The 72089-nt window shown below is 43.5% G+C and overlaps 2 protein-coding genes across 2 annotated transcripts; both read right to left on the bottom strand.

Moving 5' to 3' along the window:
* Positions 1 to 16950: 16950 nt before the first annotated feature.
* LOC127931384 (ankyrin repeat and SOCS box protein 2-like) lies at positions 16951 to 43674 on the bottom strand. Its single transcript, XM_052523877.1, has 7 exons — positions 43171 to 43674; positions 40996 to 41289; positions 38635 to 38804; positions 36146 to 36301; positions 35389 to 35634; positions 34106 to 34277; positions 16951 to 19313 (listed from the first exon to the last, which is right to left on the bottom strand). Exons 2-5 carry the CDS (start codon positions 41280 to 41282, stop codon positions 35405 to 35407), a joined length of 843 nt encoding a protein of 280 aa, XP_052379837.1. The 5' UTR covers positions 41283 to 41289; positions 43171 to 43674; the 3' UTR covers positions 16951 to 19313; positions 34106 to 34277; positions 35389 to 35404.
* A 2815-nt stretch (positions 43675 to 46489) lies between these two features.
* Positions 46490 to 70137, bottom strand: LOC118387050 (ankyrin repeat and SOCS box protein 2-like). Its single transcript, XM_035775164.2, has 9 exons — positions 69939 to 70137; positions 68484 to 68798; positions 68025 to 68194; positions 67736 to 67891; positions 60145 to 60390; positions 59520 to 59691; positions 58827 to 59424; positions 58587 to 58740; positions 46490 to 47795 (listed from the first exon to the last, which is right to left on the bottom strand). Exons 2-9 carry the CDS (start codon positions 68777 to 68779, stop codon positions 47647 to 47649), a joined length of 1941 nt encoding a protein of 646 aa, XP_035631057.2. The 5' UTR covers positions 68780 to 68798; positions 69939 to 70137; the 3' UTR covers positions 46490 to 47646.
* Positions 70138 to 72089: the final 1952 nt, after the last annotated feature.

Raw genomic sequence — 72089 nt, 5'->3', positions numbered from 1 at the left:
GCCATACAACAGGCCATACAACAGGCCATATAACAGGCCAAACAGCAGGCCATACAACAGGCCATATAACAGGCCAAACAGCAGGCCAAACAGCAGGCCATATAACAGGCCAAACAGCAGGCCATACAACAGGCCATACAACAGGCCATATAACAGGCCAAACAGCAGGCCAAACAGCAGGCCATATAACAGGCCAAACAGCAGGCCAAACAGCAGGCCATACAACAGGCCATACAGCAGGCCATATAACAGGCCAAACAACAGGCCATACAACAGGCCATACAGCAGGTCATACAACAGGCCATACAGCAGGTTATATAACAGGCCAAACAGCAGACCAAACAGCAGGCCATACAGCAGGCCATATAACAGGCCAAACAGCAGGCCATACAACAGGCCAAACAGCAGGCCATACAACAGGCCAAACATCAGGCCAAACAGCAGGCCAAAGAGCAGGCCATACAGCAGGTCATACAACAGGCCATACAGCAGGCCAAACAGAAGGCCATTCAGCAGGCCAAACAGCAGGCCATACAGCAGGCCAAACAGCAGGCCATACAGCAGGCCAAACAGCAGGCTATACAGCAGGCCATACAGCAGGCCATACAGCAGGCCATACAACAGGCCAAACAGCAGGCCAAACAGCAGGCCATACAGCAGGCCATACAACAGATAATACAGCAGGCCATACAGCAGGCCATACAGCAGGTCATACAGCAGGCAATACAGCAGGCCATACAACAGGCCATACAACAGGCCATACAACAGGCCAAACAGCAGGCCAAACAGCAGGCCATATAACAGGCCAAACAGCAGGCCAAACAGCAGGCCATACAACAGGCCATACAGCAGGCCATATAACAGGCCAAACAACAGGCCATACAACAGGCCATACAACAGGCCATATAACAGGCCAAACAACAGGTCATACAACAGGCCATACAGCAGGTCATATAACAGGCCATACAGCAGGCCAAACAGCAGGCCATATAACAGGCCAAACAACAGGCCATACAACAGGCCATATAACAGGCCAAACAGCAGGCCAAACAGCAGGCCATACAACAGGCCATACAACAGGCCATATAACAGGCCAAACAGCAGGCCATACAACAGGCCATATAACAGGCCAAACAGCAGGCCAAACAGCAGGCCATATAACAGGCCAAACAGCAGGCCAAACAGCAGGCCATATAACAGGCCAAACAGCAGGCCATACAGCAGGCCATATAACAGGCCAAACAACAGGCCATACAGCAGGTCATATAACAGGCCATACAACAGGCCATATAACAGGCCAAACAGCAGGCCATACAGCAGGCCATACAACAGGCCATACAACAGGCCAAACAGCAGGCCAAACAGCAGGCCATTCAGCAGGCCAAACGGCAGGCCATATAACAGGCCAAACAACAGGCCATACAACAGGCCATATAACAGGCCAAACAGCAGGCCATACAGCAGGCCATACAACAGGCCAAACAGCAGGCCAAACAGCAGGCCATACAACAGGCCATACAACAGGCCATATAACAGGCCATACAACAGGCCAAACAGCAGGCCAAACAGCAGGCCATTCAGCAGGCCATTCAGCAGGCCAAACAGCAGGCCAAACAGCAGGCCATACAGCAGGCCATACAGCAGGCCATACAGCAGGCCATACAGCAGGCCATACAACAGGCCAAACAGCAGGCCAAACAGCAGGCCATTCAGCAGGCCAAACAGCAGGCCATACAACAGGCCATACAACAGGCCATACAACAGGCCATATAACAGGCCAAACAGCAGGCCATACAACAGGCCATATAACAGGCCATACAGCAGGCCATACAACAGGCCAAACAGCAGGCCAAACAGCAGGCCATTCAGCAGGCCAAACAGCAGGCCATACAGCAGGCCATACAGCAGGCCATACAACAGATAATACAGCAGGCCAAACAGCAGGCCAAACAGCAGGCCATTCAGCAGGCCAAACAGCAGGCCATACAGCAGGCCATACAGCAGGCCAAACAGCAGGCTAAACAGCAGGCCATACAACAGGCCATACAACAGGCCATATAACAGGCCAAACAGCAGGCCATACAACAGGCCATATAACAGGCCATACAGCAGGCCAAACAGCAGGCCATACAACAGGCCAAACAACAGGCCATACAACAGGCCATATAACAGGCCAAACAGCAGGCCAAACAGCAGGCCATTCAGCAGGCCAAACAGCAGGCCATTCAGCAGGCCAAACAGCAGGCCAAACAGCAGGCCATACAACAGGCCATACAACAGGCCATATAACAGGCCAAACAGCAGGCCAAACAGCAGGCCAAACAGCAGGCCATTCGGCAGGCCAAACAGCAGGCCATTCAGCAGTCCAAACAGCAGGCCAAACAGCAGGCCATTCAGCAGGCCAAACAGCAGGCCATACAACAGGCCAAACAACAGGCCATACAACAGGCCATATAACAGGCCAAACAGCAGGCCAAACAGCAGGCCAAACAGCAGGCCATTCAGCAGGCCAAACAGCAGGCCATTCAGCAGGCCAAGCAGCAGGCCAAACAGCAGGCCATTCAGCAGGCCAAACAGCAGGCCAAACAGCAGGCCATTCAGCAGGCCATACAACAGGCCAAACAACAGGCCATACAACAGGCCATATAACAGGCCAAACAGCAGGCCATACAGCAGGCCATACAACAGGCCAAACAGCAGGCCAAACAGCAGGCCATTCAGCAGGCCAAACAGCAGGCCATACAACAGGCCATACAACAGGCCAAACAGCAGGCCAAACAGCAGGCCAAACAGCAGGCCATTCAGCAGGCCATACAACAGGCCAAACAGCAGGCCAAACAGCAGGCCATACAACAGGCCATACAACAGGCCATATAACAGGCCAAACAGCAGTCCATACAGCAGGCCATACAACAGGCCAAACAGCAGGCCATTCAGCAGGCCAAACAGCAGGCCATACAACAGGCCATACAACAGGCCAAACAGCAGGCCAAACAGCAGGCCATATAACAGGCCAAACAGCAGGCCAAACAGCAGGCCATATAACAGGCCAAACAGCAGGCCATACAACAGGCCAAACAGCAGGTCATACAGCAGGCCATACAGCCAGCTTGGCTGCAGGACAGAAGAGGAACTACATTCTGCTGTATGGCTGTTTGGTGTTAGTATTCTGGTGAGAGGACAATCTAGATTGCTTGTTCATTCTATTGTAGCTTTGGACAAACATTATTCATTATTCATGATGAACTGAACTATATAGTCAAAAGGACATCAATGTGGGGCTCAAATTGCTATTACTCTGGTACAGTAGCTGTATACCTGTAAGGACAGACACTGGAGATGGGAAACAAGTACAGGGAGTGAACATTTAGTGAAACAATGGACATATAACAAAACAAGAACAGTGTCTGGACAGGGGGAACAAAACAACATTATGACAATAAGGCTGACGCAGGGAACCAACTGAGGAACAGAGAGATATAAAGGGGCAATCAACCAAGTAAAGGAGTCCAGGTGAGTCCAAAGAGCTCTAATGCACGTAATGATGGTGACAGGTGTGCGTAATGATGGTGACAGGTGTGCGTAATGATGGTGACAGGTGTGCGTAATGATGGTGACAGGTGTGCGTAATGATGGGCAGCCTGGCGTCCTTGAGCTGGTGCCCACTTCACGATTTCATATAATTGAAATACATCATTCTATTGCAAGCCTAAACTATTTTCATGCAAAGGGGTATTGGCCTCTATTCCACTTGCCCTAAATGAGACCCTTGCTCAACGTAAATCTATAACAGAACAGCCATAGAGAAACCTCTAGGATTCAATTATCACTAATAGCCTACACGAGGAAAACCCTGTAATAGCCTCTCCTATTGTTTTTAGCTGAAACATACAGGCCTTTACAGTCTGTTCAGATGAGTTTCTGTTTACGTCTAGAAGCAATGATAACCTCACTCTCACTCCCCCCTCCCAGACAAGGGCTCCCTGTGGTCTCGATAAGGATCATGGGTATTAATGTCTCCCAGCAGAGCCCTAGTAGTGAAGCATTGGCTTATGGTCCTATAGCCTTCACAAGAATGTGGCAATCAACGACACTTCAGAGGATATCTATACCAACAGTAAACAACATTAGCAATTCTCTTTGTGGGCTCAAATATCAGAGAGATTGGGTGTTATATGACACAATTGCACCAGCCTATAGAAAAGCAACATCCTGCCTTCTTTATCTTCTGTAAATATGCCTGTTAATTATTAAATGGGAACGAATGTTAGAATTGATCTGTTTACATTATCAAATACACATCAAAGCAGGCAAACTTGCTGGCAGAGGAATACATTATGACATCCATTATCTTATAACAGAAGTCCATTATTGTATTCTTTCTGTTCCCGAAGAGAGAGTTGGCGCCTGGGTGTTATACCTGTGTGCCGAACAACTGTTTACGCAGTGGCTCATCAGGCACAGAGCTGTGTGTGTGTGTGTGTGTGTGTGTGTGTGTGTGTGTGTGTGTGTGTGTGTGTGTGTGTGTGTGTGTGTGTGTGTGTGTGTGTGTGTGTGTGTGTGTGTGTGTGTGTGTGTGTGTGTGTGTGTGTGTGTGTGTGTGTGTGTGTGTGTGTGTGTGTGTGTGTGTGTGTCCATGCATGTATGAATGCTTGCGTATGTATGTGTGCGTGTACTTCAGTCACGTTTATCTTTCCATATGGAAGCAAAGACACAAGAATAGACACAAGAAGAGACCAGGCAGGCACAAGCGGATACTAGTGCTCCGGTGGACCTGCGTGCTCTTATAAACTCCCCAATAAACTCCACAATAAACTCCACAGCTGGCAATTTAGAAATGTATGCAAGTGATGGAACAATTCTTGAAAGTGTTGATTGTTTGAAATATCTGTGTTGGAGGATAGATACTGAATTATCTTCTGGAAAACATATTGATTATATTACAAAAGTAATTAACTATAAGCTTGGGTTACTTTACAGATCTAATAATTGTTTTACTGTATCCATTAGAAATACCTTAGTAAGCCCACTGCTGCTTCCAATAACAGACTATGGTGACATCATCTGTCAAAACACAACCACGACCTTACTTGCAGATTAATGGTGCTTGCCTACGGAGCTGTGAGGGGAACGGCACCTCAGTACCTCCAGGCTCTGATCAGGCCCTACACCCAAACAAGGGCACTGCGTTCATCCACCTCTGGCCTGCTCGCCTCCCTACCACTGAGGAAGTACAGTTCCCGCTCAGCCCAGTCAAAACTGTTCGCTGCTCTGGCTCCCCAATGGTGGAACACACTCCCTCACGACGCCAGGACAGCGGAGTCAATCACCACCTTCCGGAGACACCTGAAACCCCACCTCTTTAAGGAATACCTAGGATAGGATAAAGTAATCCTTCTCACCCCCCTTAAAAGATTTAGATACACTATTGTAAAGTGGCTGTTCCACTGGATGTCATAAGGTGAATGCACCAATTTGTAAGTCGCTCTGGATAAGAGCGTCTGCTAAATTACTTAAATGTAAATGTAATTAATTTTTGTGTTGCATTATAAGACTGTGGGAGTCACTAAATTGTCTGTCACTCCCAAGCAGAAGACAAATGCATTGATAGCAATTTATCTTTAAATATAACAACTTAAATGTCCTTGTATACATTAAGGAACAGCTAACTTTCTAAGACTCACAGAACTCCTTTTGACAACAGCAGCAATGACAAATTCCAAGGGTACATCATGAGGTTGGAGTAAGACCTTTCAGATACAAAGGCCCAACTCACTGGAATATTTTACATACAGAAATAAGGGCATTAAAATCACACATTGATATTTAAGAAAGCCCTTTTTCAAATGTTAAGATCAAACTGTTTGTGCTTTTAACTAATAGAAACATCACCAAGTGAAAGTATTTGTGAATATGTATATATGTATACTGTATATTATAGGTACTAAGGTATATGAGTTATAATAGTAGTTGCAACAGTAGTTTTTATTAGCTGTAGGTATTTTAGTAATTGCACAAAAAGTTTTCATGCATGTACGTTTTATTATTATTATTATGTCATTTTTATTATTAGACAGTAGTTGCCGTATTATTCTTGTTATTAAGTATCATCCAGGCTGTATCACAACCGGCCGTAATTGGGAGTCCCATAGGGCGGCGCGCAATTGGCCCAGCATCGTCTGGGTTTGGCCGGTGTAGGCCGTCATTGTAAATAAGAATTTGTTCTTAAACTGACTTGACTAATAAAATAAAGGTTAAATAAAAATAAAAATAAAATACAAAGTTTTTTATTTTTTGGACACTATTTTGCAAAATAGTGCATCTTAAGAGGTTTCATCCTGCAAAATGCCTAATAACTAAATATACTGAACAGAAATATAAACACAACATGTAAAATGCTGGTCCCATGTTTCATGAGTTAAAATAAAAGATCCCAGAAATATTCCATAGTCACAAAAAGCTTATTTCTCTAGAATGTTCTGCACAAATGTGTTTACATCCCTGTTAGTGAGCATTTCTCATTTTCCAAGATAATCCATCCAGCTGACAGGTGTGGCATATCAAGAAACTGATGAAACAGCATGATCATTACACAGTTGCACCTTGTGCTAGGGGCAATAAAAGGCCACTCTAAAATCTGCAGTTTTGTCACACAACACAAACCACAAATGTCTCAAGTTTTGAGGGAGAGTGCAATTGGCATGCTGACTGCAGGAATGTCCACCAGAGCTGTTGCCAGAGAATTGAAAGTTCTTTCTCTACCAATGTCGTTTTAGAGAATTTGGCAGTACGTCCAAGGGTCCTGACAACGGCAGACCACTGGTAACCATGCCAACCCAGGAACTCCACATTGGCTTCTTCACCTGGGCTAAGAAATATTTCTACCCGTGAATAAAGCACTTTTTGTGGGGGAAAACAAATTCTGATTGGCTGGGCCCTTCCAGGCCCACCCATGGTTGCGCATGTCATGTGAAATCCATAGATTAGAGCCTAATTTATTTATTTAAATTGACTGATATCATTCTATGAATTGTAACTCAGTACAATCTTTTAAATTGTTGCATGTTGCGATTATATTTTTGTAGTTGTACATTCATAATATACTGTACTCCAGCCAGGATGAGGGGAGCAAACTTTTATGTAACAGTGCTGTAGAAACTTTCCGTGCAGTGAAAGTGGCTCACTGCATTACAGACCACTGCATTACAGACGATGGCTTTAAAAAACATCCATTATAGTTCTCTTTTATGCTAAAACACGACATGCCTTGCATAATCAAACACAGCCTCTCCTGGAGAACCAATTGGCTCCTTTTCAACAGCATAAAATCATTTGACAAGCAAGATGTTCAGATGATTCAAGGAAAGGGGAAATCAGATAATTTCACAAATGTGGAACATGTCTGTCAATGTGGCTTTTCTCTCCGAGCTTCCCAGGTCCAACAGGATGAATACATGAAACCCTCTCATCTGCTATTAATGGTGCAGTACTCCCACGTCTGACTCAACTCCACACAAAGGTCAGGAAGGAGGGTGGTGAACATCAAGCAGCCGTTAATTGAAAACACGTACAGCTCTCGAGTGGCATGAAGAGTGGCATGAAGAGTGAGATTCTACAAAACAATTTCGATTTGTAGGTTTAAGGTTTAATAAGGGGAGAATTATGAATATATACAGTGCCGTGAAAAAGTATTTGCCCCTTTCTATTCTTGCATATTTTTGATACTGAATGTTACCAGATCTTCAACCAAAACCTAATATTAGATAAAGGGAACCTGATCTTACAAATAACCAAAAAATTGTAATGATGTACGCTGAGAGTCAGGAAGCAGGTTCAGGGAGTGAATACATTTAATAAATAAACGAACACAACAAGAAACACGAACAGCGCACCAACATGACACAGATACAGAAACAACGACGACTAGGGAAGAAACCAAAGGGTGTGACATATAAAGGGCAGGTAATCAAGGAGTTGATGGAGTCCAGGTGAGTGTCATTATGCGCAGATGCGGGTAACACTGGTGACAGGTGTGCGCCATAACGACCAACCTGGTGACTTAGAGGCCGGAAAGGGAGCACACGTGACAGTTCCCCCTCCCAGATGCGCGGCTCCGGCCGCAGGACGCTGACCAAGATGACGATCCCGGGGATGAGGTGCGGACTGGTCACCTCTGCTAAGGCGCGGGAACCTGTCGATCCGGCTGAGGCGTGGGAGCATGACAACCTAGAGTGCTTTAGAGAGAGCATATGTGACAGTACCCCCTCCCCGGGGCGTTCGGCACCAGCCGCAGGACGCCAACCACAGGGATGATCCGGGGATCCGGAGCGGACCGGTCGCCTCTGCTGAGGTGCAGAAACCTGACGAACAGGCTGAGGAGTGAGAGCATGATGAGCCGGCTGAGACCTCCCTGGTTGCCTCGGTCGAGGAACGGGAACCTGTTCACCCAGCTGAGGCATGGGAGCCTATCGAACCCGCTGGACCCGACATCACCTCCAACACAAAAAAAAAAACACTCCCTGATGCTTCCCTTTGTTGAGTCTTCATGCTTTAACGATGTACGCTGAGAGTCGGGACGCAAGTACAGGAAGTGAATACATTTAATAAGTAAACGAACACAACAAGAAACACGAACAGCGCACCAACATGACACAGTCCAGGTGAGTGTCATTATGCGCAGATGCGGGTAACACTGGTGACAGGTGTGCGCCTTAACGAGCAGCCTGGTGATCTAGAGGCCAGAAAGGGAGCACAAATACTTATTTTATTTATTTAATTAACAAAGTTATGCAACACCCAATGCCCCTGTGTGAAAAAGTAATTGCCCCGTTACGCTCAATAACTGGTTGTTCCACCTTTAGCTGCAATGACTGCAACCAAATACTTCCTGTAGTTGTTGATCAGTCTCTCACATCACTGTGGAGGAATTTTGGCCCAATCTTGCATGAGGAACTGGTTTTAACTCAGCGACATCTGTGGGTTTTCCAGCAGGAACGGCTCTTTTCAAGTTCTGCTGCAACATCTCAGTTGGGATTGGGTCTGGACTTTGACCATTCGAAAACTTAAAATGGGTTGCTTTTGAACAATTTTTCAGGTAGATTGTGTGTTTTGCATCATTGACTTGCTGCATGACGAAGCTGCGCTTCAGCTCCCAGATGGATGGCATTCTCCTGTAGAATTCTCTGATACAGAGTAGAATTATTGTGTCTTTCTATTAAGGCAAGATGTCCAGGTCCTGGGCATCCCCAAACCATCACGCTTCCACCACCATGCTTGACCGTTGGTTTGAGGTTCTTACTGTGAAATGCAGTATTTGTTTTTTTCCCAGACATAATGGGACCCATCTCATGCAAAAAGTTTAATCAAGTTTGCCAAAAAGCACCTGGAATATCATCAAGACTTTTCTAAGAATGTTCTGTGGTCAAAAGTACAACTTTCTGGATGACATGGGTCCTGTCATGACGTTGACCTGTGGGTAGGTTTATGACAGTCATAAATACTCCCCCCCCCCCTTTTTCCTCTCTCTACCCTACTGATTACATCTGTTACATTTGAAAACCCCTTGGTTAACATAGAGATTCTGGGAACATCAGAAGGTGGGGGAAATTAACTATATTCTGGTAATCAGACCAATTGAACATATGCAGTGGTATGATAAGGTGGCATAAACTCTACACTGTAAAGTCTACACATCAGACTTATCGGATTCACATGGAATTGTTGTTCAATTTAAATGTTTGAATATGAAATTATTCATGATGGGATGAAATGTGATTTTAGCTTCTAAAATGTGAGAATTGGGTTTTCATAAGTGAATTAGGCCCGACTCAGTGGCCCACCCACGTGAAGAGACATAGGTTGTAAACTATGAAACACACCCCTTTTCTTCCTCCGCTATATAAGCCTTGACGACAATATAACCTCCTGTTCCGAGGATGTGAGGACGACGGTCCGATGTCAGAATGGTTCAGATAATAATACAGAACGAAGCCAACATCAGAGTGAGCTTTGATTGCGAATGGTATAAACGTTGAACTCTTATTCACTACTACGGAACTGATACCTATCCGTTGAGTTAGCAACAGCAGCTGCAAACGAGGGTTAGGAAGGAACAGACAGCGTATTCCGTCTATCACACAATGATGTTACTACCTGTCACGACTTCTACCGAAGTCGTTGCCTCTCCTTGTTCGGGCGGTGCTCGGCGTTCGACGTCACCGGTCTTCTAGCCATCATTGATCCTTTTTTCATTTTCCATTGGTTTTGTCTTGTCTTCCCACACACCTGTTTTCTATCCCATTCATTACCTGTTGTGTATTTAACCCTCTGTTTCCCCTCATGTCTTTGTCAGAGATTGTTTTATTGTCAGTGTAGTGTGATTGTTGTATAGGTGCTCGTCGGGTCCTCGTACCCATGTTTGTTTGTTTATGTACGTTTAGTGTAATGGAGCACACTCCGTGGACTTTATTAAAAGACTCCATTTTACACTCCATTTGACTCTCCTGCGCCTGACTTCCCTGCCAACTATTACACCTATGCATGACAGAATCTCTGACCAATATATGAAGTCAGCAGGAGAGGACACTATGCCCATGGAGCTGGAGGAACGCGTTAAGGAACAAGCGAGGGAGCTTGACGTTATCAGCTCCGTCATGGATCAAATTGTCATGAAAACTACATATGGGATACAACGGAGATACTGCCATCTGAGGCAGGAGACGAGGAGTGCACAGGATTTTGCTTTGGAGTTTAGGACCTTGGCTTCCGGCGCTGGATGGAGCGACAGGGCCCTGATCGACCATTACCGTTGTAGTCTACGCGAGGACGTCCGTCGGGAGCCATTCAAGGTCGCAGAGAGCACACTGTTGGTCGGTGCCGGGTTGGTTCCTCTGGGAATAGAGAGGGCAGGCAGGGCATTCTGGCGTCACCCCAGGTGAGTAGGCACCATTCTCATCCAGAGCCCTCTGCTGCACTAATGTTTGTCTGTCTCTTTTCCTGATTTTTCACTGCATTCCCAGTTTAAGGTGCTAGTAGATTCAGGTGCGGCTGGGAATTTCATTAATAAAAGTCTAGCTCATAGTTTAGGGATCCCTATTGTTCCTGTGGATATGCCTTTCCCTATTCATGCCTTAGATAGTCAACCATTAGGGTCAGGGTTTATCAGGGAGGTAACCGCACCTTTGTGTATGATAACGCAGGAGGGTCACAAGGAGAAGAAGAGTATTTTCCTTATTGATTCTCCTGCGTATTCTGTGGTGCTAGGCCTACCCTGGTTAGTTTGTCATAACCCCACTGTTTCTTGGCCACAGAGGGCTCTCACGGGGTGGTCGCGAGAATGCTCAGGTAGGTGTTTAGGGGTTTCCGTTGGTGCTACTACGGTGGAAAGTCCAGACCAGGTCTCCACCGTGCGCATTCCCCCCGAATATGCCGATTTGGCTCTCGCCTTCTGTAAAAAGAAGGCGACTCAATTACCACCCCATCGACGGGGGGATTGTGCGATAGATCTCCTGGTAGACGCTGCATATCCCAAGAGTCACGTGTATCCCCTGTCGCAAGCGGAGACGGAGGCTATGGAGACATATGTCTCTGAATCCCTGCATCAGGGGTTCATTCAGCCATCCATTTCACCCGTCTCTTCGAGTTTCTTTTTTGTGAAGAAAAAGGATGGCGGTTTACGCCCGTGCATTGATTATCGAGGTCTTAATAAAATCACAGTGACATATAGCTACCCGCTACCTCTGATCAATACGGTTACTGAGTTAATGCACGGGGCACGTTTTTTCACAAAATTGGATCTCAGGAGTGCGTACAACCTGGTGCTTATTAAGAAGGGTGATGAGTGGAAGACGGCATTTAGCACCACCTCAGGTCATTATGAGTACCTGGTCATGCCATATGGGTTGAATGCTCCATCAGTTTTCCAATCATTTGTAGATGAGATCTTCAGGGACCTGCACGGGCAGGGTGTAGTGGTGTATATCGATGATATTCTGATATACTCTGCTGCACGCGCCGAGCATGTGTCCCTGGTGCGCAGGGTGCTTGGTCGCCTGTTGGAGCATGATCTATATGTCAAGTCTGAGAAATGCTTGTTTTTCCAACAATCCATCTCCTTCCTAGGGCATCGGATTTCCACTTCAGGAGTGGAGATGGAGAGCAACCGCATTACAGCCGTGCGTAATTGGCCGACTCCAACCACGGTAAAGGAGTTGTAGCGTTTTGTGGGGTTTTCCAATTACTACAGGAGGTTTATCCGGGGTTTTGGTCAAGTGGCAGCTCCCATTACCTCACTGCTAAAGGGGGGCCCGGTGCGCTTGCAGTGGTCGGCTGAGGCGAACAGGGCTTTTGAGCACCTGAAGTCTCTGTTTACCTCGGTGCCTGTGCTGGCTCATCCGGATCCCTTTTTGCCATTCATAGTGGAGGTGGACGCATCCGAAGCTGGGATAGGAGCAGTGCTCTCTCAGCGTTCGGGTACGCCACTGAAGCTTCGCCCCTGTGCTTTCTTTTCGAAGAAGCTCAGCCCGGCGGAGCGATACTATGATGTGGGGAACCAAGACCTGTTAGCTGTCATAGAAGCTTTGAAGGTGTGGAGGCATTGGCTTGATGGGGCTAAACACCCTTTTCTCATCTGGACTGACCACCGCAATCTGGAGTACATCCGACAGGCGAAGAGATTGAATCCTCGCCAGGCAAGGTGGGCCATGTTTTTCACTCGTTTTGTGTTTACTCTTTCTTACAGACCAGGCTCCCAGAAGGTTAAGGCAGACGCATTGTCTCGGCTGTATGCCACAGAGGAGCGGTCCATGGATCCCACTCCCATACTCCCAGCTTCGTGTCTGGTGGCGCCTGTAGTGTGGGAGCTGGACGCGGACATTGAGCGGGCATCACGTGCAGAGCCTTCTCCCCTGAGTGTCCAGCTGGTCGTCTGTACGTTCCGTCTGCTGTCCGCGACCGATTGATATATTGGGCTCACACGTCACCCTCCTCTGGTCATCCTGGGATAGGTTGGACGATGCGCTGTCTTGACGGGAGATACTGGTGGCTCATTTTAGCTAAGGACGTGAGGATTTATGTTTCTTCCTGCTCGGTGCGCGCCCAGTGCAAGGCTCCTAGACACCTGCCCAGAGGTAAGCTACAACCTCTACCCGTTCCTCAACGGCCGTGGTCGCACCTGTCGGTGGATTTTTTGACTGATCTTCCACCTTCACAGGGTTACACCACGATCCTGGTCGTTGTGGATCGGTTTTCAAAGTCCTGTCGTCTCCTCCCTTTGCCCGGTCTCCCTACGGCCTTACAAACTGCAGAGGCCCTGTTTACACATGTTTTCCAACACTATGGGGTGCCTGAGGATTTAGTGTCTGATCGGGGTCCCCAGTTCACATCAAGGGTCTGGAAGGCGTTCATGGAGCGTCTGGGAATCTCGGTTAATCTTACCTCAGGTTTTCACCCCGAGAGTAATGGGCAGGTGGAGAGAGTTAACCAGGATGTGGGTAGGTTTCTGCGGTGTTATTGCCAGGATCGGCCGGGGGAGTGGGCGAAGTTCGTGCCCTGGGCAGAGATGGCTCAGAACTCGCTACGTCACTCCTCCACTAACCTTACTCCCTTTCAATGTGTATTAGGCTATCAGCCGGTTCTGGCTCCTTGGCATCAGAGCCAGACCGAGGCCCCTGCGGTGGACAATTGGTTTCGGCACGCTGAGGAGACCTGGGAGGCAGCCCACGTCCACCTTCAGCGTGCCATAAGGCGGCAGAAAATTGGCACAGACCGTCGCCGCAGTGAGGCCCCAGTGTTCGCACCAGGGGACAGGGTCTGGCTCTCGACCCGAAACCTGCCCCTTCGCCTGCTCTGCCGGAAGCTGGGTCCGCGGTTTGTGGGGCCGTTTAAAGTCCTGAGGAGAGTGAACGAGGTATGTTATAGGTTACAACTACCCACTCATTACCGTCTTAACCCCTCGTTCCATGTGTCTCTCCTCAGGCCGATGGTGGCTGGCCCGCTCCAGGAGGCTGAAGTGCGTACCCCGCCTCCTCTAGACATCGAGGGGGTTCCGGCGTACTCTGTTTGATCCATTTTGGATTCGAGACGTCGGACGAGGGGCCTTCAGTACCTCGTGGACTGGGAGGGGTACGGGCCGGAGGCGAGATGCTGGGTTCCGGTGGAGGACGTGTTAGATCCTTCCATGTTATCAGAATTCCACCGTCTCCATCCGGATCACCCTGCACCTCGCCCTCCGGGTCGTCCCCGAGGCCGGTGTCGACGCGCAGCTGGAGCCGCGGGGTCAGGGGGGGGGGTACTGTCACGACTTCTGCCGAAGTCGTTGCCTCTCCTTGTTCGGGCGGTGCTCGGCGTTCGACGTCACCGGTTTTCTAGCCATCATTAATCCTTTTTTCATTTTCCATTTTGTCTTGTCTTCCCACACACCTGTTTTCTATCCCATTCATTACCTGTTGTGTATTTAACCCTCTGTTTCCCCTCATGTCTTTGTCAGAGATTGTTTTATTGTCAGTGTAGTGTGATTGTTGTATAGGTGCGAGTCGGGTCCTCGTACCCATGTTCGTTTGTTTATGTACGTTTAGTGTTATGGAGCACACTCCGTGGACTTCATTAAAAGACTCCATTTTACACTCCATTTGACTCTCCTGCGCCTGACTTCCCTGCCACCTATTACACCTATGCATGACACCACCACGTATCCAATTGACCACCAGAGACATTCTTCAAAGGACAAAGGACTCGGTTTGGCAACACGGCCTTCCATCTATCTAACGAAGCGCAGCTCAGAGTAAATATTTGTTACATTTTCCTTTACCGAATGGGCGGTAATTACCGAATGGGCGGTAATTTAGAATGCATAAAATACTATATTTACGATAGCACAGCTTCTTCCTTTGGTCCTCCCGCTCTTTCACTCAAACCCAGCCCTTTTCTTTTGTGCAACCAGCTGTCATATCTGTTCCGCCCGCTAGGAACGTTTTCCTTTATGACATATTTTGTAAACAAGGTATGATTAATTCTGTGTTTATGTAATTCTGTGTGATTAGTTTGGAATTTAGTAAATAAATAATGAACCCAATTTTGTATTGCTGATTCAACTTGTTAGCCAGGGTTCGTGAAGATAACCAAGAATTTACAACTTTCAGATGAGACTGAATTAAGGTGACGATTAATATTGACTGCTATTGATGTAAAATATTACTAGGTCTTTAAGAGTTTATTCGGAAGATAACAGCTCTATAAATATTATTTAGTGGAGCCCCGACTCTCTATTTAATTACATTTACATGATTAGCTCAATGAGGTAATATTAATTACGGAGAAATAATTTTATAGAATAGCATATCATATCACTTAATCCGGCATAGCCAAAGACACGACAGTCCCAACAAACAGTTCCTGCTTGAAAAGCCACAAAGGTCGCTGAGTTAAAGCAGTGGGCATGCAAGAGTGGGCCAAAATTCATCCATAGCGATATGAGAAACTGATCAACAACTACAGGAAGGGTTTGGTTGGAGTCACTGCAGCTGAATGTGCTACAACCAGTTATTGACTGTAAGGGGGTAATTACTTTTTCATTGAGTGTTGCAGAACTTTGTTTATGAAATAAATAAAATAATGAGTATGTAATTCTTGTGTTATTTGTTCACTCAGGTTCCCTTTATCTAAAATTAGGTTTTAGTTGAAAATCTGATAACACTCGTTATCAAAATTATGCAAAAGTGGAGAAAATACTTTATCACAGCACTGTATACTTCAAAACGACAACAAGCCAGGTTTCAAAGGATCCAAAAGCTGTGAGGACAACAGCACCCACAACACAGCCCTGAAACAACCTAAAAAGTACCCCTTGTCTCCTCTGTGGGTCTGGTATTCCTTAGTCATGCCTCACAGCCCCAGCCTGATTAATTAAAGTAAATCCAGAGCCTGTCCTAATTACACACACAGGACCTCAATTTGTGTTTATTACTGCCTTGGTATTTCAAAACCAGTCATTAGAGCAAATTGAAATCGGTCACGCAGGCAAAGGCCTTGGAGGTCAGCCCTTTTGTGTCAAATGGCCCTGGTCTGTTTCTTTGTTTCCCCCTGACCATCTCCGGGGGAGTGGACATCTCCTCTCAGGGGCAGAGGGAGGAGAAACCTACACTTTTTTGAGCAGTGTATATTATATATTTGAGATTCTTCAAATAGCCACCCTGTGCCTTGATGACAGCTTGCACACTCTTGGCATTCTCTCAACCAGCTTTATGAGGTAGTCACCTGGAATGCATTTCAATTAACAGGTGTGTCTTCTTAAAAGTACATTTGTAGAATTTATTTCCTTCTTAATGCGTTTGAGACAATCAGTTGTGTTGTAACGAGGTAGGGGTGGTATGCAGAAGAGAGTTCACAGAGTTCAAGTAACAGACACATCTCACATTTTTTACAGTATAACTTTAGTATTCTGTACAGGCTTCCTTCTTTTCACTCTGTCAATTAGGTTAGTATTGTGAAATAACTACAATGTTGTTGATCCATCCTCAGTTTTCACCTATCACAGCCATTAAACTCTAATTGTTTTAAAGTAACCATTGGCCTCATGGTGAAATCTCTGAGCAGTTTCCCTCCTCTCCGGCAACTGATAGAGGAAGGAGGCCTGAATCTTTGTAGTGACTGGGTGTATTGATACCATCCAACGTGTAAATAATAACTTCACTATGCTCGAATGGATATTCTTTTTTTTCTTTTTTTTACCCATATACCAACAGGTGCCCTTCTTTGTGAGTTATTGGTAAACCTTCCTGGTCGTTGCAGTTGAATCTGTCTTAAATTTACTGCTTGACTGAGTGACCACTACTATTGCACCGAGTGAGTCCCTGCAACATATTATGTAACCTGTTATGCAAATTTTTACTCCTGACCTTATTAAGGCTTGCCATAACAAAGGGGTTATATACTTATTGACTCAAGACATTTCAGCTTTTCATTTTTTATTAATTTGTAAACATTTTAAAAAAACATAATTCCACTTTGACATTGTGGGGTATTGTGTGTAGGCCAGTGACAACATATCTGAATGTAATCATTTACATTACATAATCCATTAAATTCAGGCTGTAACACAACAAAATGTGGAAAATGTCAAGAAGTGGAATAATTTCTGGCACTGTATGTTTCTCAGTTAAAAAGGCTCATTTGGTCCAACCTGTTCATAGATTACACTGACTTGTGGGGATTGGATGCCAATTAGATAGTAACAAATAGTAACATACTGTACGTATTTCAATGAGCCTTGACCAAAACCAGCACTTCTCTCTTCCCACTTGCTCAGATCAGCATGGTTTCTAATTGCGTAATAACGACATATCAAGTAAAATAGAGTTATGGATTCTATATTCCTATTCCGCTCCAGCCATTACCACAAATCTGTTCTCCCCAATTAAAGTGCCACCAAGCTCCTGTGCTGCCAAGACACAACAACCAACATGAGGTCACACAATGACCTCACTACTGCCACAGTCATATTGCTCATCATCTCTGTCAGCCCTTCCCATTGGTGGTTTAACTGTCAGCATTCCATCACATTTGATATGGGTCATTCTACAGAAGTACTGTAGTGCAAATGGGGGTTAGAATTTTTTTTCAAATTTTCAGCACACGTCTTCCAACATATGTCAGGTATATATACTGCTCACACACTTTGTATTGCATATTTGAAATATTTACCTGAATTCCACACCCCTCACAAAATGTGTCACTACTGAAACATAGTTTTAATGGCTGTAACTGGCTTATAAATCAAATCAATCAAATTGTATTTGTCACATGCGACAAATACAACAGGTATAGATTTAACTATAAAATGCTTACTCATGAGCACTTTGCCAAAAATTCAGAGTTAAAAAGTAAGAAGTTTTTCACATAAAAAGGGAAAATAGTAACTGCTCCTATCCCTCAGATGCCCCAACACTGAGTACTACATGTTCCAGTGAAGGCACAATGATTTCCATCCGGTTAAACCTCATAAATGTGTGAGGGGATGCCAACTTGCCGCATTGCAAATCTGTTGTACAGAAATGCACTAAAACAAATGCCTCAGGCTCCCCGGAGGTTGAACTCACCTGATATTATAAGTAAATATATAGTAATACCCTCCACTATCCAATGGGATAACCGTTGACGAGAAAAAGGAGGTGGGTGAAAAGCCAAATACTCTAAGACAATGATGAATTGCTAACTTTAGGCACAAATGAAGGGTTACGTTGAAGGGTATCCTTAGATAGCCCAGGGCCATATTGCAGGCACGAATGGTGAACTGATGCAGAATTCAGCAATAGTAGAAAAGTCGTTTGGAACTAGGGAAATATATTCTCAGTGCCTTCCAGCATCTTGAAAAGGCTGCTGTGAAATAGCTTCAAGCACAATAGACAGATTTCGCAACCATCTACAAACACACACTGTTACACACACTCAGACTGGAAGCGGTAAACATGCGTGTGCCAGTTTTCACGCAAAAGTTGCCATTTATAAAAATGAAACTACCCTCCCGCAAACTTTAGAACATACGTACACACAGTTTCCAGTGGTTGAAGTATTGCATTGCAAGGAGCCTAGTATTTGGTGAAAATGGGGGGGTATGATGAACACGCTTATTCATAACATAAAGCAGGTTCATCTTCACCTCTCTGACATTTTCTCCTGAGGTGCTGACCTGTTGACCTTCCATAACCACTGATTTTTATTGGACTTGATTGGTCATCTATGAACATTTTAACACATTGAAGAACGATATAGCCTTAATGGACATGTACTCTTTTAATATCCTCTCTATGTTTCTTTCTAGCCACCATGGTTCTACATCTGCATTGCATAAGTGTATAAGTGTATATGCACTTCGTGACATCTGCTGATGTGATTGATTGAAAAGATGCAATCATTTGCCGTTAGTGAGAAGAGAGATTTTCTTTATCTTTGCATTCTAACATAATTAGAAATAAGTATCTATGGCCAGATTGTTCTTCAAGATGTTCAAACATTCATAGATGACGAGCAGGGTCAAATAATAATCAGTGGTTGTAGAGGGCGCAATAGGTCAGGACCTCAGGAGTAAATGTCAGTTGGCTTTTCATAGCCGAGCATTCAGAGATCGAGGCAGCAGCTGTGGTAGAGAGCGAGAGACAGTCGAGAAAAGCAGGTCCGGGAAAAGGTAGCACGTCCGGTGAACAGGTCAGGGTTCCCTAGCCGCAGGCAGAACAGTTGAAACTGGAGCAGCAGCACGACCAGGTGGACTGGGGACATCCAGCAGTCATCTGGCCAGGTAGTCCTGAGGCATGATCCTAAGGCTTAGGTCCTCAGGGAGGAGAGGGGGAGAGGGAATTAGAGAGGAGCATAATTCAATTCACACCAGACAACAGATAATACAAGAGAATTACACCAGATATAACAGACTGACCCTGGCCCCCCAGCACAGACTATTGCAGCATAGATACTGGAGACAGATAGGAGCGGGTCGAGGGATGCTGTGGCACCGTCCGACGATACTCCCAGACAGGATATAACCCCACCCACTTTGCCAATGCACAGCCCCCACACCACACCAAACAGACCCCCAACTTGAGACAAGGCTGTGGATAGCCCACAAAGATCTCCTCCAACACACGAGCTAGAGGAGGAACAAAACCGGACAGGAAGATCACATCTCTGACTCAACCCACTCAAGTGACACACACCTCCTGGGATGGCATTGAAGAGCACTAGTAAGACAGAGAAAGCCCTGCCTCCAGCGGTTTGCTTAGAAATTCTAGGAACAATACGGAGGCCTGCATCTTGTTACCGTAGCGTATGTGTAGCTATGTATGGCAGGACCAAATCGGAGAGATAGGCAGGAGCAACCTCATATAAAGCTTTGTAGGTTAGCAGTACATCCTTGAAATCAGCCCTAGCCTTAACAGGAAGCCAATGTAGAGAGGCTAGCACTGGAGTAATATGATCAAATGTTTTGGTTCTAGTCAGGATTTTAGCAGCCGTGTTAGGCACTAACTGAAGTTTATATAGCTTATCCGGTACCCGGAGAGTAGAGCATTGCAGTAGTCTAATCTAGAAGTAACAAAAACATGGATTCAGTTTTCAGCATAATTTTTGGATGAAAAGTTTCAGATTTTTGCAATGTTATGAAGATGGAAAAATGCTGTCCTTGAAATATTCTTGATATGTTTGTCAAAAGAGAGATGAGCAATGCTGAGATCCTTCACAGTTTTATTTAAATGACTGTACAACCATCAAAACTAATTGTCAGATCCAACAGCAGATATCTTTGTTTCTAGGGACCTAAAACTAGCATCTCTGTTTTGACTAAATTGAAAGGTAAAACATTTGCAGCCATCCACTTCCTTATGTCTAAAACACAGGCTTCCAGAGTAGGCAATTGTGGTGCTTCACCATGTTTCATCGAAATGTAACTGCTGTGTGTCATCTGCATAGCAGTAAAAGTTGACATTGTGTTTCTGAATGACATCACCAAGAGGTAGAATATATACTGAAAAAAATAGTGGTCATAAAATGGAACCTTGAAGAACGCCAAAATGTACAATTTATTTGGACAAACCATCCAGAGACAAACTTATATCTTTACAACAGGTAAGAACTAGTCCGTGTAGACCAATTAGAGTGTCTAATCTCTCCAAAAGAATGTGTTAATCGATGGTGTCAAAAGGAGCACTAAGGTCTAGGATCGTGAGGACAGATGCAGAGCCTTGATCTGACTCCATTAGAAGGTAATTTACCACCTTCACTAGTGCCTGTCTCAGTGCTATGATGGGGTCTAAAACTAGACTGAAGCATTTCATATACATTATTTGCCTTCAGGAAGACAGTGAGTTGCTCCGCAACAGCTTTTTTAAAAATAATTGAGAGGAATGGGAGATTCGAAATAGGCAGATTGTTAAAAAAAAAAAAAAAATTAGGGTCATGGCTTTTTCAAGAGAGGTTATATCACTTTTAACAAGTTTGGTAGACATCCGGGAGATAGGGAGCCATTTATTATGTTCAACATAGGAGGACAAAGCACAGGACGTAGCTCTTTCAGTATTTTAGTTGGGTCCAGTATGCAGCTTGAAGTTTTGGAGGCCATGACTTGACTTTTTTCATGAATGTGTGAAGAGATACATGATTAAAAAGGTGTTTCTCCATTGATCCTAGGTCCTGGCAGTTCTATGCAGATTCAGGATAACTGATCTTTGGATCAGCATATGTAAATAGAAAATATGCAGAATCAAAGAAGAGTCGTAATTTGCTTTCTAATGACCATGATCTTTTCATCAAAAAAGTTCATGAATTTATCACTGCTAAAGTGAACCCTCTTGTTGAATGCTGCTTTTTAGTTAGCTTTGCGACAGTATCAAAAATACATTTAGGTTAGAAAAATATGATGGTCACGCAGCAGTGAGGACTCTTTGATATTGCAAGGTACTGTCTTACCAAACTAGTCAGAAGACTTCGAGTTTTGTGGAGCGCCATTTTCATTCCAATTTTCTGGAAGCTTGCTTCAGTGCTCTGGTATTTTTTTACCAGGGAGTACATTTCTTGTGACAGATGTTTGTTTTTAGGGGTGCGACTGCATCTAGGGTATTACACAAGGATACATTTAGGTCCTCAGTTAGGTGGTTAACCAATTTTTGTACACCGACATCCTTGGGTAGGTGGAGGGAGTCTGGAAGGGCATCTAGGAATCTTTGCGTTGCCCAAGAATTTAAAGCAAGGCTTTTGATGATCCTTGGTTGGTGTATGAGCAGTTTATTTATTGTGATTACAAACATAATAAGATGGTGGTCCTATAGTCCAGGTTTACATTCAGGAAAACATTTGGATCCACAATATTTATTCCACGGGATAAAACGAGATCCAGAGTATGACTGTGGCAATGAGTAGGTCCGGAGACATGTTGGACAAAACCCACTGAATCGATGATGCTCCAAAAGCCTTTTTGAGTGGGTCCATAGACTTTTCCATGTGGATATTATAGTCACCAAAAATGTGAATATTATCTGCCGTAACTACAAGGTCCGATAGTTGTGGGTGAGTCCCAGAAAGAAGGCCAATTATCTACAAATTCTATCTTTTGGGAGGGGCAGAAAACAGTTTAACATGTTATGGCTGGGGGCAGTATTGAGTAGCTTGGATGAATAAGGTGCCCAGAGTAAACCGTCTGCTACTCAGGCCCAGTTGCTAATATATTCTTATTATTAGTAGATTTGGATAGAAAACACTCTGAAGTTTAAAAAACTATTTGAATGATGTATGTGAGTATAACAGAACTCATATGGCAGGCAAAAACCTGAGAAATAAATCCAACCATGAAGTGGGAAATCTGAGGTTTGTAGTTTTTCAATATACAGTGTCTATGGGGTCATATTGCACTTCCTAAGGCTTCCACTAGATGTCAGCAGTCTTTAGGACCTTGTTTGATGCTTTTACTGTGAAGGATTGGGGAATGGGACCTGAATGAGTCAGAAGACTGCCAAAGTGGCATGAGCTGATCACGCATGCTCACGTGAGAGTTAGCTTGAGTTCCATTGCATTTCTACAGACAAAGAAATTCTCCGGTTGGAATATTATTGAAGATTTACATTTACATTTAAGTCATTTAGCAGACGCTCTTATCCAGAGCGACTTACAAATTGGTGCATTCACCTTAAGACATCCAGTGGAACAGCCACTTTACAATAGTGCATCTAAATCTTTTAAGGGGGGGGTGAGAAGGATTACTTTATTTATGATAAAGACATTCTAAGGATTGATTCTATACTTCGTTTGACATGTTTCTATGAGCTGTAATATGACTTTTCGCCCAAACTTTCGCCTGGACTTGCCTGTGCGTCGTGAGTTTGGATTGTGTACTAAAAACGCGCGAACCAAAAGGAGGTATTTGGACATAAATGATGGACTTCATCGAACAAATCAAACATTTATTGTGGAACTGGGATTCCTGGGAGTGCATTCTGATGAAGATCATCAAAGGTAAGTGAATATTACTAATGCTATTTCTGACTTCTGTTGACTCCACAACATGGCGGATATCTGTATGGCTTGTTTTGTTGCCTGAGCACTGCACTCATATTATTGCATGGTGTGCTTTTTCCGTAAAGCTTTTTTGAAATCTGACACAGCGGTTGCATTAAGGAGAAGTTTATCTAAAGATCCATGCATAACACTTCTATTTTCATCAACATTTATGATGAGTATTTCTGTAAATTGATGTGGCTCTGTGCAAAATCACCGGAAGTTTTGGAACTACTGAACAAAACGCGCCAATGTAAACTCTGATTTTTGGATATAAATATGAACTTTATCGAGCAAAACATACATGTATTGTGTAACATGAAGTCCTATGAGTGTCATCTGATGAAGATCATCAAAGGTTAGTGATTCATTTTCTCTCTATTTCTGCTTTTTGTGACTCTTTGGCTTGAAAAAATGGCTGTTTATCAGTGAGTTGGTACAGACCTAACGTAATCGTTTGGTGTGCTTTCATCGTAAAGCCTTTTTGAAATCAGACACTGTGGTGGGATTAACAAAAAGTTTATCTTTAAAATGGTGTAAAATACGAAAGCGCCCTGCACTTTCACTGGCTGTTGTCATATCGATCCCGTTAGTGGGATCTAAGCCATAAGAAGTTTTAATCAGCAATTGAGTTGTGAGACACTGCTGTAGAGCTCATCACTCCCCCTAACTTTCTGAACATTCGAGACGTGTAGTCCACTTGTCATTCCAATCTCCTTTGCATTAGCGTAGCCTCTTCTGTAGCCTGTCAACTATGTGTCTGTCTATCCCTGTTCTCTCCTCTCTGCACAGACCATACAAACGCTACACACCGCGTGGCGCGGCCACCTAATCTGGTGGTCCCAGCGCGCACGACCCACGTGGAGTTCCATGTCTCCGGTAGCCTCTGGAACTGCCGATCTGCGGCCAACAAGGCAGAGTTCATCTCAGCCTATGCCTCCCTCCAGTCCCTCGACTTCTTGGCACTGACGGAAACATGGATCACCACAGACAACACTGCTACTCCTACTGCTCTCTCTTCGTCCGCCCACGTGTTCTCGCACACCCCGAGAGCTTCTGGTCAGCGGGGTGGTGGCACCGGGATCCTCATCTCTCCCAAGTGGTCATTCTCTCTTTCTCCCTCACCCATCTGTCTATCACCTCCTTTGAATTCCATGCTGTCACAGTTACCAGCCCTTTCAAGCTTAACATCCTTATCATTTATCGCCCTCCAGGTTCCCTCTGAGAGTTCATCAATGAGCTTGATACCTTGATAAGCTCCTTTCCTGAGGACGGCTCACCTCTCACAGTGCTGGGCGACTTTAACCTCCCCACGTCTACCTTTGACTCATTCCTCTCTGCCTCCTTCTTTCCACTACTCTCCTCTTTTGACCTCACCCTCTCACCTTCCCCCTACTCACAAGGCAGGCAATACGCTCGACCTCATCTTTACTAGATGCTGTTCTTCCACTAACCTCATTGCAACTCCCCTCCAAGTCTCCGACCACTACCTTGTATCCTTTTCCCTCTCGCTCTCATCTAACACCTCCCACACTGCCCCTACTCGGATGGTATCGCGCCGTCCCAACCTTCGCTCCCTCTCCCCGCTACTCTCTCCTCTTCCATCCTATCATCTCTTCCCTCTGCTCAAACCTTCTCCAACCTATCTCCTGATTCTGCCTCCTCAACCCTCCTCTCCTCCCTTTCTGCATCCTTTGACTCTCTATGTCCCCTATCCTCCAGGCCGGCGCGGTCCTCCCCTCCCGCCCCGTGGCTCGACGACTCATTGCGAGCTCACAGAACAGGGCTCCGGGCAGCTGAGCGGAAATGGAGGAAAACTCGCCTCCCTGCGGACCTGGCATCCTTTCACTACCTCCTCTCTACATTTTCCTCCTCTGTCTCTGCTGCTAAAGCCATTTTCTACCACTCTAAATTCCAAGCATCTGCCTCTAACCCTAGGAAGCTCTTTGCCACCTTCTCCTCACTCCTGAATCCTCCCCCCCCCCCCCCCCCTCCTCCCTCTCTGCAGATGACTTCGTCAACCATTTTGAAAAGAAGGTCGACGACATCCGATCCTCGTTTGCTAAGTCAAACGGCACCGCTGGTTCTGCTCACACTGCCCTACCCTGTGCTCTGACCTCTTTCTCCCCTCTCTCTCCAGATGAAATCTCGCGTCTTGTGACGGCCGGCCGCCCAACAACCTGCCCGCTTGACCCTATCCCCTCCTCTCTTCTCCAGACCATTTCCGGAGACCTCCTCCCTTACCTCACCTCGCTCATCAACTCATCCCTGACCGCTGGCTACGTCCCTTCCGTCCTCAAGAGAGCGAGAGTTGCACCCCTTCTGAAAAAACCTTGATCCAAATCAGTCAGGTTTCAAGACTAGTCATTCAACTGAGACTGCTCTTCTCTGTATCACGGAGGCGCTCCGCACCGCTAAAGCTAACTCTCTCTCCTCTGCTCTCATCCTTCTAGACCTATCGGCTGCCTTCGATACTGTGAACCATCATATCTTCCTCTCCACCCTCTCCGAGTTGGGCATCTCCGGCGCGGCCCACGCTTGATTGCGTCCTACCTGACAGGTCGCTCCTACTAGGTGGCGTGGCGAGAATCTGTCTCCTCACCACGCGCTCTCACCACTGGTGTCCCCCAGGGCTCTGGTCTAGGCCCTCTCCTATTCTCGCTATACACCAAGTCACTTGGCTCTGTCATAACCTCACATGGTCTCTCCTATCATTGCTATGCAGACGACACACAATTAATCTTCTCCTTTCCCCCTTCTGATGACCAGGTGGCGAATCGCATCTCTGCATGTCTGGCAGACATATCAGTGTGGATGACGGATCACCACCTCAAGCTGAACCTCGGCAAGACGGAGCTGCTCTTCCTCCCGGGGAAGGACTGCCCGTTCCATGATCTCGCCATCACGGTTGACAACTCCATTGTGTCCTCCTCCCAGAGCGCTAAGAACCTTGGCGTGATCCTGGACAACACCCTGTCGTTCTCAACTAACATCAAGGCGGTGGCCCGTTCCTGTAGGTTCATGCTCTACAACATCCGCAGAGTACGACCCTGCCTCACACAGGAAGCGGCGCAGGTCCTAATCCAGGCACTTGTCATCTCCCGTCTGGATTACTGCAACTCGCTGTTGGCTGGGCTCCCTGCCTGTGCCATTAAACCCCTACAACTCATCCAGAACGCTGCAGCCCGTCTGGTGTTCAACCTTCCCAAGTTCTCTCACGTCACCCCGCTCCTCCGCTCTCTCCACTGGCTTCCAGTTGAAGCTCGCAACCACTACAAGACCATGGTGCTTGCCTACGGAGCTGTGAGGGGAACGGCACCTCAGTACCTCCAGGCTCTGATCAGGCCCTACACCCAAACAAGGGCACTGCGTTCATCCACCTCTGGCCTGCTCGCCTCCCTACCACTGAGGAAGTACAGTTCCCACTCAGCCCAGTCAAAACTGTTCGCTGCTCTGGCCCCCAATGGTGGAACAAACTCCTCATGACGCCAGGACAGCGGAGTCAATCACCACCTTCCGGAGACACCTGAAACCCCACCTCTTTAAGGAATACCTAGGATAGGATAAGTAATCCTTCTCACCCCCCTTTAAGATTTAGATGCACTATTTTAAAGTGACTATTCTACTGGATGTCATAAGGTGAATGCACCAATTTGTAAGTCACTCTGGATAAGAGCGTCTGCTAAATGACTTAAATTTAAATGTAACTGGGAGGGGGTTCTGTGTTTAATTTTCCGTTATTTCGCAAGAGACAATGTACACCAAGTTTACAAAAAATGTGCTAATATTGAGTTCCACCCCCTTTTGCCCTCAGATCAGCCTTAATTCATCGGGAGATGGACTCAATAAGGTGTCGAAAGCATTCCATAGGGATGCTGGCCCATATTGTCTGCAATGCATCCCACAGTTGTGTCAAGTTGACTGGTAGTGGATCTCTACTCCGAATAGCTCGTTCCATCTCATCCCACTATTTGCAGATGGATACACTGCTGCCATGAAGGGATGCACCTTATTGGAAATGATGTTCAAATATCCTGTGGCATTCAAACATTTGTCCACTTTTATCAAGGGACCCAATGTGTGGCATGAAAACACACCACCACCAGCCTGTAATGTTGACATGCTGCATGATGGATAATTGTACTCATGTGGTTTCATCCCATCAGCTTGAAACAGCAAGAACCAGGAGTAATCAGACCAAGCAATGGTTTTCCAATTCTCCAAAGTTCAATGTTTTCGTTCATTAGCCCACTGCAACCATTAGCATACTGCATAAGAATTGAATAGCCCAAGGGATATGCAACTTTTCAGGGAAGTTAGGAACCACTATACACAGGCAGTCAGGAAAGCAAAGGCTAGCTTTTTCAAACAGCAATTTGAATCCTGTAGCACTAACTCCAAAAAGTTCTAGTACACTAACGTCCATGGAGAATAAGAGCACCTCCTCCCAGTTACCCACTGCACTGAGGCTAGGAAACACTGTCACCACCGATTTTCAGGAAGCATTTTTCTGCGGCTGGCCATGCTTTCCACCTGGCTACCCCTACCCCGGTCAACAGCCCTGCACCCCTCACTGCAACTTGCCCAAGCCTCCCCATTTCTCCATCACCCAAATCCAGATAGCTGATGTTCTGAAAGAGCTGCAAAATCTGGACCCCTACAAATCAGCAGGGCTAGACAATCTGGACCCTCTCTTCCTAAAATTATCAGCCGAAATTGTTGCAACCCCTATTACTAGCTTCTTCAACCTCTCTTTCGTATCGTCTGAGATCCCCAAAGATTGAGATCCCCCTCTTCAAAGGTGGAGACACTCTAGACGGTCATCCCCCGCTTCAAAGGTGGAGACACTCTAGACCCAAACTGCTACAGACCTATATATATCCTACCCTGCTTTTCTAATGTCTTGAAAGCCAAGTTAACAAACAGATCACAGACCATTTTTCGAATCCCACCTTACCTTCTCCGTTGCGCAGTCTGGTTTCCGAGCTGGTCACGAGTGCACCTCAGTCACTCTCAAGGTCCTAAACGATATCATAACCGTCATTGATAAGAGACAATACTGTGCAGCTGTATTCATCGACCTGGTCAAGACTTTCGACTCTGTCAATCACCATATTCTTATAGGAAGACTCAACAGCCTTGGTTTCTCAAATGACTGCCTCGCCTGGTTCACCAACTACTTCTCAGACAGAGTTCAGTGTGTCAAATCGAAGGGCCTGTTGTCCGGACCTCTGGCAGTCTCTATGGGGGTGCCACAGGGTTCCATTCTTGGGCCGACTCTTTTCTCTGTATACATCAATGATGTCGCTTTTGCTGCTGGTGATTCTCTGATCCACCTCTACGCAGACGACACCATTCTGTACACTTCTTGCCCTTCTTTGGACACTGTTAACTAACCTCCAGACAAGCTTCAATGCCATACAACTCTCCTTCCGTGGCCTCCAACTGCTCTTAAATGCAAGTAAAACTAAATGCATGCTCTTCAACCGATCGCTGCCCACACCTACCCACCCTTCCAGCATCACTACTCTGGATGTTTCTGACTTAGAATATGTGGAAAACTACAAATACCTAGGTGTCTGGTTAGACTGTAAACTCTACTTCAGAGTCACATTAAGCATCTCCAATCCAAAATTAAATTCAGAATAGGCTTCCTATTTCGCAAAACAAAGCATCCTTCACTCAAGCTGCCAAACGTACCCTCGTAAAACTGACTATCCTACCGATCCTCGACTTCGGCGATGTTATTTGCAAAATAGCCTCCAACGCTCTACTCATCAAACTGGATGCAGTCTATCACAGTGCCATCCGTTTTGTCACCAAAGCCCCATATACTACCCACCACTGCGACCTGTATGCTCTCGTTGGCTGGCCCTCGCTTCATATCCGTCGCCAAACCCACTGGCTCCAGGTCATCTATAAGTCGTAGCTCAGTAAAGCCCCGCCTTATCTCAGCTCACTGGATCGAAGCACCAATGCGCAGCGTGGTAAGTGTTCATGATATTTATTAAAACTCAGAACACTAAAGAACAAAACAATAAAGCGACAACGAACGAAACGAAACAGTCCTGTACGGTGAATACACAAAACAACAGAACAGAAAATAATCAACACAAATCACGGATGAAAACAGGCTACCTAAGTATGGATCTCAATCAGGGACAACGATAAGACAGCCGCCTCTGATTGAGAACCATACCAGGCCAAACACAGAAATACCAAATCATAGAAAAATTCACATAGACTGCCCACCCCAACTCATGCCCTGACCATACTAAAACAAAGACAAAACAAAGGAACTAAGGTCAGACCGTGACATTACTCCTCCCCCAAAGGTGCGGACTCCGGCCGCAAAACCTGAACCTATAGGGGAGGGTCTGGGTGGGCGTCTGTCCGCGGTGGCGGCTCTGGCGTTGAGCGTGGACCCTACTCCACCATAGTCTTTGTCCGCCTCTTATCCCGCATCCGTGGCCTCTTTAGAGCGCGTGACCCTCGCTGCTGACCTCGGACTGGGGACCCAAGCAACAGGTCCCGAATGGAAGGGAGATTCTGGCAGCTCCGGACAGGAGGAGACTCCAGCAGCTCCGGAGTGAAGGGCGATTCCGGCAGCGCCGGGAGTGACGGGTGATTCCGGCAGCCCCGGAGTGAAGGGCGATTCGGCAGCACCGGAGTAACGAACGGATCTGGCAGCTCCTGACTGACAGGCGGCTCTGGCATCTCCTGACTGACGGGCGACCCTGGCAGCTCAGGACAGACTGAGCTGGCAGCTCAGGACAGACGGGCGACTCTGGCAGCTCAGGACAGACGGGAGACTCTGGAAATCTCTGGACAGGCGGGAGACTCTGGCAGCTCAGGACAGACGGGCGACTCTGGAAATCTCTGGACAGGCGGGAGACTCTGGCAGCTCAGGACAGACGGGCGACTCTGGCAGCTCAGGACAGACGGGCGACTCTGGCAGCTCAGGACAGACGGGCGACTCTGGCAGCTCAGGACAGACGGGCGACTCTGGCAGCTCAGGACAGACGGGCGACTCTGGCAGCTCAGGACAGACGGGCGACTCTGGCAGCTCAGGACAGACGGGCGACTCTGGCAGCTCAGGACAGACGGGCGACTCTGGCAGCTCAGGACAGACGGGCGACTCTGGCAGCTCAGGACAGACGGGCGACTCTGGCAGCTCAGGACAGACGGGCGACTCTGGCAGCTCAGGACAGACGGGCGACTCTGGCAGCTCAGGACAGACGGGCGACTCTGGCAGCTCAGGACAGACGGGCGACTCTGGCAGCTCAGGACAGACGGGCGACTCTGGCAGCTCAGGACAGACGGGCGACTCTGGCAGCTCAGGACAGACGGGCGACTCTGGCAGCTCAGGACAGACGGGCGACTCTGGCAGCTCAGGACAGACGGGCAACTCTGGAAAGCTCTGGACAGGCGGGAGACTCTGGAAAGCTCTGGACAGGCGGGAGACTCTGGAAAGCTCTGGACAGGCGGGAGACTCTGGCAGCTCTGAACAGGCGGGAGCACCTGTAGGGAGGAGACGGAGAGACAGCCTGGTGCGAGGGGCTGCCACCGGAGGCCTGGTGTGTGGAGGAGGCACCAGATAGACCGGACCGTGGAGCCGCACTGGAGGTCTCGAGCACCAAGCCTGCGCAACCCTACCTGGCTGGATGCTCCCCGTAGCCAGGCCAGTGCCACGAGGTGGAATAGACCGCACTGGGCTGTGCTGGCGAACCGGGGACACCATGTGCAGGGCTGGTGCCATGTACCCTGGCCCGAAGAGACGCACTGGAGACCAGATGCGCTGAGCCGGCTTCATGGCACCTGGCTCGATGCCCACTCTAGCCTGGCCGATACGAGGCGCTGCAATGTAACGCACCGGGATAAGCCTGCGCACCGGGGACACCGTGCACCTCACAGCATGCCTGCCCGGTCCACCTCTCTCCACGGTAAGCACGGGGAGTTGGCTCAGGTCTCCTACCTGACTTAGCCACACTCCCCTTGTGCCTCCCCAATACATTTTTGGGGATGCCTCTCGTCCCAGCTGCGCTGCGGTGCTGCCTCCTCATATCGCCGCCTCCAGCTCTGCCTTGGGGCGGTGATATTCCCCAGCCTCTGCCCAGGGTCCTTTGCCGTCCAAAATCTCCTCCCATGTCCAGGAGTCTGGAGATCGCTGCTGCTGTCCGTTACCACACTGCCTTGTCCTTGGTTGGTGGGTGATTCTGTAACGGTTGTCTTCCTCCTCCGACGAGGAGGAGTAGTAGGAAGGATCAGAGGACCAATGCGCAGCATGGTACGTTTCATGATATTTTTATAACTCAGAACACTAAAGAACAAAACAATAAAGCGACAACGAACGACACAAAACAGTCCTGTACGGTGAATACACAAAACACACAACAGAAAATAATCGCCCACAACTCACGCGTGAAAACAGGCTACCTTGACCATACTAAAACAAAGACAAAACAAAGGAACTAAGGTCAGAATGTGACAGATTGATTGATTGACCTACAGTAGCTACAGGACAGCAGCTAAAGTTCAAAGCTACAGTCTAGGATCTGGGAATTATGGTAATTTCAATTATTGATCCATTGATTCTATTATTGGATAATATAATGTATAAATGTACACCAAAGTAATTATTTATCGTGCCTCATTTTATGAGCATCAGTTGGTGACAGAGGTCTCAGAAGAGTTAGGCAGCCAGGCGAGACAAGTCTGTGACAGAGGTGAGGTGCATTTTTGCAGATACAACACTTTATCCTCTCTGTCCAGCAAACACTGAACAAGCCAGATGCTAATTTAAGGCAGTCTGACAAACCTCCAAAGTTGATTTCCAAACTGTATCAAGAGTTGATGAGGCTATTCCCGATGACACAAAAGATGTAAATCTAAAATGTGAGGAAGACCTGGTGATGAAACAGATATGTTAGAATGCCCAGTCATGTTCATATAATCTGAGACATAAATTACTGCAGTTTAAGACCATCCAAAGAACCTACTATATGCTAGTGAAACAGAATATCATGCACTCAGAAATTGTATTAATCTGCTGGAGGTGTAAAGCTCAAATGGGGACATATTTGCATATGTTGTGGCCTTGTGAAGGCTGGCTGAATTCTTGCAAAGAGTATGTACTTTTATCTCAGCATGTCTACAGATTCTCCCTTGTCCCTGTTTCTGTTTGCTTGGAAATGTTTATACTGGAAACCGTTATCAGAAGAAACTATGTAACCTAGCATTTATATGGGCTCCCAAGTGGCGCAGTGGTCTAAGGTACTGCATCTCAGTGCTAGAGGCATCATTACAGTCCCTGGTTCACAACCGGCTGTGATTCGTCCCATAGGACAGCACACTATTGGCCCAGTGTCATCTGGTTTAGGTTTTGGCCGGGGTAGGGGTAAGAAGTCCTTAACTCAAATCAAATTCAAATCAAATTTATTTATATAGCCCTTCGTACATCAGCTGATATCTCAAAGTGCTGTACAGAAAATAAGAATGCGTCCTTAACTGACTTTCCTAGTTAAATAAATAAAATAGTGGCTAATAAATGCATTGCCATTAATTGAAAGGTTGATTATTCTCCCACAATGTATGTAAGAAATGTAAAGTTATGTACATTATCATTAGATTTGTTTTAAGATTAAGGATACACTGTGCAACTTTCATAGGGTCTGGATGCCTTATATGGAATACTGTATTGTATTGAAAACATGCCCACATCAGGGGAGATTTAGACAATCCCTAGCTGCTGGGCTGCTCAGTCCTTACTTTTGTCACTCTGGGCTTGGCCTTAACACACCTGAAGCCGTTAATGAATATTTCACTAAGATCCTAAAGCTGAGTGGGGTGTGTTGGGTTGGGACGCTACAGGGTCGTGCACCCCTAGAGGCAGGATGACAGCTATATTGTGTGCAAGTAAAAGGAGCTCTACAGTACTATTAGGCTCTGTGGAGGGTGTACTGTTTCTGTGTGTTGATGTGTGTTTGTACTTTATCTGTAGGAGTTGTTCATTTGTTGGGCTATTGGATAAAGGTGCAACACAACATTGATTAATGAATTATCATGGATCTAGTTCAGTCTTATCTATCACTTAAACATTTAATCATATCTTCCCTAATCACTGTGGGCATTTTTTCTTATTTTTGTTGTTCTAAATAGAGATGGCTAAAAGGGCCATTGTGTAGAAATGCAGGAAATGGGCTTTAGATGCCTGAAAAATGGGAGGACACCCAAACCCCTCCCAAATGATGTGTCCTTCTGCAAATGGCACTGCTGAGTGATTTAAAAAGTCTGTTCTGTGCAGATTGTCAGGGGCTGGAACATAGTTATAATATCTTGTACACTGCAAATTGACTGCAAGTAAGCACAAACAGATAACATTTTACAATAATGTTATCATTTCAAAGCTTGATTACATTGAGACACCATTATGTATCTATATTGATTTGAATTCTTGGTGAGTTTACAATGTTTTTAGTCCAACAACTAATCTAATAACAAAGAAATAACATTGCTCGCTATTTTAAGCTAATTTGAGTTCAAATGGCGCTTCTGGGAAGTACACCTCGTTTCCTGAAACGAGTCACATTTGAGCAATTATATTTACTTTTGAAACGTAAGTATATTTAACACTCAAGTAGTTTTATCTCAAGTAGTTTTTTTACCTTGTGACTTTCACTTTTACTTGAGGCCTTTTCTATTAAGGTATCTTTACTATTACTCAAGTATGGTAACTGGATACTTTTTCCACCACTGCTTATGTAAACACATCCAAACATCTGTGCTGCTGGGCAGGTCGGTCTCACTGTCTGTGTGTTCTGGATAGAGCTCAAACAACGCCAATGTTTATCCGTGTTAGTGGGCATTGTTGAAATCAAAAGCCAACCTTCATGTAAGTCATGGAGAACTCTTGTACACAAAACTCTGTTTTGGACGACACTGACTTTATGACTGGAATAAATGTTTCTGACTAGTTGTGATGCTACATATGCTGTTTTGGACAAGAGAAGTTAGTTCTAGAGTTCAGTTCTGCTTTAAGGGTGCTGTGCATTGATATTTGTAAGCTAATTGCAGGTACCCATCAGCTCCTCGTTGGGCAGCAATATGTAGTGGCAGAAGTCCTTTATTGCCCGCTTTGTTGGCATCAGCATCCTGAGAAAGTAGAAGCTCCACAATGTCCTCATGGCCATTCTTAGCCGCTTCATACAGAGCGGTGGCCCCATCACTTGCCTCACTGTTGATATCAGCACCTAGAACAAATTCAGTGCAACTGACAGTTAGAAAAGTCAACAAACAATCCATAGTAAGAGCTACATGACAGTTTTATGTGATCTGCGCCCTTTGGCCGATCTTCACGGCATTCCTAGTCCATCACCAAACATGTCTGTAAAAACACAACCATAAAGGCTGTGATAAAGACTTGTGCTCCCTTTCTTTCTTGCTGTCGGCGGTAGGTGTACTTGATTTAGAAGCCCGGCGCACCGGATAAGCAAAGTGCTCCCATTATTAGCAGCTTGTCATGTCTCTTTTAATATCAAGGAATATTTAACTTTTTCTGGTCATAGGAATAACATGAATTTGTGCATGAGGAGAATGCGGTGCGACTCGAGTTTTGACATCTGGTTAAGATGGTGTCCCCTCTCTCTGGTCAGTATCACCAGAAAAAAGGAAGGAGAGGGCAGGGACCGTGAGAGGTGGACTCTCTGCTGCTCTCTCCCTCCCTCCGTTGATACTAATGCCGTGTTCAAAACAACTGGGAATTGGGAAATCTCTGACTTCCGTCTTCCGTGCGTTCAAGACAACTGGGATATCGGGAAAAAACGAGATCCGACTGTGAAAAGTCATTTTGAACGGTCATCCAACTCAGAATTCCAAGTCAGAAACTCAAGCATCTTTCTAGACCTCTGATTACTGACGTAATGATTTGACCTTGTTTTTTTTTCGAGTTCCCAGTTGTCTTGAAACAACCATTACCATCAGAAGCAGATACCATCAGTCCAGTAAAATAAAAAAGGTACTTATTTGCTAATTATTTCAATTCATGCTCAGCTGTGCCTCATAAGTGCTACACCAACTGATCTATTTAGTAATCAAAGCTCGAGTTTTGAAATATAATATGGTCTGAGAAGAACAATATTGGCAGGCCAGGCATGTTGTAGCTAATATGCTGTGAACATGTATTAGGCCTACTCCACTAACCTCAGTCTTACAGAATAATTGCTTATATTAGGTTAATGGTTAAAAAACATCTGAGTGGTAACTCTATGCTTGCTTATTGACTGAGAAAGTCATCTTGATTCAGAAAAGGTTGGTGACCGCTGGCCTACAGAGTTCACCCATTTTTCCAGGGAAAAGACATACCGTGTTTAATGAGAAATCAAAGTGTTTCCTCGTGTCCACTCTGGGCTGCAGTAAATAGGGGCGCGATACCGTACATGTTGGTTGGGCTGAGCTTCGCCCCGGCCTGGACCAAGATCTCACAGATCTCCACGTTGTTGCGGCTCACAGCCTCCTGGAGAGCTGTACAGCCCTGAATGCAGTGTTTGTTCACCACAGCACCGTGATTCAGAAGCATGACCACAATCTCAGCATTACCACCTTCACAAGCTGTGGAATACAGTCAAAGATGAAGTTAAATAGAAGAAATCCCAGACTTTGTTAGTCATGGAAGACTGTTTCCTAAACACGGGTTTGGGGGTATTCCCAGTGTATGCAAGACAGCTTAGAATGGTATTGGAAGAGACGTTCTGTAATGGCAGATTTTGAGTGTAGCTGTATTTCTCATATCAAGAAATCCCTGCCCCCCCCCCCCCCCATATACCTTTCCTTTCTCATGAAGTGTGCACTTGTTCACTTGTATTCCCCACAAATCCTAAAGCATTAGATCGGTGTAGGCTTGGGCTGGAGGAATTCTTGTACCAGTCATTTTCTTTCAAATCCATTAAGGGCAAGTTTTTCATTCAGTTTTTTCTCACAGAGTGCTGATCTTGCTGCCCAACACATAATTTTAGTATCAGTCAAGTAGCCTATGACTTTGTACGCTTAAAATAAAAGGATAATTACAAAGAGATAGGCATATAATCTAGGTCTTAGTAGGTCTCTATGGCAAATGTGTTACCTTTGTAGAGTGGGGTCTCTCTGTCCTTGTTGGCGAGGTCTGGGTCAGCCCCCTTCTCCAGAAGCATCTCTACACAGGCCACCTTTTCCCTGTACACCGCCAAGATGAGAGCAGTCTGGCCTTTCAGGTCACACTTGTTAATCATACTAGGTTGAGCTTGAAGGGTGAAAAAAATAACACATGAGATAACAATGAGACTAGGCTATACTTTATTTTATATTGTATTTTAGTCTGCTACTTAGCTGGGTTTTAATTGGTAAAATGGTCAAATACTTGGTAATTATGTGGGTAAAGGGGTGTTCCGAGCCGAGATAATATAAATTGCCTTCAAGACACTGATGCAGACCTTTGGAACATCTATATATTAAAGTCTAATAAATCTATGTAGAATAGCCTACACCATCACAACAAATCCATTATTTATTTTAGACAGATCTAAAGAAACATGAGATGAAGAAAATGTTGTCTATACCAGAAGAAAAGAATAGCGTACACTGAGTTGTCGTTATGTTAGGTCCTGATCTGGCTATGCCATATGGCTGTGGGGTACACTAGTTCATTTAGCAGACAAGATTTGCTTAGAATTCATTGTTCATTCATATGGCATTGTTTCATATTATTTTATAGTATTAGGATTAGTATTATTATTAAGAATACAATTGAACATAGCTGAATAAAATAGAAAGGATATTTTCTCCAGATTTTCTCTCCAACAATTTGAGGGAGTGCGCACATGCATCTATTCTGTGTTGAGCACTTAACAAAGAAACAGGTGCTCCTACAGTGTATGCTTCATTTAGAGTTATTTATGTAACTTTAGTTGTGATACAAAAGTTGGGATATACGTTTTGAGTTTTAATACATTCTAAGGCTGCATGATTTGACAAATGACTATTTGAAAAAAGTTGCATGAACTCTGCTTGGTTTGTTTTTGTGCAGGCTGTACACACTTCATCAGTCCCTCATTCACAATTTGACAAGCACTTGATAATGCCATCCTCTTTGTGTGGCCGCAATGCCCCCTAAAAAATCTGTGCCTTTTGCGGCCAGTGGCCATTGTGCCCTTGGGCTGAATCTAATAATTATAATTCCCCTTTCCCAGCTACATGCTCCAAAGCACCTCTCACTGAAATGGCTCTCCATCATGTGATCAGGTCTTTCTCAAAGGCTACAAGTTAAGACAGACACACCGGGGACTCAACTGCATGCGTCCTTATCCAATTCCGAGGCGCATATTGAAGATATTGGAAAAACTGTCCACATTTACAAGATGAGTAGGCCTAACAAACAGCAAAAAAATCACTAGCCTATGTCAATCTTCTATCCCCCATAGTAAAAAAGATGACTTATCTATTCTGTGCAATAAATAAATATTTCTAACATAGTCTGGGACAGTTGTAGAATAGAATAGATCCCAAATGAATGCAACCACTATCATCCCAAAAACATTTATGGTGAAAATTATCTTTCCAAAACTTGAAACTCACGTGCTGTGTATGTATGCCAGTTAGGCTTTACACCTGTTGGAACGTGGATTCATGTGCTTAATTTTAAGTTATTTGAAACATTATCCAAACATATAGGCCTATGACCTAGAATGCACGAGGTGTGTGACCTTGATTTGAAAAAAAGTCGCAAAAACAATGCATGTGTTTCTTGCGTTACTGCACACAAACTGGGCATCATTCACAAGTGATAATATATCATTCACATGTGATAGGATAATATGGTCTATTCTTGATTTATTATTGTCTTTACATATACTAAAATGTATTTTTATTTAGACTGGACCATTATCATGCACCTGTCGAAACAGCGATAGAGGGAAAAATACATGTCATCTGTATGCACTTAGAGAATGAAGGACGCTTTTACTGTGGTTCATGTTCATGCCAGTCAGGTAGGCTATACTCCTGTTGTAAAGAGAAACAATGTACTTAATATTAGGAATGTTGCGAAATAAATATAGTAAGCCTAGCCTATAGAAAGCAGAGTGATGGCCTCCACTTTTTAATAGAGGCCATCACTCTGTTTTCTCACGCAATTGCATCGCCTATAGGAATGTTGCAAAACATAAGCTCATGGGATCTCATGAAATGTCTGATTACATTTGCAATGATGTGAGAGTGATTAGAGGGACAATAGAGTGCTGAGTACCAGACAGTTAGCAAGTTTGGTAGGCTACTAATGACCATCAGCAGCATCAGCGCTTGGAGAAGCCTAATTTCCGTAACTAAACTGTCTTGTGGAATTTGACTGCCATCATGACTCGTGACCGCCGGTGTGGCAGTATTAAGGTCACCGTAACAGCCCTAGTTACCACTACAAACTTTCCCGGTAAATATCAGGTCAACTAGCTGAAATAGGATTGTAAAATAAAAGTGTTACTAAAAAGGACAACAACAATGATCCCCAAAATTACTGTACTAATGTTAAACATTAACCTATCGCTATACATGTTCATACATGGAGTTTTGAATTGCACTTACCCCCAAGAAGAACCCTGACACACTGGTCTTGGCCATAATATGCAGCCTCGTGCAGTGGGATCCATCCATACTTGTCAGGCCACAGTATGTTATTCGCATTGTTTTTAGCCATAGCTTGAACCATAGTCACATCACCATTCAGGACTGCTTGCACAATAGTGTCCTGTTCCCTAATAGGCAAACATACCCATCATCATCTACTTGCTTTTTTTCTCTAGCCCACATGTACAATACAATACATTAAGTGGAAATCCAGATCATTCTCAAACTCAGTAACTCTGTCAGTGATTATTTTTTTAATTCGGTAACTTTGAGTTATGGATAGTGGATTAAAACAAAATTCATTCATCCTTAGTTAGGGTTTATGGTGTTGGAAAAACATTGGTTACCTTAAAAGGGGAATTCCACCACTTTATCTCAAGCACAATAGCACTGTCTACATTTGTGGAAATGGCGCTGTGGTTAAAGGATTAGATAAAATAGTGCAACTTGATGATGTCATCAAAACTAAAAACGTTTTTAAAAGCAGTGATTTGTAAACCCTACTAGAATGGTGGTGACACGGTGAGCAGGAAAAGGCCCTTCCATGGCTAGAAACTTGTTGCAGATTTAGAAAATCATTGTTGTGCACTATTATTCAGTTGTATTTGTCATTTTCTTATCTTGAAAAGTGAAAGCTTCCTTTTAAGAAGATCATTCCCAGCAGGTTTGTATCCTATGAGCTGTAAAACTAACATACAATAAATGCCGTCACATATTAATACAAACATCATTACATAATATATAATAATAATATAATATATATCCATTTAGTGTTCATGTCTTGGTGTGACTAGGGAAGCCATGCTCTACCAACTGAGCTACAGAAGATACTAGTGTTCCTTTGTGAAGGGAAAGAAGATACCCTTTGTGAAAGAAGACACTTCTCCTCTGTCTCCAGCACATACTGAATGGAGCTGTCGCCTCTGTGCATTGCCAGCATGCGCTTTCCATTGCCTGTGACAAAATGAGTCACCACAACGTCGTCACATTTCCTTCTTTCTTCACATTTCCTTCTCCTGCTACAATAACAGTGAGATATACTCAGTTGACAGTCACAGTTGACTGCTGCAAATGTGTACGTAAAATGAACTACGCTAATACAGTGGGACCCTAAGCTCATTGGATATTGTGTGTTTCTTCAAAGTGAAACGTTTGATTCTCATTGCTGACATGCTTACTATGAGAAGCTCTGTATCAATCACTACAGTGCACACATCTAAAATACCTGTCTTCAATTCTAGTTCATATCGCCACTATAATGTTCCTCTGAAAGCTTTTCTTAGGGGTAGGCTTAAGACTGTTGCAGGGCACTAAAAAGTTATTTTAATATTTTTTACAAGTTGTACCATGCTACAGGTTTTTGCGACAAACTATCACTAGGAGATGCTATAGTAACGTATTGCACAAGCACACGCAATGCTGCAATTGTCCTGCCAATACTGTAACATGACCTAGTTAAACCTTATGAACCCTGCAATCTTGCATCCAACTCAGCACAGAGACTTGTTTTCATCAGTGTTGCTATTTTTCAACCTTGGTGACATGTGAACTTCAGACCATGCTATTTGGATGTATTCCCAAAAAGCAGGTTGGGTAAGGGATCAGTATCACGAGATTTGATGGGACAGGTGTTTGGCACGTGGCCCACTGGAAACAATCAGACCGGCCTGTAAACGAGGTGTTGTATGTCAACAAACGATACTCTCGGTTTTCCAGCTAGCAGTAAGCGGTTAAATAGTTTAGTCAAGTTAGCTAAGCAGACGTAAACACCTCACAAGTCAAGTCATTCGTTTGAGAAAACAGTCACTCTCATGCATATCTGCACTCCGAGATATGATATCAAATGGCAAAACCCACAATAAACGTAAGGTTACATGATTCGAAAAACATTTGCATTGATGGAGTCTGTACAGTGACACATAGACGTATATGACTGACTAGAGCAACATAATAATCAGAGATCCCTTTCCTTGACCATGTCTTGACTGGCAACATTTTTTATTACGTTGTCCTTGTGCTATGTAGTGACTTGTAACAAGTAACAAGAACTTTGCTACACTCGCAACAACATCTGCTAACAATGTGAATGTGACCAACACAATTTGATTTGGAACTACTTTGTAATGACCAGATAATTACTGCTGTACACTGTAACTACAGATGTTATGTAATATGGACAGTTATAGTGCAGCATGTCATTATGCCATGAAATTGGAATTGTATGTAACTATTCATAGCCTACAACTTAATATAAATGGTGGCCCAAAACCAAAAGTGGATAATGAAAAAGAATGAAGGCTGTTTTCAGCTGGCACATACGCGTCAGTTGGGTTGGCAGTAGGTGGCCTATGTCTTGGTTCCTGCCTCGGTGGGTTTGGCCTGGTTGGGGATGGATTTGACCTATACTGGACTGTTCTTCTGCCTAGAGCTGTTGGGGTGTTGCTGGCTTCACTGGGTGAAGTGGCATTGTGGGCATCACTGAGGCTGCGTTCGATAGCCAGCAGAATCAGCTCGTCATCTGACAGGTTGTTGTAGAGACTGTAGTCATCAAACCCCAGTTTGTGGCCCGGCGTGGAACCAGGGATTGATATGCTGGCAACTGCCATGTTGGATCTGGAGAGAAAAAGAGAGGATACAGTGTATTTTTACATTTTTAATTTATCCGTTATTTTACCAGGTAAGTTGACTGAGAAAACGTTCTCATTTGCAGCAACGACCTGGGGAATAGTTACAGGGGAGAGGAAGGGGATGAATGAGCCAATTGTAAACTGTATCACTTATGTTTCACTTATGTATGATGCATTATGTCCACCATGTTGGATCTTGAGAGACCCATTCCTAATCAATATACACCAGGGGTGGCCAAGCCTGATCCGGGCGGGTGCTGTAACATCTTCCGTCTAGAGACCATGATTAAAGGGATAGTTCACCCAAATTACAAAATGACATATTGGTCTTGATTGTTCAGCTAAATTCATTTACTTTAAGATGATTTGGACTTGACGTGCGAAAATGTTATTATCGGGGATATTGCCTCGTATTGGTCTTGTTCCAGAAATGCAAAAAACGTATAACGTGTAGACATTGCCCATGTCTAAAAAAAGTTACAAAGTATCACTGTATTACCGTGTCCATACTGCTTACAGTGTAGGACAATCAAATGTAATTGGGGTGAGATTTCCCTTTAATTTTGACTGGAACACACTACATCATCCCCCTAAGTCCAATGTAGGACATATATTACATAGGGTGGTTCCAAATACCCATTCCTGCTGAAAGGGTTTTGACCTTTTCACTACTTTCCAAAAATCTAAAAGCATTGGATTGATGAAGGCATGGTCTTGGGAGTTTCCGCCATATTTTTTTCCCACTAGGCTTTTCCTTTCAAATCAGTTAAAGGAAGTGAACAAGTGCACATTTTGGGAGAAAGGAGAGATAATTGGGACGTACTGTAGCCAGAGACTATGGGATTGATTCAATTGAACCTACAATGTGGCATTTATGAAGCAGTCCCACTGTCATCCAATTCTAGAATGGTTTTGAGTAAAGTAAAGGAACATATGTACAAGTGGGCTTGTCAATTAAGGTGAACTCCCTCCTAAGATAGCATACCATGCAAATGGATGACTTGAAGGAAAAACTTTTATTGAATGAGTTTGTTTAGGTTGGGTGAGGCTGGGATTATGTTAAGATTGGATAATGAAATTATGATATGCTCCCCTTTCAAATAGTCTTCACATTTCACATTAAAATCATTAAAGTGATTTGGAAATAACCAAGGGTTGGAACTGGTTCAGGGAACAGAACCTGAACCAGTTTTTTTGTTGGAATAGAATCAGAACCACAAACGAAAGTGATCTAAACTGGTCCCGAAAATAATCGTTATTTTAAAAGTATGGGAACCAGTTAAAAACATTATTTTACACTACAGGCATTTCTTTCCTGTCCAACAAGCGATTTTTTCATTCGAAAATAATGGATTCAACTTTTAAATACTCCTTAAGGATACTATAGTTGTCACATTATCACAATTTATTAACTAGTAAAAGTAAGTGTGTTTATTTTTATTATTGTGCTGCACTGCACACTAGCTAGCTGTTCCAACGTTAAGCCAACTTTCTGATGGTCTAAGACATTAAATGTTCCTTCATATAAGCCGCTCCTCAGTAGATATAATTCCATGAGCATAATTCAGATGATACATGTCATAACAACAAGATGCCCACCACTTCAAACCAAGCCTCCTCCACCCTCTCTCACTCTCTTTCAGTTGCATCTAGCACCCTGTCCAATGCCTTTAAATAGCTTGCCTGATCCATAGCAAGCTGCTCTATCTGCAGTGATTGGTGGAGTAATTTAATGTTGAGCTAAATGTAAGAACAAATCTATCTCAGATGTTTAAAAAGGAACAGAAAGGTCCATGTAGGATTTTTTTACACAACAACAAAAGTGCACCAAAATTGCCAAATAACAATGTAAATAAGAATGTCTTACCTTTCTCACAAGCTCTTACAGTTTTCAAAAAAAAGAGTGTCAAAGTTTCGCTCTCCGGTTAAACTCCCCCACTAAGACTTCTCCACTCCTCTGTCAGTAGATGTTTCTGAGACAGGGCTTCTGATCCAACCCTCTGGAATATTTCGGGGAGCTTCACATGATATCCATAGGGTAGTCGGCCAACTTTTCCTCTTCCACCTTCATAGCTCAGAATACTCCTGAGAGGCAGCTGGCCTAGATAGCACTGAACAACAAAACAAATAGCTGGAACTCCTGGGAGTAACAGCGAGGAATCCCAAAACATGGTGAGTATCTTACTAATCAGAAAATGTGTTAATCATATAATATATTTATATATTACACTGACTGACTGTGTTCAATGGAAACTGTGAGTTGCCCCAAGTACAGTGATCAGGCTTGTAATCCTCCCGTGCTAGGTCAGACTTGTTGTGTCTGTGTCAGGTTTGGTTGTGGCGAGTTGGTGTGCCTTGTTCCTTGCGTTGAGAGGTCTGGTATTGTGTTGTGTTACAATCAATGTAATGGAAGGAGGTGTTTATTGCGGATGCCTGTTTCTTATTTTTAGACAAACAAATCCATGGAAAAAGGGTCAAGTTTATCGACAAGGTTGACTTCTTCCCATTTTTTTGTCAGGTCAAGCTGCGTCATGTGTTTGTTTCATTTTGATCCGAGGGCACTTTGCATTTATTTTCGTATGAGGGCAAGGTCATAGATACCCCACAAGCTGTATTCCAGCATACCAGCCACTACAGTTACAGTCATGTCATCAGTCTTTTAATACCACGTTGAGTGTAGAGCTTAGGGGTTAAGTCAATACTGACCTCTATACTAAGGTTAGGGGTTAGTTCATTTCTCGCCTAAGAAATTATTGTAATGAAGAACAAAGGCTGTTCACAATTTCTAGTTTTACCTACTGTATTAAAGTGGAAATATAAGTGTGAAATTATTATTTTTTAAATTATTATTATTTTGTAAATTACATCAAAATAGAAAACAACTAACTTGTCAGTTGCTGTTTACTTCAGTAAATTTACCTCTCCAATTAGATCTTGGATTAAAACTTAACTTAATGTTAACCTGTAGTGACACCCCATCCCGTGAACGGGACCGTTGTCATCATCTGACACTAATTAGCATAACGCAACGGACATACATCTTCCTAGAAAATATTCCTATTCATGAAAATCACAAGTGAAATATATTGGAACACAGCTTAGCCTTTTGTTAATCACCCTGTCATCTCAGATTTTCAAAATATGCTTTACAGCCAACGCTAGACAAGCATTTGTGTAAGTTTATCATAGCCTAGCATAGCATTATGCCTTGCTAGCAACAGGCAAACTTGTCACTGAAATCAGAAAAGCAATCAAATTAAATCGTTTACCTTTGATGAACTTCAGATGTTTTCACTCACGAGACTCCCAGGTAGACAGCCAAAGTTAATTTTTTCCCAAAATATTATTTTTGTAGGCGAAATAGCTCCGTTTGTTCTTCACGTTTGGCTGAGAAATCGCCCAGAAATTGCGGTCACCACAATGCAGAAAAATATTCCAAATTATCTCCATAATATCGACAGAAACATGGAATACGTTGTTTAGAATCCATCCTCAAGGTGTTTTTCTAATATCTATTCGATAATATATCCGTCGGGACAATTAGTTTTTCACTAGGACCGATTGGAATAATGGCTACCTCTGTATTTTACTCGAGAAACTCTCTCGGAGCCACCATGTGACCACTTACGCAATGTGGTCACGTACGGCTATTCTTCAACAGAAATGCGTAACATTACGTCACAATTATGTCACGCTGTAGACACCTTGGGGAATACGTAGAAAGCGTAAGCTCGTTGATGGTATATTCACAGCTGAATAGGGAGTCATTGGAACGCAGCGCTTTCAAAACCTGGGGCACTTCCGGATTGGATTTTTCTCAGGCTTTCCCCTGCAATTAGTTCTGTTAAACTCACAGACAATATCTTTACAGTTTTGGAAATGTTAGAGCTTTTTCTATCCAAAGCTGTCAATTATATGCATATTCTAGCATCTTGTCCTGACAAAATATCCCGTTTTAAAACGGGAACCTTTTTTTTCCAAAAATGAAAATACTGCCCCCTAACAACTTAAGTGACAAAACAACATTAATTCAACATTGTTATGTCTGTAACCAACATTTGCTAAAGATATAATCCTGTCACACTGTGTAGATGGACAGTCTCAGAGTTTCTTCTTTGACTACTATAACAATACTTTTGACCAGCTGAAGCAAGTCACACAATTTTTCTTCAGGCTAGCAGTAGCCAGTCATGCATTATTTGTTTGCCTATTTTGTTGATAATCGAATAGGAATTAGTAAGTAAATAGTGCACTTTCAGCTGTGGGGATCATTTCTTTGACTTCTCGAATGCAAACACATTCAAATATCAAATATCAAATATTTTTATGCTTATGCATCCTTATTTCTATGCCAAACTTCCCCGGTTGTGCATGGTCAAAATTCCCCTTTCTAGTAGGGGTGTGCTGAGTACTCAGACAAAACGAGCATGGTAACGGAAATTGACAATTTTTCGAATATGTTTACGGTACGACACATTTTTGTAATTATACTTGATCAGGATGAAGTCATTTTCAGCTGCCAGGACGCATCTCTCTGTCACTAAATCTGTGCTGCGCTGTGCAATCTAAATAACTAAATTGGCTAGTTTGGCTGTCTGTAAAGAAATGTATGTGGTGCATGTTACGCTTCCTGTCATTATTGGATTTGAGCAAGCATCACTCCCCCTCCCTCTCATTTCCCCCAATGTCTTTGTCATTATGACCTGAGCTAAACCCATGCACATTTTTACAAAGCGACAGATCAGTAAAAAACTGAATTACAAATATATGGGGCAAGTGAATGACCTAAATCTGTGTCTGGAATAGGCTCAAATGCAGGCAGCAGTAGCCAGCCATGCATTATATGTATTTAATTGATAATCGAATGGGACTCAGTAAGTAAATAGTGCACTTTCAGCTATCAGGATCATTTCTTTGACTTCTCGAATGCGAACACATCAAAGCGTTCATATCAAAGATCCATCACCATATTGTTATGCTAATGTATCCTTTTTTCTCTGCCAAACTTCCACTGTTGTGCGTGGTCAAAGAGCTACATTTTTATGTCATCTGACCTTTCTGCATCAACATAATGATGTGGCCGGTGCAATATTGCTTCTTGGAAGTCCAATATCTTAACAACTTGACTGCTGACATGCAAAACATGTTGGGACTGTATCAACAATGGACTAATGAATATCGTTTTCCTTTAAGACTTTATTTATACAGTGTTTGACATTGTATGGCTCTACTGCAAGCAAGTACTGATGATATCATTAGCATTACATGAGTCTGTCAATAAATCTGCAATATTCATAGAAAAATGAACTTTTTTAAAAACATTAAACACTGAAATAATTCCACCCACCTGTGGCAACAGACCTTTGTACACAATGCAGTACTGAAATCACTATATTCAACTATATAATGGATAGTTCTGGCCAAACAATCTGATTGCCTGAGAAGCATTCCAAGCTGTGGTTTATTTTCTGATACAGGCAAATTCACTGTACTTTAGTCAAATAAAATCTCACTGTGCAGGGTAAACAATTAACTTAGTAAGCAATAAGAGTCAGAGTTGCTATTGCTAACCAAACCCAAATACCTACAAGTACATACATTTACCCATAATTTACAATAGATTCATTCGAATGTTACTCCTGCCATTGTAATATCAAATCAAGCCTATTATGCAGTACACAACTGTGCAAAGATACATTCCCCCTTCATCTCAACTGACTTACAATATAAAAAACAATCACATTTATTGAAAACAAGTCACGGAATCTGTGGACTTAAGAGTCAACAAAACAAAAATCGAAAACAACTCATTTGTCAGTTGCTGTTTACTTGAGTAAACTTACCTCTCCAATTAGATCCAATTAGATCTGCCCCCTAACACCTTAAGTGACAAAACAAATCCTACATAAACATTAATTCAACATTGTTATGTCTGTAACCAACATTTGCTAAAGATATAATCCTGTCACACTGTTTAGATGGACAGTCTCAGAGTTTCTTCTTTGACTACTATAACAATACTTTTGACCAGCTGAAGCAAGTCACACAATTTTTCTTCAGGCTAGCAGTAGCCAGTCATGCATTATTTGTTTGCCTATTTTGTTGATAATCGAATAGGAATAAGTAAGTAAATAGTTACATTTACACATCATTTACAATAGATTCATTCAAATGTTACTCCTGCCATTGTAATATCAAATCAAGCCTATTATGCAGTACACAACTGTGCAAAGAAACATTCCCCCTTCATCTCAACTGACTTACAATATGCAAAACAATCACATTTATTGAAAACAAGTCACGGAATCTGTGGACTTAGAGTCAACAAAACAAAAATAAATTCCTAGACATCCTGGAAATGTACCTTTTCATAGTTGAGGAACTTGATTAGTCTTGGTGGGAGCGGCAGGGTGTCGATGTGCCTCAGTCTGGGGATTCCAACCTGCTGATGGATCTTCAGTCTGCACAACTGCATCAGTGAATGTGGTGGCACTGAAAGTGCAAAGTTGCTTATTAACCAACATGAAAAAAAACTATAGTACTGTTGTATCCCAGCAAACAGGGGACCATCTAAGGACATTTGGCTATGTTCTCAATAGGTCCCTTTAAGAGTTTTGGCAAGATGTTATCCCACTGACGTTCTGAGAACGTTCTAGGAATATTAAAACATAACATTAAGTTTGGGACACTAAGAACACGTTCAGCACAGGTTCCGGTTTGGTCGCAGGTCCCCGTAGGGAACGTTTCGAAAAGGTTCCTACTTGGTTCTGATAGGATGTTATCCATGGGCCATTCAATGACCACAAGGGGACGTTTCATGATGGTCAAGGGGATGTTGCATGATCGTCCCAAGGCAACCTTCTCTGGGGACCTTTGTGTAGTTCCCTGAAAGTTACCAGGTCATCACTAAGGACCATTTCAGGACCTTTTCAGGATTTACATTTGACTAGTTATTAGGATGTTGTATGATCGTCCCAAGGCAACCTTCTCTGGGGACCTTTGTGTAGTTCCCTGAAAGTTACCAGGTCATCACTAAGGACCATTTCAGGACCTTTTCAGGATGTACATTTGACTAGTTATTAGGATGTTGCATGATCGTCCCAAGGCAACCTTCTCTGGGGACCTTTGTGTAGTTCCCTGAAAGTTACCAGGTCATCACTAAGGACCATTTCAGGACCTTTTCAGGATTTACATTTGACTAGTTATTAGGATGTTGCATGATGGTCCAAAGGGAATGTTCTCTGGGGGACCTTTGTGTCGTTCCTTGTAAGTTACCAGGATTTCATCGAGGACCATGTTTGGACATTTGTAAGATGTTCTCAAGACATTTGTTTTACCAGTTGTCAGGACATCATGTGATGGTTCCAGGTGTCCCAATCCATTACAAGTAAAGTAATGAAATTGTATGGGGTTTTAAGGTAAGTGGTTTGCTGTTCAGCTACAATAGTCAAACAAATACTTAATCAATCAAAATATGTTCACATTTTACATGATCCCTTAGTACTGACTTTTCAATATCACCCCACCTGGGATTTGAACACACAATCTCTTTACTGGGATACAGTTATATTTTTGCTGCACCACAAAGTCTGTAGTATTTGCAGTCAGAAGTCCCCTACACATTAATGACCTATGATTAAAAACAAAAAACTGTGTTTTAAGTGAGAAGTAGGCATTGGTCTGAAGCCTGAAAAATAAAGGAAGTTCACATGGACACCGCAATGCCTACTCCACCCATGCTCTACCAAGGTTTTCTAGCACACAGCTTTGGCGTACAACTGTAGCTATGCTGGTCTATTGTACTTCAAACTATGTGTAGGCAGATTGCTTAGGATTTAAACTTCTCAAGCAGCCTAATTCATACTCTTCGGTGGGATAATAGACTTTACTGTGTTCAGCTATTTAAATCCCCAATCTTCTGGTCTCCGGGTGGTAACGATAACCATTACGCTGCTAACCCTGTGGTAACCACGTAATCAGTATTGATTGAACGTCATTTTATCTTGCTTGGTTACATTTGTTTTGTCTAAAACAGTTGATGTTTATAAACGGTCTCATTTATACCTAACCAAGTTAGAAGTATGTCATATTCTTTTCACAGAGCACAGGTAGCACAAGCAAGCAATGAGATCCCACTAAGCAGTTACAGATGGTCAGTGCTATCTTGAATCCTAGACCTCTGTCCAGCTGTGTGGTCAGGTGTGGCAAAGAAGGACATAAGCAAATTACAGTTGGTCCAAAACAAAGCAGCACATATTGCTCTTAGATGTACATGGAGTGCGAATATAAATGACCTGCATGTCAATCTCTCTGGGCTCAAAGTTGAGGAGAGATTGACTGCATCATTATTGGTCTTTGTGCGAGGTATTGATGTGTTGAAGGTACCGAACTGTCTGTTCAAGCAGTTGGCACACATTTCAGACACTCATCGGTATCACACAAGACATGCAACCAGACGTCTCTTCACAGTCTCCAGGTCCAGAACAGTGGCTGGGAAACACACTGTATTAAATAAATTCATGACTAAATGGAACTCTCTACCACCCCAGGTAACTCAAGCTAGCAATAAAAACTGATTCAGAAAACTGAAAGAATACATTGCAGCACGACGGGAACTGTGAATAGACACAGACATTTTTAAGCATTTTATATTGTATTTGACATTGTATTATGTATGTGATACGTGGTTGGGATACGACAGGGATATGTGTATGTCTCCCTTGGCTGAATGCACTAGCTGTAGGTCACTCTGGATGGGAGCGTCTGCTGAATGGATAAATTGTAATGTAAATGTAGTTCAATGTACACTGACTGTACAAAGCATTAGGATCATCGTCATTTACGCTGCTGCTCTTCCTTTTCACTAGAGTGGCACGTGTAGCTTGTTTTGGCCAAGCGTAAGTCATCAAAGTGGAAATAGGCTACAGACATAGAGCCTCTATGTAGCAAAAGTTAGGAGATATCTAATCAATGGAAGATGGAATTAAAGTGATGGAATTAAAAGTTACAGGTAGGCTGCTAACTTAATATTTTGAATGTAGTTGTTGTTGTTTGTAACTGTGTAGGACGAGAAAGTGCATGCAGCCTCAATTAGCCTAGCTAGCTAGCAAGATTAACTAGCCTTTTCCGGTTTGACGCAGTCAAGACAGCTCCTACGTAATCATTTTGGATGTGAAATAACCTAACTACTGCAACTATTAGTGTACTATAGTGCGAGTTGGCTTTTTTGGTTGCTGTCTTCTTCTCTCCCTCCTCCCTGCACCCCGTGTCAGTTGCTCACACTCACAGTAGCCTACATACACAGTATGGACCCCTGCTTCCCTCACTCGGATCGGAGCAGACCAGGTTTGGATCGGACCAGGTCTATATGGAACGAGTCTTGTTGTCCTTTGGTCCATTTGGAACGGGTCTCTCTATATAAAACATTTATTTATAGTGCCTTCTGAAAGTATTCAGACCACTTGCTTGACTTTTTCCACATTTAGTTTAAGTACGTTACAGCCTTACTCTAAAATTAATTAAATAATTTCCCCCCCTTTTCCCCCTCAGTTTTACATTTACATATGTATTCAGACCCTTTACTCTGTACTTTGTTGAAGCACCCTTGGCAGCGATTACGGCATTGAGTTTTCTTGGGTATGACGTTACAAAGCTTGGCACATCTGTATTTGAGAAATTTCTGCCATTCTTCTCTAAAGATCCTCTCAAGCTCTGTGAGGTAGGATGGGGAGAGTTGCTGGACAGCTATTTTCAGGTCTCTCCAGAGAAGTTCGATCTGTTTAAGTCTGGGCTCTGGCTGGGCCACTCAAGGACATTCAGAGACTTGTCCCAAAGCCACTCCTGCCTTGGCTGTGTGCTTAGGATAGTTGTATTGTTGGAAGGTGAACCCCCGCCCCCAGTCTAAGGTCCTGAGCACTCTGGAACAGGTTTTCATCAAGGAGTTCTCTGTACTTTGCTCTGTTCATCTTTGCCTAGATCCTGACTAGTCTCCCAGTCACTGCCGCTGAAAAACATCCCCACAGCATGATGCTGCCACCAACATTCTTCACGTAAGGATGATGCCAGGTTTCCTCCAGACGTGATGCTTGCCTTTCAAGCCAAAGAGTTCAATATTGGTTTCATCAGACCATAGAATCTTGTTTCTCATGGTCTGGGAGTCATTAGGTGCCTCTTGGCAAGCTCCAAGTGGGTTGTCATGTGCCTTTTACTGAGTGGCTTCCGTCTGGCCACTCTACACTAAAGGCCTGATTGGAGTGCTGCTGCGATGGTTGTCCTTCTGGAAGGTTCTCCCATCTCCACAGAGGAACTCTAGAGCTCTGTCAGAGTGACCATCGGGTTCTTGGTCACCTCCCTGACCAAGGCTCTTCTCCTCCAATTGCTCAGTTTAGTAGGGTTGCCATCTCTAGGATGAATGGCCACTGTGTTCGTGGGGACTTCAATGCTGCATAAATGCTTTGGTACCCTTCCCCAGATCTGAGCCTCGACACAATTGCTGCCAGTTTTAAAGCTTTTGAAAAAGCTAACATGAGTGCAAGTAACAGATGGGAGGAACAATACATAGTCTGCTGCAATCTTCAGTTGGCTCATCTTCACTAGTGATCATAAACCAAGGCTTTCTGAAGGCCAAGTTGTGCTTGTGCTGAAAAATGGTTAATTACTCAGCTTCATTATCTGTTCACAATGCAAATTAGTGACATCTGCTGGACAGCAATAAATTGCAGAGTACGATTATCAGATATGTTTTTTTCCCTCCACTGTTTTTATCAAAACTCTGTGGCGCAGTGGTATGTTGTTGGCTTTAGTAACCTATAATCAGTTGGAATACCAGGTTTGCATCTTACATCATGCTTCCCTTATGGCCTGAATCTATGTCATTATTTAGATGCTTAACAACCCCCTGGAGCCCATGTCCGCATCCCCGTGTAGATCAAATCATCATGATAAAAAAATCGGCATAAAAATCTGTTCGTTTTTTTTGCATTGGATGCGTCTCAATCCACGTTATCCATGTTGTGTATAAACTACAGAGTATTTATCCCAAGACCAATGCAGTGTGATCACTGTAAAGCTTTTGGACATGTTTCAAGTGTTTGCAGAAGGGAGAAGCCGAGAGGTCCAAGTTGTGGAAAAGATAATGTCATGTGTTTTAAAAGTGATGAAAATGTGATATGTCGCAATAGTAGTGAGAACCATGAAGCCACCTCTTTGGAATGCCTGACAACGGTAAAAGATATCGAGGTGGCCAAATTCAGGGCTGTCCAGAACATTTCATATACAGCGGCTGTTTAACGGGTTGAGGCTTTGAATGGTGCTCATGAAGAGTCCATTGTGGTGGATAGGCCTTCACTGCAGGCTGCAGGGGTTGCCTTTAACCATCAGGACCAAGGTATTTTAAAGGTTAAGAAGGTGGACTTTGTGGCCTTTATAGCTATGGTGATTAATGGCACTGCCAAGGTGGAGAGAAGGTCCAGGAGAATAGACATCATTGTGGATGCGGCGGAGCGGTACCTGGAACTGAAAGATTTCTCGGAGGAGGAGTTGAATGGAGTATTGTCGCAAGCCGCACAATCCTCTCAGGACCTAGAGCCCGAGAAGGGAGATATGGAGATTTTAAGAAATGAAGAAGTGGGAGTTTTGATTTGTTTTTGTCAATTTACACATTTATTTGGGTGGAATCATTTAGTTTTCCCTATCATGTACGGATGTCATTTTTACCTTGTTTTTTTCAACCCGTCCAGTTGGTGGCAGCCATACACCTTTTTGGGTTGTGGTCCGCCATAAAACCCACAGAAGAAGAAGAAGAATGTTAAAACAAAAATTAGACAGTGCATGTCAGAGCAAAAGACCAAGGAACTGTCCGAAGATCCCCATGAGAGAATTGTGATGAGGAATATATCTGGGGAAGGGTATAACACCATTTCTAGAGTTTTGAAAGTTTCCAAGAGCACAGTGGTCTGTCCGACCAAACAGAGCAAATGGGCAAGAAGGACCTTGGTCAGGGAGGTGACCAAGAACTCAATGACCCTGACAGAACTACAGAGTTCCTTGGCTGAGATGGGAGAACCTGCCAGACGGACAACAGTCTCGACAGCACTGAATACAAATCTTGGCTTTATGGGAGAGTGGTGGAAGCCACTCCTGAAGAATAAGGCACATGGCAGCATGCCTGGAGTTTGCAAAAAGGCATGCGAAAGACTGAGAGCATTAGGCAAAAGAATATGTTGTTTGATGAGACAAAAATGTAACTCTTTGCCCTGAATGCAATATGGGGTATTGTGTGTAGATGGGTGAGAAAAAACATACATTTAATCCATTTTGAATTCAACAAAATGTGGAATAAGTCAAGGTGTATGAATGCTTTCTGAAGGCACTGCAGGTCTACTATGCTGTGTTATTATATGTAAAATGCAAATTTATTATTATTATTAAATTAATTATTATGTGAACTTGCGAGACATCGATTCAGCTTTGATCTAACTTTACTAAACAGGGTTGGGTTAAGTGCAGAAGACCCATTTCGATTGAATGCATTCAGTTGTGCAACCTTTCCCTTTCCTTTCCCTACCATTGCGAGAAGTGTTCAACTTCTATTTGTAATAATAATTATAACTGATGAGTAGGACTATTAAGCATAGGCAACAGATCTTGATGACTGTTATTTTAAGCGATTGAGTCCCTTTGTGGTGCTGACAGGACAGCCCCAGAATTTTGCAATGGATGTGGTGCTGAAGGAAGTCTGAAGGATAGCTCTGCCATTCAGCCAGTTCAGGAACAAACAACAAGAATCCATCTTTTGGTGTGGTGTATTCATGCATCTTAGTAAACTAGAATCGTAATGCATTGTTACCTCCAACTTGCCCCAATTCACATTTCCACTTGCCCACCCTGACATACCAAGCTAGAACGGGCCCTGTGTCTCAACCAATAGCCAATGTAGGTTAAATATCCCAAGCAGGGCTACAGCATCTTCCAGAGAGGGTCAGGCTCCCTGGGCTTTGCTGTGGCCTCTCTGGTTTGGGTGACCTCAGAAGAAAAGTATCAATGTGACCAAGTGGTCACATATCGTTCTGGACTCTTCTGCGCAAGACGGGGTCCATGGAGTTTTATGAACATCAAGGAGACACACAGTGAATTTGGAACCTGGATCTCATTGGTCTGATGATTAGTTTAATTTGGCTAAACCCCCTCTTACTCTGCCAAGCTGCAGGGTATGTACAATTCAAAGGAGGCTGGTTGGAGGAGTTATAGTAGGATGGGCTCATTGTAATGGCTGGAATGGAATCAATGGAATGAAGTCAAACATGTGGTTCCCATATGTTTGATAGCAGTCCATTTCAGTCATTACAATGAGCCCATCCTCCTATCAATCAAATTTATAAAGCCCTTCTTACATCAGCGGATGTCACAAAGTGCGGTACAGAAACCCATCCTAAAACTCCAAACAGCCAGCAATGCAGGTGTAGAAGCACAGTGGCGAGGAAAAACTCTCTAGAAAGGCCAGAACCTAGGAAGAAACCTAGAGAGGAACCAGGCTATGAGGGGTGGCCAGTCCTCTTCCGGCTGTGCCGGGTGGAGATTATAACAGAACATGGCCAAGATGTTCAAATGTTCATAGATGACCAGCAGGGTCAAATAATAATAATCCTATGGCTCCTCCCACCAGCCTCCACTTGTACAGTTAAGCAGTGGAATGACCTCACATGCACATGTTCTCCCCTACTGTGAACAAAGTTCCTAAAGCCATTGATGGTGGAGGCACACAAGAGGGAGAAGCAAACAAATTGAGAGGCTCTGGCCAGCTCTCTCTGCAGGATGTTTGCCTGACTTGTCAGGTCTATGTGGGCTTGGACTGCTTGTCAGTTGCACCTTTAAATGCTTGTGGTTTTGAACAGGCGGCTTCTTATGTTTTTATATTTGCATTGTAGTCATTTAGCAGACGTGCTTATCCAGAGCGACTTGCAGGAGAAATTAGGGTTAAGTGCCTTGCTCAAAGGCTCATCCATAGATTTTTTCATCTAGTCAGCTCGGGGGATTCAAACCAGCTACCCTTCGGTTACCAGTTCAATGCTCTTAACCACAAGGTTACCTGCCACCCAGGCGGGATAGGAACTGCTGGTTATCATTTTTCAATGTTCTGATTGGCCAAAGTGGTCAAGCCTATGACCGACCATCGCAGTACACACCTATAGTTCATCATTCTTGACACCACCAGAGAGAAGACAGGGAAGAAACCACCATTTACCTAGTGTGCTTTACATTACATAGGCTATTTATCGATTTTCATGGAAATTGTGGTAATTAAATAGAATGTATTTAGGATTTATCAGAATAAATGTTCCAGAAATAGTTTTACCAGCTCTGTGTTATCTCAAATTGAAAAAAGTGAGGGTACACTGCTCCCCCACGCTCTGGCAGCACTACAATCCTGCTCCTCTTTCCTATATTAAGAGGCTTAAAAGCATATCATTCTGATATAATGCTTTCTTCATTGATAATGTGTGCGCAGTTGAAATTTGGCCATAGACTCAATGACTGAAAAATGCATATTTCAAAGTTCGTTTATAATGACAAGAATAACTAATAACAACCAACCCATTTTTTTTAATGTCGGACCAATTATCTGTACGCATTTGTTGATTATCCTCAGCTTGAATACCAACATACCAACAACATCTACAGTAGTTACAGGCTGCCAGTTGTGTTGTTGAGCAACCAAGTTGTTGGCCCCGGTTTTAGACAGAACTCTGTTAAAAGCATGTTAGCATTGTTCAAAATGCAGCAAAATAGTATCACCCCATTAGTTTTTATTGAGCACACGAGAGCGATAAATTATACATTTTATCAAAACTGTTGCATCTACAAGCGTATTTAGTCTGAAAGTTGGCAAGTCTAATGGTCACTTTATGGACGAGGTAGTCTCATTCTTATCTGACGCCCTGATGTTGAGCAAGAAATTCATTTTTTTCCCTATTGCTAATGACCCTGTTAATAGGGATCGGCATTCCCATCAACGGGGCAGTTGTAAATCATGCAGCGCCTTGTGTCAAGATCCTAGATTTGGGAGAAACAACAAATGTTGTGTCTTATATCGGCTGAAAGCTAAACTCTTGTTAATATAACTGGACTGTCCAATTTACAGTAGCTATTACTGTGAAAAAATGCCATGCTATTGTTTGAGGAGAGCTCCTAACAACAAAACACTTTTTTCATCGTGATAGGTTTGATACGTTCACCTCTGAAGGTGAAATGTATACTTACATTCTGAAATTTTGATCTGATTTATCATCCAAAGGGTCCCAGAGATAACATGAAGTGTCGTTTGGTTAGATAAAATCCTTTTTCATATCCTAAAAAGGTCCATATATCATGCATGATCGATTTTGTATTTCTACTCGTTCAATTTGCAAAGAAAGGAATATGTGAAAATCTCACCCTAAACGTTGTTTCAACCAGTCAAATCGCGTTCGTATGTAGATCCTAGAAAATAACCAGACTTCACTATATCATTAGGGGTGTACTATATCCTATAGGACATCATATTTGGTCAGAGAGCGACGCCTTCATGGCACGCCGATGACGTGGGCGGTCTTCACTTGAATGACTCTAACTTTGTCAAATAAGCACCAATCGGTGCTAGCTAGATAGCCAATGTGCTGGGCTTTACGGGAGTATCCGGAAACCATGTATCTGTCGTAAAATGTAGCTACTAACCTTGTACGACAGCATGCCTTTTCATTTTGGACACAAATTATTAGAATATTCAGAGTTATGAAGTTATGAAAACTGGTTGTTTTGCACATGTTGAACTTATAATATGGCTACTAATACTGGAGAAGCTAAATCAAAGTCCAAGTATACAGATTTGATGATATTCTTTCAGAAAAATGTAATATAAATGCAAAGGTCTGCTTCACGATTTGCCCAAATGTACCTGGGTGACTTCACACTAAATGTCATGGAGAACGCTCATACTTCAAGTTATCTGTCTGAAACTTTGCATATACAGTGCTTCCATCTTGTGGACACCATTGGAATTACAACCATGGCTAGAACTGGGACCTTGCATTTCAAAGATGGTGGTAGAAAATAAACGTTTGTCTTTTTCTTTGTATTATCTTCTACCAGATCTATTCTGTTATATTCTCCTACATTCAATTCACATTTCCACAAACTGTTTCCTTTCAAATAGTACCAAGAATATGCAAATCCTTGCTTTAGGGCCTGAGCTACAGGTAGTAGTGTCATTTTAGGCAAAAATTGAAAAAATGGGTGTTATCCCTAAGACGTTTTAAAAATCTGGTATGTGGTTTTCTGTAATGGCCGAACAGCTCATGACGAGAGCTTTCTCATGCATCTTTGCACTTTTCTTTGGGACCATCAGGTGATGTCCTCGGAACAACCCTGGAACTAGACAAAAATCTCTAGGGGACCAAGACAGAATGTCCTGACAGCATCCTAAAATCACCCATGGGGAAGACGTCCTTGGGACAAACCAGGATCTAGACAAAATTTCTAGATGACCATGACACAATCAGAGATGTAGTAGAGGATAAACACACATAAATGCCATTTATGCACCTTATAATTTCTGCAATAGTGTTTACGCACCCTTTTATTTTGTAAATGAGCATTTACCCACTTATATTGCATTCACAGCAATGATCAAAACTCACAATGCTTAAAATTCTTGATCTGAGTGTGCCTGCATCTTTGTGACCGAGTCGAATCATGAACAGTTGTTTGTTCTTTATGTTCGCATGCACCCCCCAGATTTTCCTTGCTAGCAGCACATTCACCACTATCTAAACCGGCTAACTCCGCCCCAATTGCAAGTTGCTGCACAGGCTGAGGGCCAGTAAGACGTGAAACAAACTACCCCAGCTCGGAGTAAGAATCATCAGAGTCAGTTCACTGAGGCAATAGATAATCTTTGGGAGAGACGTGAGCGAGAGACCTATTAAGTGAATTAATAATGTTTTGGTGGCAATCAGCTTTGAAATCAGCACATTTTGAGTTATGGTTTGCGTATTATCAGGGGTAGTAAATTCATGTTGGCTTTAAGCTGGCAAGGAAAGTTAATCTACAAAGCTGAAAGCTACCGGAATCTTCTTGCATTGTAAAGTGTTCTAGCCTGTATGGACATTGCTTTGCAAACAGCAATGAACCGTTTAAATATTTCTAGCAACAAAAGTAACAAAAATTCTAGTACCCAATTTTCATGTTCTAATATTGAGAACTGAAGTTTCGGTATATTGTGTAACTCTATGGTGTAAGCTCACTTACTTGCTTTCACCTTGATCCCTGCCCAGTCACTGTAGCTATCCAGGTTCTCGATCAGCCTGGAGCAGAGTTTCACATGGCCAACGTAATCCAGGAGCACATCTATGATGGGTCCTGCCCAGCGGCTAATTGTCGGATCGGAGATTGCCTCACAGAACTGAAAATTAAGGGTTCAAATTGGATTCAAAGAACAACCCGAAATGGAATTGGAAACCCTCTACATTGCACATAAACCCAACCTACCTGGACGCAAGTGTTGTGTCGTGCTTCGTCCTCATCAATAACGTAGCGCAAAGTTTCGCCAAAGATGCTGACCCTTCTTGAAATTATCAGGGGTGGGTGTGGCTTGCTGCCATATGTGCAATCAAAACAGGAAAGGGCATCACAGCCATTGGACATCAGATACTTCAGATAGTTCAGGATGTGCAGATACTTCATACCGAGCATGACCACTGCCGGGAAGGAGCAGGGGTGTGTGGGGATGGACGCATTCATGTTAGCTCCATGCTCCACCAGAGCGGTGATCATTTCCATGTAACCCTGCCTCACAGCAACAAGAAGAGGGTTTAACATATCAAGGTTGGGGTTAGCACCTGCATCCAGAAGCATTTCAGCCGCCTCTAGGTTGCTGTTGGAGACTGCAAAGTAGAGTGCTGTGCTGCGATGGTCCTCATACATTTTGGATCGGTCTTCTGCGAGCTGGAAATTGACGTCATAGCCTGCCTCGATAAGGATCTCCAGGATCCAGTCCCGGTTGTGCTCGGCAGCCAGGTGGAGGGGACTGATGCCACTGCGTTGAACTTTGACCATGCTGGTGGCAGGGATCAGCATGGACACAATGCTACAGAAGGGAAGCACAGGGATCAAATTGAAAGGGAAATGTTTGGCTTGAAGAGAAACTTTAAATTAACCAATCAATCAATTAATTGCACTCACTCAAAATGACCTTTCTGGACAGCAATATGAAGAGGCAGGAGGCCAGACTTGGTTGTTCGGTTTGCATCTGCTTTATGAGATAGAAGCAGTTCCACAACTTCCTTGTAACCATTCTTACTTGCCTCATACAGAGGTGTTTCCCCCTTCCTTGCCTGGCAGTTTATATCAGCACCTACAATATACAAGAACATACACAACATTTATACAATGTTGAAATGAAGGAAAACTTGCAGCTGGAATCGGTGTTTGTAGGCTATACAATAAATGAGTCTGCAGGTCCACTGGGCGTCAGTCAAGTAGCCTATATAGGAGGCTGCGTGTCTCGTGTGAATTCTTGTGTGGATTATAAGAAATTGTCAATATTTGTATGGGTAGATGTACATCACCAGCAACAGATGGTCTGCATGCTTAATGGTTATTTTCAATTATATTCATGCCATTGTAAAGAACATAATACTTTCTACAAGATGTAAGGAAACCCATCAACAAGGGTTTGGACATTAAAGTAGAGTTCAGGGCCAATATGTTATGAACTTGTTGTGCTTACGATCCTAGACTGCATCTTTAAAACAATCAATTAAAAATAATCTTGAAACTGGCATGTGAAAATTTGAAAACGACTCACCTTTTCTAATCAAGAAGTGCAACACATCCAATCCCCCATTCTGTGTTGCCATATAGAAAGGTTCCATCCTGTAATTATTGACTGCATTAAGCTTGGCGCCGGCCTCCAACAACATCTGGCAAATTTCCACGTTAGCATGCCCGGCTGCTTCATGGAGAGGTGTCACACCCTGAACACAAGCCTTGTGTACTGAGGCTCCATACTTCAGGAGGTGGTCTACAATCTCCACATTGGGCTTCTCGCATGCTGAAAACGCATTGTGACAAACAACACAGGTAATTGTTGTTGGATATTGCTGTTTATAAAACATAAGCTGATTGTGTAACAGTGGTGGACTTCACCAGTATGACCAGTAACCTAGCTTGAGACCTGGAGACTTGTCTTAGCCCCAAGAGCTAACACCTACAGATGTCAGATCTTAATATGACCCATTTCGTCGCAGGAGGAAAATAATCCTGCAGCAGGAGGATTTGAATGTATAATTCATATTTTTAACCGCCGCCAGAGGGCAGCTGGAATCGGTGTTTGTAGGCTATACAATAAATGAGTCTGAGTCTGCAGGTCCACTGGGCGTCAGTCAAGTAGCCTATATAGGAGGCTGCGTGTCTCGTGTGAATTCTTATGTGGATTATAATAAATTGTCAATATTTGTATGGGTAGATGTATTTTTCTTTTGGGGAAATATTTTTTTATATCAATTATTTTATTATATGTTGAAGGCAACCAATAGTCAGACTAAATGTTTGGTTGTCTCAGTGCCTGTGTGGTCCAGCAGGTACAGCCAGTGACCATGGCATACATATGTCAAAGTAGGAATGGGTTCAAATCTGGCCCACTACTAACCTTTGAATTTTTGGAGAAACTAGTACTTTTCTAGTTATTCTCTATGGGCTGTACTTATACTCTTACTCAAGTAATTTCTAATGCCCAGAGCACGCAGGACCCCCTACCGGTGAATTATGAACGTCAAACTCGAAAGAATCATGATTCTACAACTCTCTCGCTCACCATATGGGGCTTGTTATTGGTGCTGTCTATAGATACCTTTGAAACGAGGTCTAGTTGCGGCCACAACCGGACTAGATTGTGAACCACTCTTGGCGTAATGACACTGCTCGGCTTGCCTGGCTACCCTAACTCCGTGCTCCGCCCCAAATGCTATGCTCCATCCACGGACCTTAGAGCAGCGGGAGAATTCAGATTGAGCTGTAAGGCAACTGCTTGATGCCACGAGAGAGATTAGCACAATATTGTTAGCGACCTGCAGCAGCCCCCAAACAATTAGTTCTCAAGTTCGAGTTTTGAGCAGAGGCAGGCTGAATGTGTTTTGGTTGTACGAAAAGCTGTGTCCATCAAGTAACATTCAATAAATGAGTAGCATTCGTTCTTGCACCATGTGATCAATTATCAGTTCTAAACATCTATTTCCTGTTGTGTACATGATAGACAGTTACTGGTTGGAGCACATCTCTGTAGCTGCTGAGCTGGAGGAGCACGTATTAATCCTACTGTAGAATTCATTGCAGCCAGCAGACTAAAATGAACAAGTAACTTGGAAAAAATTAATTGTGACTCTTGTCAGTAAAAAGAGTCATTCAAAAAGTAAGAATTGTTTGCGAACTGCACATCCCTAGTCTTCACTCCTGAGGATTTCTTGTTCTTTGGTTCTTAGCCAGATCAGCGATCAAAGATAAACTGCACGTTAATGACCTTCTGCCTTTGTAATATGATATATTTCTGGAGTAAGATAAGCATTTCGAAGATACACTATATACACAAAGTATGTGGACAAATTAGTGGATTCGGCTATTTCAGTCACACCCGTTGCTGACAGGTATAAAAATCACATACACAGCCATACAATTTCCATGGACCAACATTGGCAGTAGAATGGCCTTACTGAAGAGCTCAGTGACTTGAAATGTGGCACCGTCATAGGATGCTCCCTTTCCAACAAGTCAGTTTGTCAAATTCCTGCCCTGCTCGAGATGCCCGAGTCAACTGTAAGTGCTGTTATTGTGATGTGGAAACGTCTAGTAGTAACAACGGCTCAGCTGCAAAGTGGTAGGCCACAATGTCAACACAAGAACTGTTTGTCAGGATCTTTATGAAATGGGTTTCCATGGCCAAGAAGCCGCACACAAGCTTAAGATCAGATGCGCAGTACCAAGTGTCGGCTGGAGTGGTGTAAAGTTCTCCGCCATTGGACTCTGCAGTAGTGGAAATACAGTCTCTGGAGTAATGAATCATACTTCACCATCTGGTGGTCTGACGGACAAATCTGGGTTTGGCGGATGCCATGAGAAAGCTACCTGCACCAATGCATAGTGCCAACTGTAACGTTTGGTGGAATAGAAATAATGGTTTGTGGCTGCTTTTCATGGTTCGGGCAAGGCCCTTTAGTTCCAGTGTAGGGAAATCTTAATGCTACAGCATGCAATGACATTCTAGATGATTCTGTGCTTCCAACGTTTTGGAAGTTTGAGGAAGGCCCTTTCTTGTTTCAGCATGACAATTCAGCCGTGCACTAAGCGAAGTCCATACAGAAATGGTTTATCGAGATCGGTATGGAAGAACTTGACTGGCCCTAACCTCAACCCTATCAAACACATTTGGGATTAATTGAACGCTGACTGTGAGCCAGGCCTAATCGCCCAACATCAGTGCCCGACCTCACTAATACCTTTATGGCTGTATGAAAGCAAGTCCCCATAGCAATGTTCCAACGTCTAGTGGAAAGCCTTCCCAGAAGAGTGGAGGCTGTTATAGCAGCAAAGTGGGTGACCAACTCCCATCTTAATGCCCATGATTTTGGAATGGATGTTCGACGTGAATGTCACATAAAAAGTTACACATTGGGGGCCTCCTGAGTAGCGCAGTGGTCTAAGACTCTGCATCACGGTGTCACTACAGATCCTGGTTCGAGTCCAGGCTCTGTCTCAACTGGCCATGACTGGGAGACTCATGGGGTGGCACACAGTTGGCCTAGCGTTGTCTGGCTTAGGGGAGGGTTTGCCCGGCAGGGATATCCTTGTCCAGTCACCCTGTAGCTTGCTGAGCGCAGTAGCACACGGTTGTAAGGTGTTTTCTCCAACATAATGGTGACTTCTGGGTTTAGCAGGCATTGTGTCAAGAAGCAGTGTGGCTTTGTTGCGTTGTGTTTCAGAGGATGCACGGCTCTAGACCTTCGCCTCTCCAGAGTCCGTACGGGAGTTGCAGCGAGGAGATAAGACTGTACCTACCAACTGGGGAGAAAAATAAGTTAAATCTCCTGTTTTAGCTCCCCATATGATCTATATTTGTCAGCCAACTAGCCAACTGTGGCGTAAAGAGTGAACAGATTAATCAGATGTGTGTGGCAATAGCGAACTAATTAGTTTGGCAATAAACATTAGGTTGCCACTAGGTAAGCTGGCTAAGCTAGCTAGCTGCAGAGTCAACCATGTAGCTAGCTAAAGTTAGCTAGATCAGCGGGTCAGTCCAATGCAGCATCCTCCCAGCATTGCACTCTCTCTCTCTCTATGACTCTCTCTGTCTGTCTGTCTGTCTGTCTGTCTGTCTGTGCCTAAATGTCATCTCAGTAAGCTTTTTGTGCCATGTATTAGAAATCACAGGTTTTTGTGTATGTGTGTGTTTTTATTTACAGCTTGTCGCTGTAATACCCTTCAAAAAAGGAGAGGTTCAGAAGAGAAGGAGGATGGAGGGTAAAACCGGTTTTGTCTAGAAGGGATACAGCTTTTGTCAAATTTACTTTTCATAGCAAGTTGGGAGAATGAATGTAGCAAGTTATGAGTTTAAGCGTAGAAAAAGGTTTAGGGTTTGCTGAAATGCAAATATAATACACTTTTGATTTCAATTTGACAAAATCTGTATCCCATCTAGACATGACCGGTAAATGACCTTGGCAGGAAAAAGATGATTGAGTTGACTATCACAATTGATACAGTATCTGTACTTTTGGATTATTTATGTTATGTTCCCCAGCAAGAAAACCAAATAATGTTGCTTACCAAATTATTCTAACCTGAACATACAGTGGTTCTTTCTTTTGAGCTTTCGCTGCGACCACCGTTTGTGGTAGATGGTGGCAGATTGTAATAAATTGCGTCATTCTGGCAAAAATGGCTGACACTTAAATAATCTGCCATAGAATTCTGAAGTCACATGATGATATGGTGTGTGAACCTCCCGCTATGACTTGGGAAACCATGCAGTTTCTTAGGCTACAGATGAAACAAATAATGATTAACTTCACAGGGTGGTGGAAGTGCATGGCGATGAGCTTGATTCTCCTTTCCAATAAATATTGAGGGTCTTATTCTGGTGACATGATGATCGATGGTTGACTGCCGTTTGACAATTGAAAATATTCTCGCTCTTATCCATAATAATCTCATCATGTACGATAGATTACATTACCGGCACTGTATCGGTCGACGACATCCGATCCTCGTTTGCTAAGTCAAACGGCACCGCTGGTTCTGCTCACACTGCCCTACCCTGTGCTCTGACCTCTTTCTCCCCTCTCTCTCCAGATGAAATCTCGCGTCTTGTGGCGGCCGGCCGCCCAACAACCTGCCCGCTTGACCCTATCCCCTCCTCTCTTCTCCAGACCATTTCCGGAGACCTTCTCCCTTACCTCACCTCCCTCATCAACTCATCCCTGACCGCTGGCTACGTCCCTTCCGTCCTCAAGAGAGCGAGAGTTGCACCCCTTCTGAAAAAACCTACACTCAATCCCTCCGATGTCAACAACTACAGACCAGTATCCCTTCTTTCTTTTCTCTCCAAAACTCTTGAACGTGCCGTCCTTGGCCAGCTCTCCCGCTATCTCTCTCTGAATGACCTTCTTGATCCAAATCAGTCAGGTTTCAAGACTAGTCATTCAACTGAGACTGCTCTTCTCTGTATCACGGAGGCGCTCCGCACCGCTAAAGCTAACTCTCTCTCCTCTGCTCTCATCCTTCTAGACCTATCGGCTGCCTTCGATACTGTGAACCATCAGATCCTCCTCTCCACCCTCTCCGAGTTGGGCATCTCCGGCGCGGCCCACGCTTGGATTGCGTCCTACCTGACAGGTCGCTCCTACCAGGTGGCGTGGCGAGAATCTGTCTCCTCACCACGCGCTCTCACCACTGGTGTCCCCCAGGGCTCTGTTCTAGGCCCTCTCCTATTCTCGCTATACACCAAGTCACTTGGCTCTGTCATAACCTCACATGGTCTCTCCTATCATTGCTATGCAGACGACACACAATTAATCTTCTCCTTTCCCCCTTCTGATGACCAGGTGGCAAATCGCATCTCTGCATGTCTGGCAGACATATCAGTGTGGATGACGGATCACCACCTCAAGCTGAACCTCGGCAAGACGGAGCTGCTCTTCCTCCCGGGGAAGGACTGCCCGTTCCATGATCTTGCCATCACGGTCGACAACTCCATTGTGTCCTCCTCCCAGAGCACTAAGAACCTTGGCGTGATCCTGGACAACACCCTGTCGTTCTCAACTAACATCAAGGCGGTGGCCCGTTCCTGTAGGTTCATGCTCTACAACATCCGCAGAGTACGACCCTGCCTCACACAGGAAGCGGCGCAGGTCCTAATCCAGGCACTTGTCATCTCCCGTTTGGACTACTGCAACTCGCTGTTGGCTGGGCTCCCTGCCTGTGCCATTAAACCCCTACAACTCATCCAGAATGCCGCAGCCCGTCTGGTGTTCAACCTTCCCAAGTTCTCTCACGTCACCCCGCTCCTCCGCTCTCTCCACTGGCTTCCAGTTGAAGCTCGCATCCGCTACAAGACCATGGTGCTTGCCTACGGAGCTGCGAGGGGAACGGCACCTCAGTACCTCCAGGCTCTGATCAGGCCCAACACCCAAACAAGGGCACTGCGTTCATCCACCTCTGGCCTGCTCGCCTCCCTACCACTGAGGAAGTACAGTTCCTGCTCAGCCCAGTCAAAACTGTTCGCTGCTCTGGCCCCCCAATGGTGGAACAAACTCCCTCACGACGCCAGGACAGCGGAGTCAATCACCACCTTCCGGAGACACCTGAAACCCCACCTCTTTAAGGAATACCTAGGATAGGATAAGTAATCCTTCTCACCCCCCTTTAAGATTTAGATGCATTATTGTAAAGTGACTATTCTACTGGATGTCATAAGGTGAATGCACCAATTTGTAAGTCGCTCTGGATAAGAGCGTCTGCTAAATGACTTAAATGTAAATGTAAATGTCTTAAATGTATCTGCCAGCGGTTAACTAGAGCTCAAGTGTCAAGAACAGAGTAGGCACAATTGCTATTTAACGCAACAGTTTGTAGAAAAACTATAGGTAGAATTGAAAATGTAATGTAAACACATTGAACTTCAGATTTTTATTCGGTAGATGAAAACTTAAGTGAAAAGGTACATTTTGTGTGCACTTTGTCATCACGCACAAGTCCGTTTGGTGGAAACATACCACTGGTGGGAAATGCGCATATTTTCTCCATGCGGATATTTTCATGAAACTGCCGCCAATTGGATGGAAACCTTGCTATAGAAATATAGTATTTACCTGGCACTTTGTTTAACTGGAAACAAATCTTGGTATAGCCTACCCTACTGACTGTTATTATTTTATTATTCATGTTATTCATAAGTGTCTGGTATGGTTATTTCTTGTCAAGATCTGGGGTAAATTAACCCTGGACTGTCCATATTTGAAATGTGTAACTACATCAAGTCAATAGGTGGATTGCATCATTAGCACCAGAAGAGCTTGGGCCGGAATCGAATCCTTGGGATACACTAAACACACTAAGTTAAAGCCTAGTGGAGAACAATATCCAGTGTTGGAAAAATACCCAATTGTCATACTTGAGTCAAAGTAAAAATACCTTAATAGAAAATGACTCAAGTAAAAGTAAAAGTCACCCAGTGAAATATTACTTTAGCAAAAGTATTTGGTTTTAAATATACTTAAGTATCAAAAGTAAAAGTAAAGGTAGAAATAATTTCAAATTCCTTATATGAAGCAAAACAGACAGCACCATTTTCTTGTTTTTTAAATTACGGATAGGCAGAGGCACAGTCCGACAGCTCAGGTAGTAGGGATGACCAGGGATGTTCTCTTGATAAGTGCGTGAATTTGACCATTTACCTGTCCTGCTAAAAATGTAAGAAGTACTTTTGGGTGTCAGGAAAATGTAAGGAGTAAAAAGTATATCATTTTATTTAGGAATGTAGTGAAGTAAAGTACAGATACCTCACAAAACTACTGAAGTAGTACTTGGAAGTATTTTTACTTAAGTACTTTGCACCTTTGCCAATATCTATATTGTGTTATTAAACTGACAGTTGTTGATGTGTATGGCTGCATTTCAGATACATTTTTGGTACATTTGAATGTTGCAGTAATAGGACCTATGCCCATAGTGTTTGAGGAAACGAGAACATTCTTTTAAGATAGCGAGCCCTGATTCCGATGACTTGACTGGCCCCACATGGAGAGAAAGAGAACTACTCATTTTTAGCCACTAGCGAGGCTCATTTGAAATTCTCCTTGACAAAAGAGTGATCAAGTTAAGATCTAACATCTGTAGGATTTATTTACCTTTGAAGAGTGGTGTTTCTCCATTCTCATTGGCAATGTCTGGATTGGCACCTCTGTCCAGAAGGCACTCCACACAGTTCACTTGGTGAAAGGCGGCAGCCAAAAGAAGTGGGGTCTGATTGTAACTACCACATGTGTTCACCATACCAGGATGGGCTATAGGAACGACAACAGAACTTTGTGACCCAAGAAAATGAAAAATAATCAACACGTACTGATAAAGGATCTGCCTGAGAATCAAGACTTGTGTGTATAAAATCAATTACACGTGTCTTTATTTCACTCTCACCTCTTAATATAATCTTGAGGCATTCTATTTGACCGTAATATGCAGCTTCGTGGAGAGAAAGCCATCCTCCCTCATTTGGTGCCAAGAGACTCATTGGGTTGCATTTCACTATCTCTTTCAGAGCCTTTAAATCCCCATTCTTGATCACATTCACCAGAGGTCTTGCATCTCTAAAGCATAGGCAAAGAGGAAGGGGAAATTTGTCATTCAGTTTAGTGTCATTGTGGATCTCGCTAAACATTAGCAGCATCAGGACACACATTTGTGGAACATCCTTATTACTGCTGTCCCTGTTAGGGAAATGTATCAATACTCACCATCGGATTTCTATGTTGGGCATTTTGGAATTATAATACACCTGTGCACCAACTTAATGCTCATCAAAATAATAATTGTTTTCACACTCATTCTTTCTGGAATACATACTGTCAAAATAAGTTAAAGGGTTGACAGACTCACATAATAGGCTCTGCTGATGGAGGGTTTGCAGGTGATGGGTTTGGATGTGGGTTGGCTGGGTTTGGATTGGCTCGGGGAAAGTCATACATGTGCCTTGTTGCAGAGGGGAGCCTGACACGGGTCGTAAATTGGTTTGGCTGGTAATTGGGTTGTCGATCCACAGATTGTGATGATTGAATTGACCCAATAGAGTTGTTGTCCTCAATGAGGCTGCGATCGATGGCCAGCTTCATCAGCTCCTCATCTGACAGGACACTGTAAAGACTGTAGTCATCAAAACCTGTAGGGGTGACCATTGCTCCAGATATGGTCGATCTGGTTGCAAGGATACAAAAGCCACGACAATGAAACTCACTAAGATGTAACTGCATTTTTAAAACTGCATTCAGTACGTAACCAAAATCACCAACAGCATGTGCACGTCAAAGTAAAATTGCTAAAAATGGAAAAAAATACATATTTTATATGAAAACCAATATTTGACTTCAGTCAAAACTAGAGATCATTAAGGATTCAGATTTTATTGGCGCCATATTTAAGTTATAGCATACATTTCAGCTTCAATGTTGGTATCAATTGCCAAAAAAATGTAATTAGCCTGTAATACTCATGTAACTTGAGTGTGTCAACAAGATGCGAAAGACTGCACAAGCAGTTGCTGAAATTTGCTGCACATGTACTAATGTCAAAGAGGTTATTCAAGACAACTTTGAGTTCAAATATTTTTTTGACAAGTCAGTGTTGTGGGCATATAGTGTATTGTTTTAGTCTAGGACGAGCACACCTTTATTCTACTTGCCACCAAGCTCTTGATAAGTGTTATCGCTGGGATATAACATAAATATGCACATCATAGAACCCATTTGAAACAGACAGTGGGAACTGAAGTCAAAAGCTTAAGGGAGAGAAAAATGCATATTTGAAGCTTTACATAATTTGTTTACAAAGTCTCCTATGGCAACATAAACATAAACAATGGAGCAGTATATCTTTAGTTTTTGGTTATGATAACGTAACATACATTAGCTGTACCAATCTCATTATATCATATTCCTACATCATATTCCATTCATAAATGGAAATTACAGAAAATCTTAGACTGTAATGTCGATTGCAAACCACATGGCTAGGGTTAGGGTTAATTCATGACATTTCTTGATGTCATTTCTTTGCAGCAACTATGCCAGTATCCAATTTTAAAAAGTAATTCAACCATTTCTTTCAATGAAGTCATTGTTTTCTAGACCATTGTTTTGAGAGAGTGCAGTTATAAGATACATCTGAGCAATAACTTACTAGCTGGTTACCAAAGTAATTTTGCTGAAGGAAACTTAGTGTAAATTGCAATTAATGAAAATATGCATGCATTAAGTCCTTATACAGCTTAGTAAAACATGGTTATTAGCATTAGTCAAGTTTAAAATAAAATAAAAAGTACAGACATGCTATCGCTACCTTTTAGAGTCGGCAGTGTGCAGTCAAAACACTATAACTGTAGACCAGTAGTTGTTAGATTGTAGTTATCGAGAGGTGATGAGGATTTGAAAAAGTATTTTACTCTCTGAGTGGTCCACCATGTGAATGAAGAGAAAGCAGCAGCTCCAATGTTCATGATATATTCCAAAGTGGGTCTTGATTTCATGTTTTGGCAAGCTGACCTATGACCACAAAGTTTGTTTGCATGTGTTGCTCAGAATAGGGGTGCCCTTCTTCAGATATGGCATGGTTTGTGCTGACAGCTAAGTTCCTAGAGGGGGGTGGGGGAGTGTGTGTGTTTGGGGGATATTATTTAGGTTATACCAAGGATCGATCTAAAAAAACATTATTAAATAATATTTGTCACATGTTTTTAGCAGATGTTATTGTGGGTGTAGCGAAGTGCTTGTGTTTCTAGCTCTAACAGTGCAGCAATATCTAACAAGTAATATCTAACAATACACACAATCTAAAGTAAAGGAATGGAATTAAGAATATATATTTAGATATTTGATTTAACATTTTAGGACCCTTGTGGGTATAATATATATTTGATGAATATGGCCTTACTACTATTAGCTCATAGAAATGCATTGAATAACACATTACTACATGGCAAAACAGATCGTCAAAAATGAATAAAAAGGAATTATGTTTTGAAGTGTCTGTCCTATATCTGAGAGATATAAGAAAGCTCAGGAAATAGTTAAAAAAATACCCATAACACTTTTTTGGCCACAAAACTACTTCAATACGCCCATTCATTTTTAAACCAGTGTTGGGCTACCTTTGTACGTGTTTGTGAAAGTCTCAGAAGGTGGGGTCATATTAGTTTGTAGCCCAAACCATCCATATGCTACAGACAGAAGTTGGCACATCGGAGTTACCGACTTTAGACAAGTCTCGTGAAGCTTGTGGGGCTCGTTGAGCAAAAAGGAGAGTCTCTGTTCGTGAGAGTCCCAGCTTTCCATAGTGGGTACTCAAGATGTACGCAATGTGTACTGTACAGTACAATACAGCAACCTTGTCTGGACCTATCTCCACAAATGTGCTTATGTGCATAAGTTTATGTTTTGTTTGCCAAGCTGTTTGTTTGCCTAACCCTAACCCTAACCCTAACCCTAACCCTAACCCTAACCCTAACCCTCTATTCAGTTCCCTCACATTATACTGCATGTGCGCTCAGAAAAAGTGGAGGCCAATGTTCAGCAAAGAGTTTTCCCTTCCCTTTTACAGTAAGTGGCATACATTTAAAAGAAAGTCCATCTGTTAGCTTAGTAGAATCCCCCACCCACAAAGACTTAGACTCTTAGGAGTAAAAAAAAAAGAGAAAATTAATGTAATGGCTATAATCAAAGTGTTTATTTTCGAAGATGCTTTCATTTCAGCGCATCTAATTGATAGGTGAGAATTGTCTGTTAATTGAATGTTTAGAATATTCCGCCCTGAAACATATAATTGTATGGAATTGATTAGAATATATAAAATCATAATCAATAAATGTGTAGTCCAAGTCAGAATTAGGGTAAAACAATATATCTTTATGGTATTTTCAACACAGACTGTCTGAGCTTGGTGCCGACCTGACTATAGATTGGGAGAGAACAGGGAGTACGTGTCAAGAACAAGGTCACAAAGCTCTGGCGGCTGGGTAGCAGGACGTGTGTCAAACATGTCTGTTTGTGTGTGTGTGTGTGTGCATATGGCTGTGTGAATGTGTGGGCGTGAGAAGTCAGTATAAAATGAATTGTTTTGTATTCTTGACTTTAGAACGTTCTCTGAATAAACTGTACTAACCTTTTGTATAAGCTGAGTCTTTGACTAATTATTATTATACCCATGGTCTTCCAAACCTCGGGGATCAGAGCTATTGATTGATTGTTATTATCATTGGGATTGGAAATTCTCTTATCACTAATGTGTCAATATTTCAACTGTTTAAAATTCTTACTTTTTCAATTGCACAAAAAAATATTTATTCTATTTTGACTGTCAAGATGGTGCATTAAATCCCCAACCAACAAGTTGGCATTCCTATAGATGCAAGGAAAAGCTTTGTGTTCCATTGAGTCCATTTCAGCCATTACGGAGTGTTTACATTTTGTGGTTGTAACCTTAAACATGCATCAT

Source organism: Oncorhynchus keta, chromosome 8 (genome assembly GCF_023373465.1).
Source record: "Oncorhynchus keta strain PuntledgeMale-10-30-2019 chromosome 8, Oket_V2, whole genome shotgun sequence".
Classification (NCBI taxonomy): domain Eukaryota; kingdom Metazoa; phylum Chordata; class Actinopteri; order Salmoniformes; family Salmonidae; genus Oncorhynchus; species Oncorhynchus keta.
The sequence above is the reverse complement of the archived record's forward strand: the minus strand, read 5'-3'. Positions and strand labels throughout refer to the sequence as shown.

Excerpts from the sequence above, each read along its gene's own strand:
- LOC127931384 (XM_052523877.1), bottom strand. The coding sequence starts at position 41,282 with ATGGCAGTTGCCAGCATATCAATCCCTGGTTCCACGCCGGGCCACAAA. Across the intron at positions 38,805-40,995 it reads ACTGCCAACCCAACTGACGC|GGAACAGGACACTATTGTGC; the intron begins GTATGTGCCAGC and ends TTTGCCTATTAG. Across the intron at positions 35,635-36,145 it reads AGAGACCCCACTCTACAAAG|CTTGTGAAGGTGGTAATGCT; the intron begins GTAACACATTTG and ends TGTATTCCACAG.
- LOC118387050 (XM_035775164.2), bottom strand. The coding sequence starts at position 68,779 with ATGGTCACCCCTACAGGTTTTGATGACTACAGTCTTTACAGTGTCCTG. Across the intron at positions 58,741-58,826 it reads GACACAACACTTGCGTCCAG|TTCTGTGAGGCAATCTCCGA; the intron begins GTAGGTTGGGTT and ends CTTAATTTTCAG. Across the intron at positions 47,796-58,586 it reads AGGGATCAAGGTGAAAGCAA|TGCCACCACATTCACTGATG; the intron begins GTAAGTGAGCTT and ends TTGCACTTTCAG.